Below are 60,948 nucleotides of genomic sequence, written 5' to 3'. Positions count from 1 at the left end.
GTATATACTGTGCACGACATCAAAAACAAATATCTGCTAGGTTGAAAATCTCGAAAGAGGCAGCCTTGGCAAAAGTTAGGACATCAAAAAAAAATCACTCTTTCAGAACTACATTATGACTTGATCCTCTTCACTGAGCTACGTAGGCACTTGCAATTACATTCTGAGTTCAGTCGCATTAGTATCCAAAAAAATACATAGTCTCTCTTGACCCTCTTCGCCGAGGTCGTGGTGCTTAGAGTTACATCCTAAGTTTAGTCTTATAAGTTCAAAAGAAATGGGGCACGCTATTATTTTAGCATCACAATATTCTTGTAGATTGCCATATAATAACGTGTAAATTGGAGAAGGCCAATCAAGACAGAATTTGAATTGATTTCAAAAAAAATATTCGTACAAATCTGTAAAGCTATTAGCTGTGATTATTGTACATATTGTAGTTCTATTAATCTTCTTTTTGGCTTCTCTATGATGAGATATGAGTATTTTTAATAAGATCATGCGAATATGAATCTGTTAGCTTTTCTGCATGTGAAGTTCATTTTTGAAGTTTATTTAGAATGATCCTGAGGGACTTGAGCTATAAAATTTTGGATATATTTTAGATTAAGAAGTTTGGTTTCTGATAAATTAAGTCTCTCCTGGCTTTGGTGCTCTCATACAATGATATATCTCTCGTACTATTAAAATACACAAGGTAATAAACAACGATGTTTAGGGGAAAGTCCAAGCTTAATGCGATTACGTCAATGCATCAATATGAGTAAACAACTCTTGAAGCTAAAACGTAAAAGAAATACTTAAAGAAATTTGCAATATAATGCAATCAAAAGGATTTCTAAAAGAGTGACAACTAATCAATCAAAATGCTAAAAAAAAAGGGAGCAAAAAAAAAGTTCATAATAAGCTAGTCTAAACGTAGCTTATAATTAGCTAAGTCTTGAAGAGAAATCTCTAAAACTCTCTTCTTCTCTTCCACATCATTCGAGGAATTCGCAGTAGCTAGAGAAACATCAGCACATTTGTTGTACTCTCGTTCAGCTGCTGAGACTTTAGATTCGACATCTTCGACTTCTTTCTTGGCAGCATCTCAGAGGACTTTTAACTCCTTCACCTTTTTTCTCGCCTCCTTAAGGGATTGACAGATGTCAGACAATTCTTCAAATTTCTCATTCTTTTCATTCAATACAAGATCGTGCTTGGTCATAGGAGGTGACAAGTTCAAAGAGAGACTTCAATAAGTTCTTCATAAGAGAAATATCCACCCCCATTTCATCTACATCCTTAAGAATTACTTGGACCTCATCCTTAAGAGAAGAAACATGTTCTGTAGTGAGATCGGCAAGTTTAGAATGAATCTTATTCCAAGCTCCCTCGACAAAATTCATTCGAAGTTTTGAGATGACTTGCTTTCCATCAAAAATGGACACAGACATTGCCGGTTTCTTATGGCCGAGGATATTCTACATTTGATGTAGTCCTTTCATGTGGGATAAAAGTAGCCTCTCGCTCTGATTTGGGTGAAAAAATTGATTTTCTTGAAGTCGGACCCTCTACAGATTCATTACTATCTTGTGGCTTGCATTGGTAAGAAGTCTCTAACATGCTAACATCCTTTGCCTGCAATAAAAAATAAAAAAAATAAAATAAAAAATAAAAATAATATATATGTATATAATTGCTTGAACAATTAAAAGTCTCTTAAACAAGTGAATTAGAGTAGATATATATTTAAGTACATCGAGTGTTTATATTAAACTAAACAAGTTCTTAGTTAAAACTGAAGGTAAGATAATAGATATTACCTAGGAACCATTTGGCTATAAAAATGATTTATTTTTTTGGAATAATTTTTGATTTATTTGAAAATCAGTGTATAATTATGAAAATTTTAAATTAAACTTGCAATTGTATTTCAAATTTGAAAAAATATAACTTATAACTTGTTTTCCAACTCACTTTTCACTTTGGAGGTTGTATTTAAACACATTCAAGCATGAACATTATTTTTTTTGTAAAAAGTATAACCGAACACAACTCAATCTTCAACTCCAACTCCATAAATTTCAAACAAAATCTAATCAACTGCTATACTAATACAAAATCTATAGCCAAATGCCTATTTAATCATGGTTAATTAACATATATAAATACATGTCCATGAAAAATGCATATTTTATATTTATTAGTTTGAAGTGAACAACATATGGCGAGCAACAGCAACTTTTTATCATGAAAAGTATTATATCCTTTGTTTTTATTTGCTTGTCAGATTTTGATTTGATATAAAATTTAAGAGTAATTAGGAAAACTTTTGAATTTTAAATTAAATATATGTTGAGTGTATTAAAATTCGCTTCAATCTTATAGTTTAAACATAAAATGCGAAAAATTGAAATTAATTAGTTATAAAAAGGAAAAAGACATTTTTTTTAACAAAAATAGAATAAAAAGAAAAATAAGATCAACAAATTAAAATAGATGTAATAGTTTCTTACCTTAACCGTCACGAACGTCATTTGGTTGGAGTAACTTCTTGTATACCTATATGCAATAATCAAGCTTAATTAATATTTTCAATTTACTCTTCTGCTTAACATTAATTAAGGAATAATTGAAGAAATATTTAGGTTAGGAATTAACCCAGCAACTTGACCATTGACAATCCATGACTTCCAATCATCAATAATTGAATAGTTTAGTGATTTAATCCACACTTGAGTTGAAATAATTGGCACAACGATATCGTGATCACCACTAAAAGAAAAAAATAATAATTAGAGAAAACAAAAGAAACACATTTATGTTCAATACATCTTAATGTTTAAAAAGGCACATTCTATAATATGGTGTAAACTTCATAGATTATCACTCTAACTTTCATTTTATTGCATAAAAGTTGTTAATTATTTTTTTGATTAACAAAAAAATGCCATTCAACTTTATTTAGTTTCATAAAAGTCACTAGACGTTTTTTTAAAAAAAATACACAAAATATTCATCTCGACCAATTTAATTATTATTTTTAGACGATAAGGTTTAATTACGGATGCTACCCATAACGTGTGTGGGGGTGGGGGGTGGGGTGGGGGGGATGGATGAAATTAAATTACGAAAAAAATAAAAATAAATTATTTAAATAAAAATAAGAAAAGGAAAAAGAAGTAAAGAAAATGTGAAAAAGGGAAGAAAAAAGAGAAATTAAAAAACAAAAAGAAAGGATCTAGAAATGTGTATGAGATTTTTTTTTTAATCTTTATGAATATCCAATAATTTATGGGATATTCAAGATTTCGATCTCTTTATCAATATCCAAAAACTTTTGGAATATCTGAGATCTTGATTTTTATAATATCAAATTATGATGAAAACAATAAAAAATAATATGATTTGAAAAAAAAATGAATTGAAAAGGAGAACTAAAGAAGAGAATAAAAAGGAGAAAAGAAAGAAATGAAGAAAAAAGAAAGCAGAAAAACAAAAAGAAAAGGAGAAAAAAGTGGTAATTACCAATAAAAGCTATAGTGTGTATATAATATAATTAGTTTGATGAGCGAAAAAGTAATTAGTAAGCAAGGTAATTAGTATAATTTTTGTGGATAGTTATACATTTTTTCCAAATTTTGTGTGACAAAAATATCACTCAATTTTATCTAAATATCACCTAAAGTCACTAGAAAAAAATAAATGAGACATTTTTTGTGATAGTTAGGCATAATTAAGTGACTATCTTTTTCTTTTTTTTCACAAAAAAGATATTTAGTGACTTTTTATAATACTTAGATAAAGTTTAACGACTTATTATTACCAACATAATTTAATGAGTTTTTGTAATACTACGACAAAATTGAATAGTCTTTTCGTTATAAAAAATGGTTTAGTAATTTTACAGCAATAATATAAAATTAAGTGATTATTAATGAAATTAACCCCAAAAAATATGTTTAGAGAATTATTATCAAGTTAATTTATTAACCATAAATTATAATAATCCAATAAATACCTGTAAATAAGAGATTTAAAACCTTTACGACTTAGATTTGCATGATATGGTATAGTATTGTTGATAATTATTCCAAAAGACAAGTTCCTCCTTCATTCCTCCCATGCTCCATTCTGAGTTTGATTTTATTTTGTTATTTTAATAAATCGTAACATCTAGGTTGCAATTTCAATTCTTTACTTTTATTATCAAAATTGCATACCTTTCTAACATGAAGAGCATCTCTTACATTCTTATCATTGGCCCAAATCAAAGAGAGGTCATGCCATTCTTTCTACAAAAATAATTACCGTAACTCCAACAAAGACAACTTTTAGCGATAATAAATATACAAATTAACAAAAAAGGTTAAAATCTTTAGCAGCATTAGTTAATTGTCATTAGATCTAGTGTCATTATAGGTTTTAGCGACATTTATAAAAAGCGTTAATTGTCTTTAAAAAAATATATTTAGTGGCAATTAAGCTATTGCCGTTAATTAATTGACGCTAAAGATCCTTTTTGATGCAGTGCATAGGGAATAAATTGTTAGATGTTTGTCCTAATTTTCATATCATAATATATAATTACAATTAGCAGATCTTTTCAACGTGAAATATATGAATTCCATGCGTAAGGTTCAAATTTATCCAACTTATGAATATAGTTTCAAATTACTCTCACGTTGAAGTTTCGTTAGGATTCAAGGGTAAAAACGAGATTGTTTCCTCATGGCAAGATAAAAGTAAATAGTAACTTACACGACATTCAACACCAGGATATGTAGTAGGATTTTTGAGCTTTAGAACATTCTCAGCCAACCATCTTCTTGAATCATGTGATACAAGATTACAAGGGGACTCTGGGATATTATATTGATAAATATCCTTAATCAACTGCATTAATATATTAATGACTCTTAATTATTAACTTGGCAATCAAAATTACTCTTCCAAAAAAAAATGTGTGAGAACTTACCCAATTGAAAGTACGCATGTCCCTCGAACAAAATGGGTTGGTTGGACTATTATATATGAACTCTCCTTCACAATTAGTCACCCATTCATCTTTACTTGTTTACTATACTATTTTAAGATGTCTAATAATATTTGTCTAGTTTATAAAATCAATGAATAATTTATTATAATGTGTCTATTTGATTCTTACTATTAAATACTATTCATTTTTTCAATATTTTAGATGACTTGTATTTAGTGAGTGTTTGGCCTCAAGTAGTTTTTAGGAAAAATTTGAAAAATATTTGGGAACTTGTGTTTGTTCATACAATTTGTCATTACTTGACAAATATATTTGGCAAAATCCCCAAGTTCCCAAGTTCTAAAAAAATCTAGAACTTGGGAACTTGAGAAGTTTTAAAAATTTAAAAATAACCCCAAACTTTTATATTTTATAAAAACACCAATCATTTATTAATTCCAACTAAATATTTATCTACCAACTTACTCCATTAATATGATCAATCAATACCATTAATCTCTTTTAAATAAAACTTATCTATAAAAATGTCCACTGACCCTCTTTAATGAAACTTTTCTTAATGAGCCAACAATCATATTTCTATTAAAGGAATGCTATATCATTTGCAAGACTACAGGAAAAGTGAAAGAGAGCCTAAGAATGGCAAAGAGCTATTTGAGTTATTAGATTAAGGGTTGCTTGTGCCATATTACATAATATTTTGCATGAAAATCAAAGCATTGATGGAATATTCACTGAATATGAAAGTGATGATATGACCGTTGATGAAAATGATGAACAATCGACTCAGCGTAACAATATTGCTTCGTCTTCTCGGTCATCTAATCTAGAAATGAAAGTTTGTCGGGAAGAGATTGTTTGTAGAATATGGGAAGATTTTATAAAAGAATAGTTTGTTATTACCTCCCCGAGAAAATAATAGTTTGAGTGACAAGATTGGAAAAAAAGAATAATTTATTTTAAATTTGATTAATGTATTGCTCTTGCCTATATTGTTATTTTGTTATTGTTGATTGTTATCAATTATGTTATAAGGTTTTTTTAACAGAACATGTTCATTATAAAATGATATTACAAACTTATGGGTATTTTAAATAATTTTTAGAACTTACAGGTATAAAATAATAATTTTTGAAATTTCACCAAAACTTGAAAAAAATTGTTGCCAAACGCATGGTGAACCTTCACCAAAATTTCTCTCAAGAATAACTTGCCAAGAATATTTTGGAACTTGAGGCCAAACGACACCTTAAAAAGGGTGATTTCATAAAATTACTGCTATCTTTTACTGCTTCTTAATCTCTGTGTCAACTCAATAGTGGACAACTATTGTTGGATAGGGAGTGTAATACATTTTTTGTTTTATTACGTTAAATTATATTTTGTACTAGTTCCATTTCAAAATAAATGGTGTTTTTAGCTTGATCACACTATTTAATTAGAGAAGTACTCAATTCTATAAAATTAGATGTATTTTTACTTATTTACCCTTAATAAATATCATTAAAAAGTTGTAACTCTTTAGTACTACCTCTGTCCCAAAATAAGTATCACCCTTAGCAACAAAAAAAGAAGAAGAAATGTGTCCCAAAATAAGTGTTATCTTAGGTATTCAAGATAAAAATTAGTCCTCCATCTATTTCATAATAATTGATCCCTATATCAAAAATAGATGTTTCATTACTTCTTCAATTAAAAAAATTCAAGAGAGTTTATTTTTTTCAGTTAAGAAAGGTTCATTATATTTTCCCCTTTTTACCCTTATATTAAATATCTACATAAACTATTAATAATTAAATTTAGAGTTTCAAAGTATCATCAATACAATTAATTTAGTAAAATATACCTCAAACAAAAAAATTCATAAGGGGTGTATTAGATCAACATAGGCCAAGTAATATGGAACGAAGTGAGTATGTTTTCCATCTATACCCTTATATTTCATCTACTTAAAAGTGATCAATTGTAACAACTCGAATCGTCGTTAATTTAAGATTAAAAGAAATCGCAAGAATGTTTCTCAACTAGGTCCCACTATCCCGCCAGAGCAGGATGGTCCAGCCTTAGCGGCGCTGCCAGAGCGGGAATGTGGCTGCCCGAGCAGGAGGACGTGAGTCAGAAACTTAAGTCACGATTTTCTTATTTCTCCCACTTCTCCCAAAAGTAAGTTAGAGGCGAGAGTTACTGCAAAACCCTCCAAAAGGCTTCTCTTGACTTGGGAAGAAGAGGAAAAGGAATCTCAACATTGGAAGGCTTTCAAAAGGTGAAATTCTGTCCGTTCTTGCCCGTGGAACATCTGGAGCCAAGGATTTCAACTGCAATATCTCTCCATAGTTGCTTGGTGCCCAGATAGGCTAGGCTTCTCTTTTCTGAGTAGTAAATCTATACTTATTATGTAGTATAGAAGGAAATTTAATGAGGAATCATATAACTAAGCTGTGGTTCATGGGTCACGGGCAGAAATTCTATTGTGTTAGGTTCTAATTCGAATGTGACCTGGGTAAAAAGAAGCTGTAATAAATCGGGAAGTTTATTTATTGGAATATTGTTGCATATAGACAGTTAATTTATATCGAGCATAGTATTGTGTACAGGAATAGAAAACTAGTAGATATTGATGATAAACCTTAAAGTTTTGATAGTGTAGGCATGAGTTTGTTTCCCAGAAATGTCTTATGTACATGTTTGAGTTACTTATGATATGCATTGGTGTGTATGATTAGGAGAAACATGTTAGACCTTATGCAAATGATCCCTCACTGGCTTGTTTTGTGATGAACTTATTCTTGGTGATATAATGTAGTCTATTGTTGATAGTTTGTGGTTGGTTGCATAATTGGATCGGGTGCCACATTTCGACACATATTTGGATCGGGTATCACATTCCGACATGATATATTTTGATTGAGTGTTATGCTCCGACACATTCTTGGATCGGGTGTCGCGTTACGACACAAATATAACTGGATTGGGTTGTCTGAGGGGGCCAAAAATATGTGTGTGGATGGTTTCTTGAGAGGGCCTGATGATATCTATATTTACATGAAATAGTAAGGTTAGTGGTAAATGAGTCATGGATTAAGGACCTATAAAGGAAACCTTGAGTTGAGGTGCGTTAATTATAAAGAATTATGAGCATGAATAAAATTATTTGTGGGTAAGAGGATGGGCCATATTAGGTCTTGAGGTGACATATGTGTTATATGAATTAGTCTATATTCATAGGCTTAGAGGTGAAGGTTGCTTATTGACCGAAAGTGTTAACATTGAAGTTTTCATGAGTAACTGTGGTGGTTGTATTGGTTATCTAAAACTGGGTTTAGTTAGGTCGTGTGATTATGGAATGGCTAGGCCCTTATGTTGTGAGAATATTGGACCAAGACCAGTGGTGACTGACTGGGTGAAATCATCAGGTGGTTAAGGTTGTTAGGTAGAGACTGTTATAGTGAATGGACAGTAGTATGGTGGGCCCATAACCCACAGATTTTAAGTTGTAACTAGAGTGGTTAGTGGAACTCTAGAGAGTAGAGCGGTGAAGACCTTAGGGGTGAGAGTAAGGAGTGTACTTATTGGTTGGGATGAACAGTATATAAGGTTTAATTATTATGATCTTTCTAATTTTTGTATTTATATACTATGCGTTGGGTATCAGATTGAATGATGATGCCTACCAGTACGTGTTATTTGTATTGATACTATTCTTTCTATGCCACTTGGCATAGTCTGGTTGCAGGGTCAGTAATGTCTCTTAGGTGTAGACGAAGGCGATCCTTCAACAACTTCTATTTTTCCTTCCATATGGTGGAAGGTGGGTCATTGTTCCTTTATTTTATTACTACTCTTAGAAGCTCTTTTACCTGTTCTAGACTAGTATCCATTGGGGTTTTACGCATTAAATTTGTAGAAGTGTATTGTAAGACCCCAAATATTTTTTGCCAAGACTCGAATCATTTTTCATATGCATATAAACTCAAACTGAATGACTTTTAATTGTATATATGAGTTAGGATCAATTCTTAAGTATTTGAAGTGTATTAGATATGTTTTAGGGTCATAAGGGATCTATCGACTAAGTTTTCTTATGAGACTGTAGAAAGATCAATTTCAAACGACCATATCTCCTAAAATATAACAAATTGGGTGGATCATAAATTATCAAATGAAAGGTCTTTGATTCTTCTTTCCAACTCTACTAAGATTGCAATTTTTGGAGTTCGGAGTAAAAAGTTATGCCTAGTCGACCAGAGAGGTGCGCGACAAGTCCACGACGCAGACCTGTCGCGGACTTGGCCATTTTTTCCAGATTTTAGTAAGGGCAACTTGGACCATTTCCTATTATATATGTACAATCTTGGACGCGTTTTTAGGGCTAAATTCTGCCCCCATATCAGTTTCTAAGGAGTTTTCTCTCCAAAAACATCCAAGAACATTGAGAGCAAGAATTGGAGAAGAGAAGAAGAGTTAGGATTCAAATTCTTCAAGTAAGGCCATCAAATCCTTGATTTGTTCTTCAACTCAGCTATGTAAGGCTAACCTAAAATATGAATTGAGTTCTTCCATATGCCCCATAGATGTGTTGGATGGAAATTGTGAAAGACTTGAACCTTCTATGAATGTTTTCTTGATTTTTTCCTAAACTCTAGAATATTTTTACATACTATTAATTGATTGATGATTTTTATGACTTGAATTCTTGAATAATTACTTTTCATATTTATTTCATAAATCGTAGCTACATAGTGACTGCAAATGATTATGTTTATGTATTGATTGGAATGAAAAGAAGAAATTGGGATAGCTATGAATGTGAATGACATAAATAAGAACGAAACCTTGGTGGAGCTATAATGTCATTTGTGTCTCTATAAATTGAACATAGAATTAAATAAGGATTTTGGAGCAAGATGTTTGATGATGATGTAAATAATGTTTAGTTTTAAAAAGGTAAAATGGAGAGGTAATGTTGATGATGATGTTTTGAGATGAAATGGATTGGAGTCTAATGTGACTACATGATATGATTTGCATAATTTGATTTGATTGGAGTCATATGAGGATCTTGAGTATAAATGATTGTTTGAGAAGGAGTTTTAAAAATGATTTGTGAACGTTTTTGAATAAATTATTTATGCACTATTTTGAGTTTAAAAAATAATTATTTTCATCTTTGATTTAGAAAGAGTTTAAGCATGATTTGAGTTTGAGAAGTCTCTTAATTATCTTTTTGAGCATGAGTATTTTGAATATAAATGAGTTGAGCATTTTTACATTAAAACGTATATTTTGAGTTGAGTTGAGGAGTGAAAATTATGTTTTAAATGCATTTAATATTTACTACATGATTTAGTTGAAAGAGTGTATTAAATAAACACAATAATAATTGTTGACTTGGAGTCTTGATGAGTCATGAATGAGTCTTGAAAGGATTGTCTAATTGAATGAAGTGCGATTGAAATTGATTGAGTTTTGAAAGAAGGTCCAATGAGACCAGATTGATTGAGTTTTGAAAAGAGTCTAATGAGACTAAATGAGTTGATTTGAAACTAAGTCCAAAGAGACTTAATGAGTATTTTGAGTATTTTACACACCTGATAGATATGAGCATATTAGGTCTTAGAAGGAGTATTGAACACTGAATTGGGTAAGAGTATAGTCCATACTCGAATCCTATGAACTACGTAGCCAACGAAGGAAGGTATTGGACCATTAAAGTCGGATGTTTCCCTATTTCATTATCCTGAAATGATAGGACTTGATTGATTGATGGATCCATGATTGGTTGATTCGTTCAGGAAGGGGAAATCGTGAAAATCGTTAGGTTCCAATCTAGGCAGTTCCCTTTGGGGAGAGACGCAGGAGAAGATGGTCTTGATCGTCTTCAGCATTCGCACCATGAGGAGGTCTCTCTCGATGCTCTTCTTTCTCTCCTACCGCAGCTGGCGATTGAGCATTTCCACCTCCATAGTAGTAGCTGGTGGCACTGGAGTAGGGGTATGAGCAAAGTGGCCTCCTAGCCGCCTCCGAACCACAACTAAATCCTCATCCAAGCAAGGGTCGGCTGGTAGCTGTGACTGATTGGGAGGGGAAGCATCCTCGTTCTCGTCCTGGCCCTCTGTTGTTGCTGCCTGGATACTCCCAGCCTCGTCGGTCCTTCGCTTATTTTATCCCTGAGATGAGGCCCGCCTGGTAAGCAATGGATAGAAAAGGAGATCCATGGGGAGTACCTCGTCAGAGTCCAGGAGTGGTACCCCGGTCACCTTGCCCATAAAGGAGATCAGACCTGGCAGGAAGAATACCTTCTTGTTGCTATGGTAGAACATCTTCCACTCTGATACAATTTGGGCCCCCACATTCAGGCCTATCCCCTGAATGGTGCTGGCCACGACAAGAGCTCGCGGGAAGGTCATGTGGTGCGGTTTCCTGATGGGCGCATCCTCCTTTCCACCAAGTGTAGCCACCTCTTAGCCTCGTCTAACTAGTCTGTGCTAGTAATACCCTCTATACTCGGCCATCCTGTTTCGGCGCTTTGGGGCCACTAGAGTGTCCCGTATCCACTCTAAGTTCATCTTCTTCAATTTAGCCTCATAGTCAGCATTGGAAGCATTAGGGACCTCTAAGACAGCATTAATGAAGTGAGAACTTAGTGGGACGTCCACCCTCTGATGCGGATAGTGAAGTCAGGGTCGTCCCAGCATACTGTGGGGAGTATAACATAGAACTCCTTCACCCAACTAATACGTTCGGAGGGAGGGGATTCAAACAAAGGGCCCCACCCAAACTCCTCCAGCTTGACATGAAAAGTGGGTAGCTTATCCGCTACTCCGAGCATGTAGAAGCCCCTTTGGGGTAGGAACTTGTTGTTCCGATAGTCATGATGACTCTCTCGGGTAGCGACATTGAGAAATCAGATGAATGAGAGGTTAGCATCGTCGTTATGGTCCATAGTATTGTGTCAGCAAGTTTCACAAAATTTTCAATTAGAACTCAATAGTATAAGTGTAAAACCAAGGGTTAGGAGGAGAAAGGGCCTCAAATGCAAGGCCACTGCCAGGTAAAATCCCACCAGAGCGGGATGAAGGCTGCTAGAGAGGGCTTCATCCGGGAAGAATATCAAGCGCGATCCATGGCGTCTCCCTTCCCCAAATCACTTATTTCTTCAAAATATTTACAGATCGACATTCCTAAGTATCCTAACACCCTTAATTATAAAGGAAGTTGGTTCAAAACTCCAAATAGTTAGCATAATCAAGGTTCGGGTCAAGAAAACCCTTTCAACTTCCACCCCCATATTCTATTCCGATTTGGGTGAAATCCATTGCTAACCTTATGCTCAAGACGTCAGGAAGACATTGTGGACATAAGAGGAGGGTCCATGCTACATTAATCTAACAATGGAAGTAGTATATTTTCAAAAAGGGTTGAAAACTACCCTATGGGACTTTGATTCTACTGATTCTTAGCATGTTATCATTAGAATATAAGTATTAGCATTAATCTAAAAGTTAAGGACAAGTTTCTTAACGTAAAACAAACGATCGAAGTGGAGAGTTTGAGAGAGTTTTAGGAGAGAAACCATTCTTCTTCCCACTTTTTACTAATCGTGTAATCCCGCCAGAGCGACAGGATCCCCGCTCCAAGGACACTGCTATAGTGGGAAGAATCCCGCTAGAGCTGGATGAAGCAGGATAGTGAGGTTTGAAATGGGGGTCAGTCTTTTCTTAAGTAATCATTGTCGGGCGTGTATTCATGGTAATTACATTCTCACCATAATTCAAAGTACGCAAATTTCCTTAGTTTATGGACAATGGTCGTTTCTTTAAGCGCGCCCTAAATTGGTCGTATCTTTCCTCATTTGTCATTCGGAGACGAATGAGGGATAAATTGATATCTATTGTAACAACTCGAATCATCGTTAATTTAATATTAAAAAGGAATTGTAAGATATTTGCTAAACTGGGTCCCACTATCCTGCCAGAGTAGGATGGTCCCGCCTTAGCGGCGCAGCTACAGTGGGAATGTGGCCACCAAAGCAGGAGGACGTGGGTCAGAAACTTAAGTTGCGATTTTCTTATTTTTGCCCACTTCTCCCAAAGGTAAGTTAGAGGCGAGGGTTACTGCAAATACCCTCCAAAAGGCTGCTCTTGACTTGGGAAGAAGAGAGGAAGGAATCTAAGCATTGAAGGGCTTTCAATCGGTGGAATTCAATCTGGTCTTGCCTGTGAAACATCTGGAGCCAAGGATTTCAACTACAATATCTCTCCACAGTTGCTTGACGCCCAAGTAGGTAAGGCTTCTCCCTTTTGAGTAGGAAATCTATACCTATTATGTAGTATAGAAGAAAATTTAATGAGGAATCATATAATTAAGCTGGGGGTCATGGGTCATGGGCAGAAATTCTGTTGTGTTAGGGTCTAATTCGAATATGACCTGGGTAAAAAGGCGGTGTAACAAATTAGGAAGTTTATTTATGGAGATATTATTGCATACAGACGGTTAATTTATAACGGGCATTATATTGTGTATAAGAATATAAAACTAGTAGATATTGATGATAAACCTTAAAGGTTTGGTAGTGTAGTCATCGGGTTTTTCCCCGAAAATGTCTTATGTACTTGTTTGAGTTACTTATGATATGCATAGGTGTGTATGATTAGAGAAAACTCGTTAGACCTTATGCAAATGATCCCTCGCTGGCTTGTTTTGTGATGAACTTGTTCTTGGTGATATAATGTAGTCTATTGTCGATAGTTTGTGGTTGGTTGCAAAATTGGATTGGGTGTCACGTTCTGACACATGTTTGGATTTTTGTCACATTCCGACATGATATATTTAGATAGGGTGTCATGTTTCGACACAAATATGACTGGATTGGGTCCCCTGAGAGGGCCAAGTATATATGTGTGGATGGTTCCTGATGATATATATATTTACATGTAATAGTAAGGTTAGTGGTAAGTGAGACCTGGATTAAAGACCTATAAAGAAAACCTTGAGTTGAGGTGTGTTGGTTATAAAGAATTATGAGCATGAATAAACTTATTTGTCGGCAAGAAGATGGGCTATATTAGGCCTTGAGGTGACATATGTGTTATATGTAGTAGTCTATATTCATAGGCTTAGAGGTGGAGGTTGCTTATTGACCGAACGTGTTAACATTGAAGTTTCCATGAGTAACTGTGGTAGTAGTATTGGTTATCTAAAACTGGGTTTAGTTAGGAAGTGTGATTATAGAATGGCTAGGCCCCTATGTTGTGAGACTATTGGACCAAGACCAGTGGTGACTGGGTGAAATCATCGTGCAATTAAGGTTGTTAGGTAGATACTGTTAGAGTGAATGGATAGTAGTAGGTAGGCCCATAACCCATAGGTTTTAAGTTGTAACTAGAGTGGTGAGTGGAACTCTAGAGAGTAGAGCAGTGAAGACCTTAGGGGTGAGAGTAAGAAGTTTACTTATTGTACGGGATGGACAGTATATAAGGTTTAATTATGATCTCTCTTATTTTTCTGTTCATATACTATGCGGTAGGTATTAGATTGAACGATGATGCCTACCAGTACGTGTTATTTGTACTGATACTACTCTTGCTATTCCACTTGGCGTAGTCTGGTTACAGGGTCAATTATGTCTCTTAGATAAAGACGAAGACGATTCTCCAACAGCCTCTATTCTTCCTTCCTTATGGTGAAAACTGGGTCATTGTTCCTTTATTTTATTACTACTCTTAGAAGCTCTTGTACCTTTTCTAGACTAGTATCCATGGGGGTTTTATGCGTTATTTTTGTACATGTGTATTTATTACAGATTTCTATAAATATTTGGTTTAAATTACTCAAGTGTTGATTTAAATTTCGCTATGCTTTTTATGAAAGGGGTTAAGAGTTCTCCTACTTAAGTCATAGAGTGGGTGCCCGCACGGCCCGGTGGGTTGTATCGTGACATCAATTTTCAATAGATTTTTATAAAATAGGGATAGCATAGTAAACTATACCTTGTATTTATTGATTTTTTAATGAGCGTGAGTTTTGCTAAGGTGTGACTTAGTTTAGAATAGAGGAGTAGTTTCTTGGTAATGCAAAGCTCTTTTTAGTTAAAGAAGGGGCGTATTAGGTCAACATAGGCCAACTAATATGGAACGAAGGGAGTATGTTTTTCAACTATACCCTTATATTCCTTCTACTTAATTAATAGTGATCAATTTTCAAGAGACATTTATCAAATAGGGATAGCTTAGTAAACTGCACCTTGTATTTATTGATTTCTTAATGAGCGTGAGTTTTGCTAAGGTGTGACTTATTTTGGAGCGGAGGAGTAGTTTCTTGGTAATATAAAGCTCTTTTTAGTTAAAGAAGAGGTGTATTAGGTCAACATAGGCCAAGTAATATGAAACGAAGGAAAGTATATTTTCCAACTATACCCTTATATTCCTTCTACTTAATAGTGATCAATTTTCAAGAGACATTTATGAAATAGAGATAGCTTAGTAAACTACACCTTGTATTTATTGATTTTTTAATGAGCGTGATTTTTGCTAAGATGCGACTTAGTTTGGAACGGAGGAATAGTGTCTTGGTTATGTAAAGCTCTTTTTATTTAAAGAAGGGTAAAATTTTACAAAAAACATCATTAATATTTTCTTGATCATCTAAAATACCACTTATTTTAAAAATAATTAAAAATTTGAAAATAACACTTATCTTAAAACAAAGAGAGTAGTAAAAAAAAGTACTTACTTTAGCTTAGCTAATTATCACATGAAGTTACTAAGCAATTTTTTGTAACCAAAAGCTAGCTCGCTTAACTTCGCTTAAATATCATAAAAATATCATTATTTACACGATCACCATGTCTCTTTCGTTTTGTGTGATGAAATTTTGTAGTACTTGGACAAAGTTAAGTTATTTCATTATTACGAATATAATTTATTTATTTTATGTGATACTTAGGAAATGTTGAACAAATAAAATAATTTAATGTAAATTAAATATCCATTCATAAATTAGTTCGAAATTAAAGAAATGTGAATGATCGAAAGAAAAAGCAAGGTTGGAGTGCATAGATATCCGAATTTGGAATCAACACTTAAGTTTATCCACCTCAGAATTGTAATGACCTGTCCCTATCGTTATGGATAGGCCAAGAAAAAAGAAATTTGAGCCAGAAAATTTCGGGTAGTAACTTCGAAAAATTTAAGCCTAGGCCAGACTTGAATGAAATCTGAGTCAAATGAAGTCTAGGATGACCCGGTAATAAGTGGGGGGTAGAATCGACAATCTGATTGAGTTAGCTGATAGCCAAGACGATACAAAACTGTTACAGCTTCACAGAATATCATTTGGGTGAGTAAAACTTCCAGAATTGAATTTGGCGTGAAGGGTATGTTTTAAGATGCCATGGGATGAGGGTGTATTGTGAAATGGGGATTTGGAGCTAAAGTTCTGAGTTCTCTATTTCCGTGCAATCCGACAGGGCAAAATTTCTCCTGCCAGAGCGGGATGATCCCATTGTGGCAGGACAGTTGTAGATTAAAACAGGGTAAAAACCCCAGAAACAGTTTTCTGCATAAAACTGTTCTTAAAATGTTAGGAGGCGACCCAGGGCATTTTTGATCACTTTTCCATTGATTCTCACACCAAAGGTAAGTAATTTACTCCCTAAACTTGTAAATTGACTCCTAGAACCCATAATCTATGGTGGGTGATCTTGAGGGGGGGTTTAGCTAGATAACTGATAGTGGAAAGTAGCCCTAGAATGGGGGTTAGGTTCATGGGTTTGGTATAGGATGAAAATTGTGTTATAATTCACATTAGTTAGGCCATTTTGTTGATCCTTTGTATGTGTTTACTGTTTTATACCAAAAACAAGCAGAACGAACCCAAAAAGGAAAAACTTTTGTACCTTAGAGTTGTTGAAGCTAGAACTCGAGGTAGGTGATGATTTTGTTTCTCGTATGTGTTTCATGTACTTGTTAAATTACTTTATTTTATGCACATGTGTATATGAATAGAAAAGCATGCTATGAAATATGTGAAATGATCACTACTGACCTATTTTGTGATGAAACTGTTCTTGGTTAGATAATGTTGACTATTGATTGTAATTGTGGCTGCTTGTAAATTGGATCGGGTGTCATGTTTCAATACATAATCAGGTCGGATATCACGTTTCGACACACATTTAGATCGAGTATCACATTCCGACATAAACCTTGGATAGAGTGTCATGTTTCGACACGAAATGAGTATTTGCAGGTCCCACGAAAGGGCCCTTATGTAAAATTTCATGGTATTGGTTTGATGAACTGTGATCTAGCGGAGTACTGTTTGAGATGAAAATGGTTAAGTTATTCTGTATATATGTGTTTATTATGTTGGGTTTACTTGTCTATGACTCACTTACTGGTTAACCGCGTGATCCTACCAGTACAGTGTTGATTTTGTGTACTGATACTATACTTGTTCTGTCTTTGTTGAGTACAAGGCATATTCAGCTGGCTGCGGAGAGACCTCGCTTAGAGGAGTGATGTGTTTGAGTTCAAGGGTGAGCTATTCTTTCATGCTGCCGTGGACTCTCTTTATTTTTAGTCGTTCTTTTGGGACTTAGACTTCTAGACACTATTGTTATGTTCTTTCGGGGTTGCATCCCCTTTCTAAACTTGTTAGTTGTTTAGAGTTTTGGTACGATCAACTTTCAGTTCCTAGGATGAATTTCAACATATTTGGGTTGATAACTCGATGTTTATGAGTTTATAGGAACTCAGCCGATGTTTGTTGATTAAATTTGCTTCCACATCTTTAAATTATTTATACCTTGTTAGTATTGTTATTGTTGGGCTGTCACAATGGTTCTCCAATCGGAGGGTTAGTGTGGGTGTCAGTCACGACGGATCGGGATCGTCACAAGAATAATGTCTGAGATGCAATATTTGAAGTTAGACTACACAAAATGTCTAAATTTTTATATGTCTGAAATTTAGACTCATGTAACTGAAGTTCAATTATTTTTACCTAACGTTCAGACTTTTATCTCAATATATAATTGAATTTCTACCATTTTTGTCTAAAAACACTGCATATCTGAAATTATTTCGAAGTAGATATTCAAGGTATGAATAAAGGAGAAACTACCTAATTAAATAAATATTCCTACCATATTTGCTAATTCTCCCTATAGTTTGAAATAATGACATTTATACCACTACTTAATAATTTCATACCAGATTTCAAGTCAGATACATCTATATATATGTTTTTTGCTACTATATACACTAAAATAAGGAGAGAGACGAGCGGGATTTGCCTATGTATCTCAGATACACGCGAATTACACTAGATACATGTATTTGGATGTAATCAGTGTAATTCAAATGTATCTAGGATACCAGATACGCAAGCGAGATGGAAGGGAGGCGAGCGAGATTTATCTTTGTATCGCAGATACACATAAATCCTCTTGTATACAGTGTATCTAGAAAAATTATACCTAATTTTGACCTCATATATTCCGAGATAAATATATTTGGATGCACTATACTAAAATTTATAATGTTACAAACTAACATATATATCTAAGTAATTAACTCCTAAACTAGTGGATATTTTTGTAAGTTACCGATGAATAAGTAAACTTTACCTAAATCACATACTGAAAAGGCTCAATTACAATGTATCCCTTATTTTTATGAAATTATGCGATTTCCCTTTTTTTTTCAAATTTCTGATACATTACTTGCTGAGCTGATACATCAGTTTTTGGGTGTAAAACAATTAATGTTGTTGGGTGTAAAACAATTAATGTTGTTGGGTTAATTATGAGAAGTAACGTAATTCAAGTTATGATTGATTGTTTCAATCAATTACCATGCTAATTAAGGCAAATAATTCTTTAAAAAAAGAAACAGATCTTGACTATGAAAGAAAACTAAAAAATAGAGCATATCAATGGATGTCTTGTTGAAGCATGAGAGCTGCCTATAATTGACTTTTTGGAGCAAACGAGAATGTTATTTGCTGCTTGGAACTACAAAAATAGGGAAATAACAGCTTATACAAAACATACTTTGGGTAGGAAATTCGAAGATATCCTAGTATCAAACACAAAGAAGTGTTCGAGAATGAAGGTACACACCAGTTATTTTTTTTAAGTAATTTTGTCTGCACAACAGAGGATCGCAACAGTTATCTTACCACACACCAAAAAAAGGCTAGTTAACTAAATAAAAGAGATCACAGTTAAATTGGAAAAGTTATCTACTTGATATATAGTTGCTTGATACATAGCTATAGGATACATCAGTTTTGTATTTTCTGTTATCAGTATTACCTGATACATCATTTCTGTATTTGATACATCATTGTTGATACATATTTGTGATAATTATTTAATGCAGATTGTTGCTTCATCAGAATATCTTTATTCTATTTATGAGTCAGGTATAAGATACATTATATGTCTTGAAAGAAAAACATGCAATTGTGGCAGGTTTCAATTAGACGAGATACCATGTCCACACGCAATTGCAGTGTTGAAGAGCAAGAACATTACAGACATGCACCCATACTGTTTTGATTACTACAAGCCAGAGGTGGTTGCAATTACTTATGAATTTCCAATGGTTCCAATGCCAGATAAGAAAGATTGTTCTATTCTGAAAGAAATTTTGGAAGAATTCGTCTTGCCACCAAGATACAAAAGGATGCGAGGAAGACCAAAGAAAGAAAGAAAAAAGTACTCTAGTGAGAAGATAAGAACGAGCACAAATTCTTGTAGTTGTTGTGGCTATGAAGGCCATAACAGAAAGACTTGTAATTTCATTCTCAAAGAGAAATAATATTTTGTTACGCCAGGATACATTTTATTTGGATCATGTACTTACATTTACATAGTTTTTTTTACATTGTAGGTTGTATTTGATACATATATCAATTAACCAGAATAGTAATTGAATATCAATAATTGATATATGGATGGTTGGTAATTATGTTCATTGTAAGTTACTTGGTATTGATAGTAATTTCGAATCTGATACATATGAATAGCAGATACATAAACATTTGACGTATTAAGGTTAATACTTTAAAGGTTGTTGTATTAGTTTGTCAACTGGATTATGATTGATACATAACATATTGTATTGATATAGGTTGTAGATGTATCAGAAGTTGTAAAGATTGATGCATGAGATTCTGATACATAAATATAGATGTATTAGAATTATTAAATCTTGATACATTACAATCTGATACATAAACAATATGTATCAGAAGCTGTAAAGATTGATGCATGAATTATGATACATAAATGTAGATGTATCAGAATCATTAAATCTTGATACATTACAATCTGATACATTAACAATATATATCAGAAGCTGTAAAGATTGATGCATGAGATTCTGATACATAAATGTAGATGTATCAGAATTATTAAATCTTGATACATTACAATCTGATACATAAACAATATATATCAGAAGCTATAAATATTGATGCATGAGATTTTGATACAAAAATGTAGATGTATCAGAATCATTAAATCTTGATATATTACAATGTGATACATGAAGTAGATGTATCAGAAGCATTCAAGTTTGATAAATCAAAATATGATACATAAATATTAGAAAAACTTAAAAGTCTGCTAAATTGTTGAATAGCCAAAAAAAATGTTTACTATTGGTGCAAAAATATAATTGTACATTCTATTACTATAAAACTAAAAAAAAAACTACTCGACGTCCATCGGTTCTCCTTGACCAGGATGTATGAAATCTCTTTTAGGTTTTTTTGGATCATTGTTGTCGCTAACATAACCATCCTTGGCCTTCCAGACATTACAGACATGCACCCATACTGTGCAATTCCTCTCTGTTTTATTGTTCGACCTCAAGAAGTAAGAGGCATTTGATGATTTGCCCTTGAAAATTGCACTGTGGTATATCTAGATAGTGACCAAGTATGATTTGTCGAAATAATTGTATAGCTTCATCACTTATTTATGATTTGAAATCATCAATAAAATTAGTCGTATATGCAGTGCCGAATCTTAGGGAGTGTGAGGGGATCTTCTTGATGACGTACTTTATTCCCTGCATTGACATGGAAACTGATTACAACAACAACAACCCAGTGAAATCCCACATCGTGGGGTCTGGGGAGGGTAGAGTGTACGCAGACCTGACTCCTATCAATGTAGGACGGCTGTTTCCGAAAGACCCTCGGCTCAATAAAAGCATAGAAAAAGGTCAGACAAGATTATTAAAGTAAATAAGTAGATGACGAAAACGGTCCAAACAATAGTATAATCAAAGCACAAAAAAAACAGTAGATATTATTATTAGATAATAACATAAATACCATAAATAACATACATCAGAGTACAAGGAATCATAGTGCGTTAATACGCCTACGAATAAGGGTGAATAAAACCACTATGTACTAGCCTTCTACCCTAATGTGTGTCCTCCACACCCTCCTATCTAGGGTCATGTCCTCGGTAAGTCGTAAATGTGTCATGTCCTGTCTGATCACCTCTCCCCAATATTTCTTCGGCCTACCCCTACCTCTTCTGAAACCATCCATGGCCAACCTCTCACATCTCCGCACTGGTGCATCTAGGACTCTCCTCTTCGCATGTCCAAACCATCTCAGTCGCGTTTCCCGCATCTTGTCTTCCACCGCGGCCACTCCTACCTTTTCTCGAATAGCCTCATTTCTAATCCTGTCACTCCTGGTATGCCCACACATCCATCTCAACATTCTCATCTCGGCAACCTTCATCTTTTGCACGTGGGAGACCTTAACTGGCCAACACTCTGCCCCATATAACATAGCTGGTCTAACGACCACTTTGTAGAACTTGCCCTTAAGTTGTGGTGACACCTTCTTGTCACATAACACCCCGGAGGCGAGCCTCCATTTTATCCATCCTGCCCCAATACGGTGTGTGACATCCTCGTCGATCTCTCCGCTGTCTTGCATGATAGAACCAAGGTACTTAAAACTACTTCTCTTTTGGATGGCTTGGTCCCCGAGCCTAACTTCCGCGCCAACCTCTTGAGGTGTCTCACTGAACTTGCACTGACATGGAAACTGATTAAATACAACTTAATTTTTATATTTAAACATGATGTATCAGAAGCATTATATCTTGATACATAAACAAGATGTATCAGGAGCATTAACGTTTGATACATGAGAATCCGATAAAAAAAATGATGTATCAAAAAAAAAAAAGAATCTGATACATAGAATAATTGTATCAGGAATCAGTTAAACTTTACAAAAATGACATTTAAAAAAATTATATAAATAGGATGTATCAGATTCTCATGTAAGCTTGATACTTGAGAATCTGATATATAAATAACATGTATCAGAAGCAGTAAATCCTGATATATGAGCATTTGATACAAAAAGACAATGTATCATGAAATAGATAAGAATCTGATACATAAAGTATATGTATCAGGAATTAGTAAAACTTTATAAAAATGACATTTAAAAAAATATAAACAGGATGTATCAGATTCTCATGCAAGCTTGATACATACGAAACTGATACATAAAATTATATGTATCAGGAGCAGTAAAAAACCACATTAAAAAAGGGCGTGTTGAAACTCCTTCAATCTTCTTGTTGGTTTCTTTGGGTGAATGTTGAACTTGAGATTTTGATTTCAATTTCTCACGGAGCTTATCCATCACTGATGAATCGTTACGATGTTTGGATCTAACCTCGTCCGGTGAATCAAGATTTTCTTGATTTTTATTCAACTGAGTGAGACCAACACTAAAAGATGGAGCGGATTCCATGTGAATCAGTGAACAATGTGAGAAAAAAAATTACAGAAGAAAACAGAGGAAATCGAAGAAGGTGAGAATGAAGTGAGACACCATTAAAGAAAAAACTTGAATATACCTTACTTGGATTCTTGAAATTGAGTAATTGATGAACTGAAATTGAAAAAAATAAAAAACTGCCATCGAGGAGGCTAAAGAATAGGCGTAAATTTAGGCAACTGATATAAGGTTAAAGTGATGTATCAGTGAAATAGGGAGAGAGTTAAAAAAAAAATAGGGATTTTTGATATTTTTCCAACTAGTTGGGAGTATTAGTAAATATGGTAATATAACATGTGTAAATGGGTAATTTTCCCGATGAATAAACTCATATCTTGTATAGTTCGTCAGGAATTAGGCCCATCCCATGAGCAAAAGGTATCTTATAGTAATCTTGACCAGAAAATGTAAATGGATTGCCTAGAATATATCCCTGCAAATACCATTTATTGAACATAAATGCATAATAAAGTGTTACTATAAGTAAAAGTTGCGGATATTTTTTTCACCATAAAATCTTTTTTAGTACTAAGATGTATAATTCAGATTGATTTCTATATGAGGTTATTGAACTTCACTCACTATAATAATAAAGTCACAAAACTATTTTTTCTTGTTATCACATTAAATAGCTGAATTTTACCCTTAAGAACAGTAAATTACCTTGATAGATAGGTTTTTTCGTTATAATGAATACAGAGTGTGTTTCATGACTTTACTGTCGTAATAAAAATTCATTGTCAAGATGTGAGATCAACTCTGAATAAAATCATTAACTAATTTCCATCAAAATGTACATATAATTAAATTCGCTTAAATAAAAATACATGTATGATAACCAACCTTAAGATTGATCCATGGCTTGATTCCCATATCAATCCCTGCATTACAATTTACATCCAAAATATATATTGCTTAACTATATATATAAGAATTCAGAGATGGCAATTTTAGTATAAAAGAAAAATTATATATAGTAACAAACTAATTATTTATTTATTACCATTTGATATGACTTGAGTAACAATAGGAACTGTAATTCCACTATAGGAGTCTCCAGAAACGTAAAAAGGATTATTGAGATATTCTTGATGCTCAATTAACCACTGTAAAATACTTATACAAAATTAGTGAATTAAAAAGCTTTTAGATTTAAAATAGGGGAAATTTCACAAATAACCACTATAATAAACTTAATTAGACTTTTTAGCTATAGTTTGCTTATTTACGGGCTGTAGATATAATTTAAGTTGTCTCATTTGTATAATTCGCAGATTTGTATAATTCGCGGGTATATTTGGATAATTGAGCTATTTTTGTATAAACTCAAAATAACGAATTTATTCAAACACAAACATCTGAACTTTAAATAGTTATACAAATTTTGAATTATACAAATGTGTGAATTATACAAACTCGAACCGTAATTAACGCTAAATGTTAGTGGCGAATTGTAAATTAGCTAAACTATAGTTATGTTAAGTAATTAACTAGTATATGTTTGCTTATTCGCGTAATTTTTATTATTATTATTATTATTAATTAGTCACGTCTTACCTTACGAAGGAATTCATAAGCATGATCACCTGATTGTAAATCATCTGAATGATTTGGTTTTTGTGTTGTTGCATAGGAAAATCCAGTCCCCACTGGCAAATCTACAAAAATCATGCTTGACACCTATAATAAGACACAAGAGCTCGTGTTAGTACGAATCTAATATACCTTAATCTATTTGTCTGACACACAAATAAAATTACGAGAGTCAATTAAGTTTTTATATAATTTTTAAATATTTTAATTTATTAATTATCGTAATTTATAGTTTTTTAAAAAAATTACTGACGTTTGTATATGCATATGGATTTAAAGACAAAGTTGGCAGGCTCCCATTATACGCTCTACTATCCAATGTAACGGGTCCTGCAAATTTTAGCAAGAAATTTGAATAATATTAACAGCTTGAAAACATAATTGAGTGATTTCATGCAAAACCAATTTGTACAAAGTATATGACTGTAGTTTTTATATATTTAGGTAAATAATATTTATTTTCCCTATCTTATAAAAATTGGTTAAACATTTATTCCTACTAATAAAATATTATTTTAATAAGTTACTAGCATCATGTTAAAAATATTATTCCAATAAATAAATAAGCATGGATATTATGATTTATAAAAAATAAATAAAATGAAAACCTTTTTTTTTCAGCTTAATTTAAAAGTTGATAAATAAAAAAAACTTCTACAACTATTCCAAAACACTTATTTTTTTGCAAAAATTCCACTGAACATCTTCATTCAATAAGCTAATGGGCCATTTGGTTAATGAGATACGTTGGCTCTCAAAATTAAGTTTGATATTATATTTATGCTATGTTTGATTGAAATGTATAAATTTATCCCTTCAAATCAAACAAAATACAAAGTTAAATTCAAACTTAATCCTTCGTGGATATCCCATTAAACTTGGTTTTATTCTATCCCATCTTCCAAATAAAATAAATTAGTCTAACAATTATAATTTCAAAACTATAATTCCATGATAAGTTAATTCCACAAACAAAACAACCCCTGTGTTCTTTTATAAAAATTAAAAGAAATGATAATGGTTCAATTCTCACGGTCCCAATTTCTCCTTTCTATTTCACCTTCCCCAATCCCAACTGCAATAAAAAAGTTACAACGAAAAGGTATAATTATTTTTTGGACTGTCCTACAAAAATTATAGTAAAAAAATGTATATTAAATATAAATATACATATAATAAAGTTAATCAATGTATGTACTTTTTTTAAAATATATTTTGACTAGAGCCTGTAATTAATTTTGGCGGATGGGCAAGAAATGAGAAAAAGGCTAAAAGAAAACTAATTCTTATAATATAAGGATAAAGTTAGATGAATAATTTACCTAGTTCAAAAAAATTGCACTCAACGCAGAGTAACCAGGACCTCCCGTAAACCAATAAATAAGAGGATCAGTTTTAGGATTAGACTGTGACTTTATAAAGTAGTAGAAGATTTGCACCTCATTTGCTTCACCTACTCCTATATACCTGCAATTATTTCGAGAATCATCAATATTTTTACGAATTTTATATCTAAAATATTGAATGTTTACAGAATTTCTTTAAATTACTATGAACTTTACTCCATGAAGAGATATGATAAACTAAATAAACATCAAGCTCCAAAAGCTTTTTCAAAGAGTAGCAGTATGCATAAAAGAAAAATAAATGTTTCATACCTAAATTTTTGGTGTTCACATAAATCCCTAAAATGCCATAAACTTATTATGACAAGTAAACTCATTTTAAAGATTTTTCATTTTTATCTCTACTGCGCCTCTCAATCTCTTAACATTTTACCCCAAACTGCCATGAACGTATTGTAACAGCTAAACTCATTTTAAAGATTTTTCATTTTCATCTTTCGCGCGCCTCTCAATTTCAAATATTTACCTCTAAACTGTCATGTACATATTATAACAGGTGAATATATGTGTTGCTTTAAAGATTGAATTCGTAAATAAATGTGTTACATATGTAATTTAATTCTCAATAAATACCGGATATTTTATTCATAAACTATCTCATATAACAAAAGAGTAACCTCATACTTTATATATATATATATATATATATATAAACGGTTGTGCAAATATGTTGTAAATTCTACTCAGTACTCCCTCTCTCGTTTAGTCGTACTATGTTTTGGCCTCTTGATTGGTAAATTAACCTATGTTTCTCCCCTTTTTATTTTTTAATTTTTTTTATTACCCTATTCATCTCTCTCTTAACCTGTGTTCTTAAAAACTTTCTCTTTAACCACACTCCGGAAATGGCATATGGCAACAACTACGTCCTTTCAGTTCTGGCGGACTTTAAGCCAAACCTTCAAATTCCTAGAAATTTACAGGTTAATCAATCATTGTTATTAAGAGATTAAGATGTTAATCATATACCAAGGGTAATGCATAATATAAACATAATATACAAACATTTCAAAAACAACCTATTTTAACATAATAATAAATAAAACATATTTTTGGAGGGAGAAATAGGCAATATAACAACATAAATGACTTAAATGATTAAAAATGAAAGAGGTTTCCCTTTCGGGAACCCCCGAAGAACTTTCACAAGTCTTGAAAACTTTATTAAACAAACCTTAATATTATACAAGGCTAGATTACAGAAAGAGGGTTGGTTTGAGGAGAATGATCGTAGGAAGCATGAAGGAAGGGGAATATATTGTGTGTTTGGCTTGGTTCTCTCTAAGTTGTGTCTTTCTTTGAATGAAGGACTACTTCTTATATAGACATTCTAAAAACTAAAGGAAATAAAATAGTGGCCGAAAATAAATGGTCGACACTTTAAAGATAAAGATTCAAAATAATACACGTCGGATGCTTAGTGAGCCCCATTGTCACATGCATTATTTACTTTTCTTGGACTGACACGGACTGATGCGTGCTTATCAGTTTTTTTTTTTGGAGGGTAGTGATAAAGTAAGCACTCACACGACAAATGTGGGCATACCCACATGGCACACTTTATTATTTACATCGTAGTTGGTTGTATTTCATCCACATCTCTGTCACAATTCCGATCCGTCGTGACTGACACCCACAATACTTATTCCAGTGGGAGAACCATTTTTGCAGCCCAGCTTATCAACTTAAGAAATAAATATTAAAAACCTTGCAGAAGAAGGAATATAACTAGAAAATAATACTGAGTTCCCATAAACTCAGCCAACAATTTTAATAACTAAGAAAATGCGAAAGTCAACACATCTTAGGAACTGAAAGTCGTCCATACCAAAACTCCAACCAGTGTCAATGTAAGAAAATGGGAAACACTCCCCAAACAAAAGTCAAAATACTAAAACAGTGTCTAAACATCTGATTCCCCAAAAAAGGACTGAGATTAATGGAAAATTCCATGGCAGCATGACAGAATAGCTCATCCTTAGACTTTGAACAAACTTCTAATCTTCCAACCAAGGTCTCTCCGCACCCGGCTGAATATTCTCTGTACTCAACAAAAAGGCAGAGCAAGAGTAATATCAGTACACGAAGACAATGGTGTACTGGTAGGATCATGTGGTTAGCTAGTAACCGAATCATAGACAAACAAATTCAACACAATAGGCATATACATGTACAAAATAAGTCAACCAATCTCGAGTTCAACTATTATTCAGAAATATCACAACTCAATAACTTCCACACGCTATAACTTTACCCTAGGGTTCTCTCAAGGGACCTACAAACAATCAATTTTGTGTCAAAACATGACATCCGATCCAATTATGCATTGGAACGTGACACCCGATTCAAATTAAGTATCGGAATGTGACACTTGATCCTAAGGTACCACAATCACAAATACCTTTAGTATTTACAGCATTTATATCACCAAGAACAAGTTCATCATACAAACAGGCCAGCAAGTGATCATTTCACACATAATCTAGCATGTTTCCCTATTCATAAACATACATGCATAGCATAAAGCAATTTAACAAGTATATGAAATACATACGGGAAACTAAACCACCACCTACCTCAAATTCAAGCTTCAACAACCTTACAGTGCAAGAGCCTTCCCTTTTCGGGTTCGTTCTTTTTGTTCTTGGTTTAGAAAACAGTAAATACATATAAAGGATCAACACAATGGCCTAACTATCAGGAAATATAACATAATTTCACACTGTAGGCCAACCCTTGATCCTAACCTTACCCTAGAACTAATTCCCACCATAGATTTTCAATTCAAACCCTCCCCCAATAATTATCACCCATACTATCTAGTTTCTATGAATCAAAGTATGAATCTACAGAGTAAAAACCCTATTTTAAGCATGGAAATTCATTGAAAATTGGTAGAATTCACTCTAGGTCTCCTCTTGAAGCTTTAGAGACTGATTTTGCAGAAAAAGACTGTTTCTAAACTTTTTCATGACTTAAGTTGCGACTGCCTCGCTTTAGCGGGACCCATCCCACTATGACGGGAATAATCCCACTCTAGTGGGATATGGAGAAATAGTGAGCTCGAATTTTTTGCACCAAGCCCCCATTTCACAACACACCCCTTCCAAAGATGTATTAAAATTATACCCTTCACGCCAAATTTGATTTTGAGAGTTTTACTCGCCCGAATGCGATTTTGTAAATCCGTAAATACTCCGTATCGTCTTGGCTATCAGCTTGACCAATAAAATTATAGATTTTACCTTTCATCATTCACATGATCGCCCTAAACTTCACATGACTCAAAATTCGTCCAAGTTTAGCCTAGGCTCAAATTTTCCGAAGTTACCATCCAAAGTTTTCTAGCCAAAATCTTTCCTCATTGGCCTATTCCTAACGACGGGGACAGGTAGTTATAATAGATATCAATTTACCGATCACTCATCCTCGAGTGACTAATTAGGGAAAATAGGGCTAAAGTAAATATAAAGTAGCACCTGTTTTGTCAAACAGTTGAGGATACTTGTCTCGCATGTCTTTCTCAGTCTCCCAAGTAGCTTTTTCTACCGAACGATGTTTCTATTACACTTTAATCATGTTGATCTCCTTAGTCCTCAATTTCCAAACGTCGCGATCAAGAATTGCAACTGGCTCTTCTTCATACTGAAGTTCTTTGTCTAATAACACCGAGTCCTATTTAATGATGTAGTCTTTATTCCCATGGTATTTTTTTAGCATAGACACAAGGAACACCAAGTGTACTCCAGACAAGCTAGGTGGTAAGGCTAACCTGTACGCCACTAGCCCTACACAATCAAGAATTTTAAAAGGGTCAATGTAATAAGGACTGAGTTTCCCATTCTTGCCAAATCTCATCACCCCTTTAATGGGTGACACTCTTAGAAGTACTTGTTCACTAGCCTCGAATGTCATATCCCTTACTTTTCGATCAGCATACTCCTTCTGACTACTTTGTGCTGCTAGAAGCTTAGCTTGGATGGTTCTTGCCTTATATTGAGCATCCCTCACAAAGTCAACCCACAATGGCTCCACTTCACCAGCTTTAAACCACCCTATGGGAGACCTGCATCCCCTCCCATGCAGGGTTTCGAATGGTGTTATATCAATATTGGAGTGGTATCTATTGTTGTACGAGAATTCACACAAGGGAAAAAACTTGTTCTAATGTCCCCCGAAGTCTATAACACACGCCCTCAACATATCTTCCAGCACTTGGATAGTCCTTTCCGACTGCCCGTCTGTCTGAGGGTGGAAAGTTGTGCTGAAAGTAAGGTGAGTACTCAACCCTTCATGCAACTTACCCCAAATTTTAGAAGTGAACTACGTACCATGGTCCGAAATGATAGAAAGGGACACCCCGTGCAGTCTTACTATCTCCTTCACATAAATTCTGGCCAGTTGTTGTGCATTGTAATCCACTTTAACCGGAATGAAGTGTGTTGACTTAGTTAACCTGTCAACCACCACCTAAATAAAGTCAGGCTTTCCCAAAGTTTTAGGAAGTCCCACCACAAAATCCATGGCTATTCTCTCCCACTTCCATTCAGGAATGTACATTCTTTGCAATAAATCTGCAGGTCTTTAGTGCTCATAGTTCACCTGTTGGTAGTTTTGACACTTGTCTACATATTCAGCTATGTCTTTCTTCATACTCGGCCACCAATATAGCCATTTCAAGTCTTGATACATCGTAGTCACTCTAGGGTGAATAAAGTATCGTGAACCATGATATTCAAACAAGATCTTTTGAATTAGTCCATCTACCCGGAGAACACAAATCCTTCCCCTAAAATGAAGCACCCCACCTGCATCTAGTGTTGAGTCTAGAGCCTTGTCCATCAACACCTTCTCTCTAATTTCATTTAAGTTTACATCCTCAAACTGCTTGGTCTTGATCTCTTCTATGAAAGTGCGCCTTAGATCAACTTCGACCATTATCCCACCTTTCTCCGAGATGTCTAGCCTCATGGACCTGGCCTTCAAAGCCTGAATTTCTCTAGCCAGAGGTTGTTTAAGGGCCCCTAAATAAGCTAAACTGCCCATGCTCACCGGTTTTTGGCTCAATAGATCTGCTACCACATTAACCCTTCCTAGATAGTACTGGATAGTGATATCATAGTCCTTAAGCAACTCCATCCACCTTCGTTGTCTCAAATTCAAGTCATTCTGGGTAAACACTTGACATAAGCTGCAATGATCAGTAAAAACCTCACACTTTACACCATACAAATAATGTCTCCAAATTTTTAGTGCAAATATTACCGCTGCCAACTCTAAGTCATAAATCGGGTAGTTCCTCTCATACACCTTCAATTATCGCGAATCATATGCTACAATATTCTTATCCGGCATCAACACAGCACCCAAACCGGAATGTGAAGCATCACAATAAATAATAAAATCTTTACCTTCGATAGGTAGGGTCAAAATTAGTGTTCTGGTCAGAAGAGTTTTGATCTTTTGGAAGCTCTCTTCACACTTGTCAGTCCACTCGAATGGTACTTCCTTTTTAGTCAATCTGGTCAAGTAAGTAGCAACAGAAACAAAGTTTTTCACGAACTGCTGATAGGAACTGGTTAGCCCCACAAAACTTCTAACCTTTGTCACAGAGCTGGGCCTAGCCTAATTATTAGCTGCCTCAATCTTCTGTGGGTCTATCATTACCCCTTCCTTTAAAATAAAATAGCCCAAAAAGGCAACTGAAGCCAGCCAAAATTCACACTTAGACAATTTCGCATATAATTTTTGTCCAAGTGTAGGTGCAGGTCCACATAGTTGTAAATGAATGGACACTAAAGCATGGCTTACTAGGGCCTCTCCAGCACACTCCAACATTCTTTAATACCTGCAGCAACCATATACTTGGACCCCCATGCAGCCTCCTTAGCTGATAATCATGATACTGATACAATGGCACACTTCACCTGGATTTACTTGGTACGACAAGACTAAAAAGAGCAAAGATGAAAAGAAGTTTCCCATCCCATGCGAGATAGAAGTTTCGTATACTTTTTCTGTTTCAATGGAGCTATGTCTGGTACGTAGCAAGTTGAATAGGACTAGTGTAGGTTACTTTCCTTTTTTCTCATGGACGGGGAGAGTCTTCCTCATTTATGCTTTCTTAGTTGATTTGTACCGGGAGGAGTCCTCTCATAGGTTTACTGCTTTCTAGTTATAGTTAGTCTCTTTTTTGTATCGGGGATGAGTTAGCTGACCTTAATAGGTTAGCCGACTTATGAACCACCATAGGATCGGAGGTAAGTTTTATGTCCCCCTCCTTGTATATTTTACTTTGTTTATTTATGTTAAGGCTTGGGGGTGATGCTCAACCCTTGACTGTGCACGAGAGGTGGGAGCCTCGTGTAGGGTCTGTTCCCATAAAAAAAACACTATCACAAATGAATCCAGGAATGGTTTGAATACCTCATTCATCAAACTCATGAAAGCTATAGGTGCATTGGTCAACCCAAAGGACATTACTAAAAATTTATAGTGCTCATACCTGGTCCTAAAGGTTATTATGGGCACATCCTCGGGCTTAATTTTTAACTGATGATACCCAGACCTGAGATCAATCTTTGATAAGACTGAAGCACCTTATAACTGGTCAAATAGGTCATAAATATGAGGCAACAGATATTTATTTCTGATGATGACCTTATTCATCTATCGGTAGTCAATGCACATTCCCATGCTACCATCTTTTTTCTTGACAAACAAGACCGAAGTACCCTAAGGGGAAGCACTAGAACGAATGAACACCTTGTCAAGAAGCTCCTGAATGTGAGTCTTAAGCTCTCTCAACTCCGTTGGAGCCATACAGTAGGGAGGAATGAAAATTGAATGGGTACCCAACTCTAAGTTAATGCAGAAATCTATGTCTCGGTCAGGAGGCATACCAGGCAAGTCTAAAGGGAAAACTTCTTAAAACAAACACACTACTGAATAGACTCAATAGAAATAGACTCTACTTTCACATTCCGGATATGGTCCAAATAGGCCAAACAACCTTGCCCCACCATTTTTCTAGCCTGGAGAAAGGATATGCCTTAGCTGGCTTAGGCTTGTACACCCCTTTCCACTCTAACCTTTTCCTTCCAGGATCTCTAGAGCCACGGTCTTTGCATTGAAATTAAGTACCGCAAAGTAGGGGGACAACCAAGTCATGCCTAAGACCACATCAAATTCTATCATGTCTAAGATCACTAAGTCAATCTAAGTCTCGTATCCCAAAAACACAATAGAACAAGAATGATACACATGGGTAACTATGGCTGACTCTCCAACAGGGGTAGAAACATGAACAGGAGTATCCAATATATCACACAATGCAACAAAACCAAAGGCATATCTTACAGACACATAGGAATGAGTGGAACCCGAATTAAATAAAATAGTAGTCATCCGGTCATAAACAAGAATAGTACCTATGATAACTGCGTCAAATGCCTCTGCCTCGGTTTTGCCTGAAAATGCATAAAATTGAGCTCGCTCATCCTGATGGGCCATTTCCTTGCCTGGCTGGACTGCTCCTTGACTGCACTACTTCTACCTTGGCCCTCACGGCCTCTCAGATTTCCTCCTCGCCCACCTTGTGGATGTCTTCAGCTACTGTTCCCTCCAGCTGCTGGAACCACTACTCGGGCCTGTTGGGATGCTAAAACTGTCCCGCGGGGGTGAGGGCACTCCCTTCGTATATGTCGTGGCTCACCACAGTTAAAATAGTCTTGATTAAAAGATGGGCGGCTGCTTGAAAATGAAACTCCCTAACCCTCATGTGCCTGATGCAGCTGTGGAGTACCTGAAAAATTGCCAGTGGAAGCGGGCAGTGCTAACTGAATTAGCCGAGCAGCAATCACCAGCCTGCCTAACCCTCTGGAATAGAATCCCTAGAAGTTACCTGCACTATTGGGCCTTTTAGCCGAAGTCTTGGCTTGACCATCCTTCCTCACACCTTCAACTAAGTTTGTGACTTCGTTGAAACTCCTGCCGGACAAAGTCATATGAACAGAAAGTACCTGCAACTCAGGGTTCAACCCCTTCATGAACAACCTGACCCTCTCCTCCTTAGTAGTGACTAGTTGAGTAGCGTACGTGGACTATGCATGAAATTTGACCTCATAAGCAGCCACTAATAATCTTCCCTGCTCAAGGGACATAAATTCGTCCTTCTTTTTGTACCTCAAGGTATGGGGCACATACTTCTCTAGAAACAGAGCATGGAACTGAGCCCAAGTGAGTGGGGGAAATACAAGCGAACGGCACTCCAAATAGGCCCTCCATTACTGTTTGGCCTCACCCTATAGTTGGAAAGTAACTAACTTCACTCCATGCTGATACACTATACCCAGTTTGTACAACCTCTTATAGCAATCAAAAATAAACTCGTAGGCATCCTCATTTTAAGTACCAAGAAAAACTGAAGGTTTGAGTTTGAGGAACTTAGTGAGCATGTCATGCTCAATACCCGTCATTACCGGACCCATCAGTGGCCTGAAGAAAGCATATGTGCCTACCACCCTATCTGTTTGCGGAACTACAGCAGCAAACGGACGATCAACAGCTGGTGCTGCATGCATAGTAGGGATGGCGCCCGTGCCAGCTAAGCCACTCAGGAAGGCCATGATCTGCTGGGCGAAAATTGGGTCTAGAGGGGGAATACCAGCAGCCTCAGTTTGGTTATCCTCCTCTGTTTAGCCTGCTCCTATTCTCCTCCAGCTTTCACCTCTCCCTCGGACTCATTATGGGGAGAAAGAGGGGCCTCACTTACCAGCACCTCCTCAATAGGAACCTCTACTCTGGCAGGTGTTGCCCTTCCTCTACCCCTGCCTTGCCTACCTCTCTAGCCTCTCCCTCTACCACGCCCACGAACTGCTGGCTCTTCTTCGGACTCAACTAGAGCTATTGTCCTGACACCGTTGTAATGTGTGTTAATCATCTGTTGACAAGAGATTTAAAGCGATTAAATACCAATTTGAATTACCAGATACCAATTGAAATCAAGTTATAGCACGAAGGAGAGAAGACAATGAAACTTTTCTTAAAATTCTATAGCCTCTCAAAGAAAAGTACAAACGTCTCCGTACCATTCCGCAAGACTCTACGAGACTCATTTCGGTACGAAGAGATCAATAAATCGATGCTCTGATACCAACTTTGTCACTACCCTGACCTGCCGTAACTAGCATCCACAATATTTATTTCAATGGGAGAACCATATCTACCGCCTAGCTTATTAACTTAAGAAATACATATTAAAACCTTGCAGAAGCAAAAATATAACCAAAAAATAGTACTGAGTTCCCATAATCTCAGCCTACAATTTTAATAACTACGAAAATGCAGAACTCAACACATCCTAGGAACTGAAAATCATCCGTACCAAAACTCTAATCAATGTCAATGTAAGAAAAGTGGAAACACGACCCAAATAGAAGTCAAAATACTAAAACAGTGTCTAAACATCTGATTCCCCAAAAAAGGTCTGAGATTAATGGAAAATTCCATGGCAGCTTGACAGAACAGCTCATCCTTAGACTTTGAACAAACTTCTAATCTTCCAACCAAGGTCTCTCCGCACCCGGCTAAATATTTTTTGTACTCAACAAAAAGGCAGAGCAAGAGTAGTATCAGTACACAAAGACAATGGTGTACTGGTAGGATCATGTGGTTAGCTAGTAACCGAATCATAGACAAACAAATTCAACACAATAGGCATATACATGTACAGAATAAGTCAACCAATCTCGAGTTCAACTATTATTCAAAAATATCACAACTCAATAACTTCCACACGCTATAACTTCACCCTAGGGTTCTCTCAAGGGACCTACAAACAATCAACTTTGTGTCGGAATATAACACCCGATCCAATTATGTGTCGGAACGTGACATCCATCCAAATATGTGTTGAAACGTGACACCTGATCCAAATTATGTGTTGGAATGTAACACGCAATCCAAAGGTACAACAATCACAAATACATTCAGAATTTACAACATTTATATCACTAAGAACAAATTCATCATACAAACAAGCCAACAAGTGATCATTCCACACATAATCTAGCATGTTTCCCTATTCATATACATACATGCATAACATGAAGTAATTTAACAAGTATATGAAATACATACGAAAAACTAGACCATCATCTACCTCAAATTCATGCTTCAACAACCTTACAATGCAAGAGCCTTCCCTTTTCAGGTTCGTTCTTCTCGTTCTTGGTCTAGAAAAAAATAAATACATATAAAGGATCAACACAATGGCCCAAATATCAGGAAATATAACATAATTTTACACCGTAGGCCAACCCTTGATCCTAACTTTACCCTAGGGCTAATTCCCACCATAGATTTTCAGTTCAAACCCTCCCCCAATAATTATTACGCATACTTTCTAGTTTCTAGGAATCAAAGTATGAATCTAGGGAGTAAAAACCTTACCTAAGTGTGGAAATCCGTGGAAAATTGGAAGAATTCTCCCTAGGTCACCTCTTGAATTTTTAGAAACTAATTTTGCAGAAAAAAACCATTTTTGGACTCTTTCACGACTTAAGTCACGACTGTCTCGCCCTGGCGGGACCCATTCCGCTCTGGCAGAAATAATTCCGCTCTAGTGGGATATGCAGAAATAGTGAGCTTGGAGTTTGTTCTCTAAGCCCGTATTTCACAACACATACCTTCCAAAGATGTATTAAAATTATACATTTCACGCCAAATTTGATTTCGAGAGTTTTACTCGCCCAAATGCGATTCCTCAAAGCCGTAAATGCTCCGTATCATCTTGGCTATCAGCCTGACCAATAAAATTATAGATTTGACCTTCCATCATTCACATGATCGCCCTAAACTTCACATGACTCAAAATTCGTCCAAGTTTAGCCTAGGCTCAAATTTTCCGAAGTTACCATCCAAAGTTTTCTAGCCAAAATCTTTCCTCATTGGCCTATTCCTAACGACGGGGACAGGTAGTTATAATAGATATCAATTTACCGATCACTCATCCTCGAGTGACTAATTAGGGAAAATAGGGCTAAAGTAAATATAAAGTAGCACCTGTTTTGTCAAACAGTTGAGGATACTTGTCTCGCATGTCTTTCTCAGTCTCCCAAGTAGCTTTTTCTACCGAACGATGTTTCTATTACACTTTAATCATGTTGATCTCCTTAGTCCTCAATTTCCAAACGTCGCGATCAAGAATTGCAACTGGCTCTTCTTCATACTGAAGTTCTTTGTCTAATAACACCGAGTCCTATTTAATGATGTAGTCTTTATTCCCATGGTATTTTTTTAGCATAGACACAAGGAACACCAAGTGTACTCCAGACAAGCTAGGTGGTAAGGCTAACCTGTACGCCACTAGCCCTACACAATCAAGAATTTTAAAAGGGTCAATGTAATGAGGACTAAGTTTGCCCTTCTTGCCAAATCTCATTACCCCTTTAATGGGTAACACTTTTAAAAGTACTTTTTCACCAGCCTCGAATGTCATATCCCTTACTTTTAAGTCAGAATACTCCTTCTGATGACTTTAGGCCGCTAGAAGCTTAGATTGGATGTTTCTTACCTTATCTTGAGCTTTCCTCACTAAGTCAACCCCCAGTGGCTTCACTTCCCCAACTTCAAACCACCATATAGGAGACCTGCATCCCCTCCCATACAAGGCTTTGAATGGTGTCATATCAATATTATAGTGGTAGCTATTGTTATAGGAAAACTCACACAAGGGCAAAAACTTATCCCAATGTCCCCCAAAGTCTATAACATATGCCCTCAACATATCTTTCAGCACATGGATAGTCTTTTTCGATTGCCCGTCTATCTGTGGGTGGAAAGGTGTGCTGAAAGTGAGTTGAGTACCCAATTTTTCATGCAACTTACCCCAAAATTTAGAAGTGAACTGTGTACCACGGTCCCAAATGATAGAAAGGGGCACCCGGTGCAGCCTAAATATCTCTTTCACATAAATTCTGGCCAGCTGTTGTGCATTGTAATCCACTCTAATCAGAATGAAGTGTGCTGACTTAGTTAACCTGTCAACCACCACCCAAATAGAGTCATACGTTAACCTGTCAACCACCACCCAAATAAAGTCAGGCTTTCCCAAAGTTTTAGGAAGCCCCACCACGAAATCCATGGCTATTCTCTCCCACTTCCATTCAGGAATGGACATTCTTTGCAACAAACCTGCAGGTCTTTGGTGCTCATACTTCACCTGTTGGCAGTTTTGACACTTGTCTACATATTCAGCTATGTCTTTCTTCATACTCGGCCACCAATATAGCCATTTCAAGTCTTGATACATCGTAGTCACTAGGGTGAATAGAGTATCGTGAACCATGATATTCAAACAGGATCTTTTGAATTAGTCCATCTACCCGGGAAACACAAATTCTTCCCCTAAAATGAAGCACCCCACCTGCATCTAGTGTTGAGTCTGGAGCCTTGCCCAGAACTAAAAGGACGTAGTTGTTGCCATATGCAATATCTGGGGTGTGATTAAAAAAAAGTTGTTAAAAACACAGATTAAGAGAATGAGATGAACAGGGTAATAAAAAATTCTAAAAAAAAAGAAGTAAAAATGGGAGAAACATAGGTTAATTTTAACAATCAAGAGCCAAAGTAAGTTGATCAAGTTCGATATAGATTTTACACCGACACCTATATTTATATTGTGTTGACACGAGTACAATAACATATTTGAAAAAACCAAGCAACATAGCAAGAAACTAATATGAGGGGTTGGATTAATTTTTTCAATTGTCACGATTCCTTAATCCTCTCTTTTTAGAATAATGTTTAAAAGAAGACTATCCATAATTAACAATAAATTGAAGCAGTAGTAAAATATCATCATCGCTTCATTTAAAAGACGGAAATCAAACTATAAACTTGAAATTGTTGGAGTTCTATTTTAATTTTGATTTCCTTTTAAAAGCATTATCAGGTATTTACTAATTATAATTTAATATCAAATGGTTTAGTCCTCACGGATAATCCAAAACAAATTTAAGAAGTGTTTTTGTTGTTTTGCGAAATAAAATACAAAAAAAAATGAAGTGATTATAGTGGAAATCATTAAGGGGCGTTTGGTAAAGTGTATTAGAAAAAATAATGCATGTATTTGTTTTGTTATACTATTAGTACCTTATTTAATTTGGTATATTTTTTAAAATCTATGACATTAGTTATACACCCTATTTCGTATGAAAGTATGTATAAAATTGATACATAGAAATTCATGGTATTATTAATACAAGGTGTTCTAATGCATGCATTAGCACGATTAAAGATATAATTATTTCTTAAAATCTTTTCTACATTCATTCCACTATATTTGTGCAGGATATTTTTGTAAGTAAATAATCTTTTTTTAGAAATTATGTATGTCATTTTAATAAACCAAATCAAACAATACATTAAAAAATATTCTCCGCATAACTAATGTCAGTATACTAAAATTATCATCATTACTAATACACTTATTCAACATTATTCTTATACATTCAACCAAACCACCACTTATAGTAATAAAACAAGTTGCAAATCACAAAAGAAATTAGACGTGCAAAGTACAAAAAATAAATCAAATTATGTCCTGCATTCATTAATTTGATATAAATTCCCCATACGATTAAGTATTTACATGAGATAAAATAGAAAAGTTACCCGGTTTCAAGTTGAAAGGGAACTGGTCCTTCAAATCCAGGAAGATACTGACAAGGATTTCCAAATTGAAAAATAATTTATACATATCAAGCAAAATAAACCTGACGTACAAATCTGAAGTACATTCATACAAATCAAGCACAACAAAAATGAAGTACTGTAGACGGAACTTTTTTAATAAAATAAAAACATTTGGGGCAAATTTTAAAATTTAAGAAGAAACCAACGGTTACTTATATATATTGGCTCAAAAACAGGTTTAAAATGGATTATGGGATTTGGAAATTAACTTCTCAAAAAATGGATAATTTCTACGGTCAAATAGTTACTTGGCAAAAATAATTTCCAAAAAACACTTCCAATATCTATGGTCAAACGGACCCTAAGATTTGAAAAGATTTCCAAGACCAAGAGTATTACAACTTGAGTGGAAGAATACAATGAATTTTTGAAAGTGTGAAGACAAAAAAACGTTGTAAGGAACAAATTTCTATCACTTTCTCTTTAAAGTAAACACTCTCTCTTTTGATGACTTGCAATCGAAAAAGTTAGTTGATAGTTCAAACCTCAGAGGGAGTTGAAGAGAGGTTAATCATATGTTGAGAATTCACTACCTAAACTAATTCGGTTCTTGCAATAGTAAGTAGGGCTGTACAGGACAAACCGATAAACCGCACCAAACCGACAAACCGAACCAAACCGGAAAAAAAAACCGACTAGTGGTTTGGTTTGACTTGGTTTGGTGTTTGAAAAAAAAACCCGACCATTATAGGGTTGGTTTGGTTTTAACTAAAAAAAGTCAAACCGAACCCAAACCGACCCGATTATAGATATACTACATTAAATTATGTTATACATAAAAATATTTATTAAAATATAATTTATAAATATTTTTTTAATTTTTTTCATAAATTTTATTTTCTTTCTTACATTTAGATTTGGATTTGAGTAGCCCATCTAAATAATATACAAAAAAAACTTATCTTATAAAGTTATATTATAAAGTTAAAACTTCAAACAGTGTTGTGCCTCCATCTTATATGTTGATATTTTGTACTAGAACTCATTTTAAGAAGCACTGCTCTGTGCTTTTTATTAGATACTATGAGAAACCCAAAAAAATCCGAAAAAAAACCAAAAAAACCGAGAAATCCGAGAAACCCAAAAAAACCCGAAAAACCCGAGAAAAATTGATATCGAAAAACCCGACTTTTATTGATTTGGTTTGGTTTATAGATTTAATAATCCGACACAAATGGTTTGGTTTGGTTTGTAAAAAATCCGAACCAACCCGGTCCATGTACACCCCTAATAGTAAGGATATTATTAGAGATGGCAAGCGGCGAAGAGCAAATGCGCGTCAACGCACAAGGATTTCAAGCCATCCCGTCCGGCTCCACATAGCACAACTTCTTGTTTTAATCCAAATAATTTAAATCATTCTAGTTTTGATGTGACTTCGGTTCGCCAGTTCAGGCTTAGAACATGAAAGCGTAAGCTCCCAAGCAGTGGGAGGAGCCAGGGCTCTGACCGCGTGCCTGTTGAAGAATGACCTCGCTTTACGTTAGCGGACCTACAGGTCGGGCCGGGGCTCTGCGCTCTTTCTTTCCGTGTGGGACGATACCGGGGAGAGAGGGGAATGCGTCGAGGCTAAATTCTTATGGTCGAAAAAGGTGCAGAATAACTTTTCCAATGAATACTTAAAAAAATTCTATTCCAATTTTGCTTCCTTAAAAATATAAAATCTTATAGTAATTTGCTACAGAAAAAAATAATTAAAAAGGCGTGCTACAATAATTACAGTAATTTGTTACAGAGAAAAAGTCTTACGGGAAAAAAATAATTTAAAAGTAGTACGAACTTTTATATAAGAAGAAGAAAAAAGGCATGCTACAAAAAAAGGAGAAAAAATTGCTTTATTCATGTTTATAAATATTAAAACACATGCTATATCTATAAATATAAAATAATTAGTACTATTAATCATGATTATTTTTATAAGAAATTTTTTATAACGTATACTGGAATCAGTCATATAGTTACAAATATTATGTTGGTTTTCATGGATTTGATTGAGGTAATTATGAATAGAAGTGGTAGGAAAATAATTAAATTTGCAGTTTTATACTTATTTTAACCCCAATTTGAAACAATTTTTTTAAAATTAAAAAAATTGTATAATTTTTCTTTTAAGACGTCCTTGGACACATCTCAAGTTAATTAGCTCGTGAAAAGCTCCAAATAAAAATATAAATTGATTTGTTTAAAATCCTTATAAATACGTCTTGTCCTCTAGTCTCTGGTTATATGCGACTGAATATCATTTTCATTGCTCCCTTGGATAATCAGCTCTGCCACCATGAATTTTTTATTTGGTTGGACCATATCATATCATTCCGAGCCGACTGATTTGACTAATTCAAATTCTTGCTATATAAGATCCAATAAAGCGGAAAAATCTCCTTACTAGGATTCATTCATCTCACAACACTACTTGATGATTTTGCCGGCCTTATTATCCTATTGTCTTTTTGGCACAATTTATGGGAATCTCTTTTTCTCACTCTGCTCTGCTTATATGCACAAAATTTGCACAAGCAAAACTAAATCAACATATTCTCATTGAGGGGAAATGGATATCAAAGTTGAGATTATCTCCAAAGAAATAATCAGACCATCTTCTCCAAGTCCAAAGAGTCATAAAAGCCACAAGCTTTCTCTTCTAGATCAAAGGGCTCCAAATTGTTACACTACATTTCTTCTTTTCTACCACAAGAACTCAAGTAGTGATTTGGAAAATGTTATAGATTCTCTGAAGGTATCCCTCGCAAAAACCATAAATTACATGTTCCCGCGTGTGGGAAGAGTTAAGGATGGAATCACAGTTGAATGCAACGACCAAGATGTTGGTTTATTACGTGCCAACGTTCATGAAGATATGTCAAATGTGCTTATGAACCTGAAAATTCAAGTCCTCAGAAAATTACTCCCAATGAATCCATTGACAAGATCAGATCACAATGTCTTGTTGGCACTACAGACAAACTGTTTTGTTTGTGGTGGAATTGCTATAGGTGTTTGTATTAGTCACCTTATAACAGATGGTTCATCCATCGCCACTTTTCTCAACACCTGGGCAAGCATTAGTCATAGTCACGCAAAAATTGACAACATTAGTATTTCAGACAATTTGTTCATGGATTGTGTACTTCCATTTTTCCACCGAAAGAGGTCCATAATTTTTCCGTGTTTCAATTGGGGAAAAAAGATCAACTTCAACCAAAAATGGCAGCAAGAAGATTCATGTTCAATGAATCTAATATTTTGGCTCTGAATACAAAAGCAGAACGTTCAACTTCTCGAGTAGAGGCTGTAGTAGCCTTTGTATGGGAAGCAGCTATTGCAGCTATGCAGAAAAGGAACAATAATAATAATAATGCTATCAAGAATTTTGTAATTAGAATTCCAATAGACTTAAGGAGAAGAATTCAACCTCCATTACCTCAGCAAACCATGGGAAATATCATACATATGGTTGAGGCAAATTGGGAAGTTTCTGAGGGACCTTTGGACTATAAGTTACTAGTGAAAAAAGTTCAAGATTCAATAAAGATTGTGACTAAACATGGCTATGATGTAAAGAATATGGATGATAGAGAAAGAACATTGACTGAAGAAGTGGGAATACTTAGATCCACTAGTTTGTGTAAGTTTCCTTTCTATGACATTGATTTTGGATGGGGTAGGCCAAAATGGGCATCTGTTGGAAGCATAGCTCCCAATCTGGTTGTTTTAATGGACACTAGTGATGGGAAAGGAATAGAAGTATGGCTTGGGTTGGTAGAGGAAGACATGGCCATATTTGAGAAAAATCAAGAATTATTCAAATTTGTTTCTCTAAGTCAATCTATTTTCTGAATATACGTTTCCTTCATTCACATATTTTCCAAAGGAACAAAATAGGTTTTACTAGTCTTATATTTACAAACAACACCACAAAAACCTATTTATCTCAATTGTGATCGACTGCTCAAATCAATCCGGAGGCGACAACTGTCCAAATTTATGTCTTTTCTTTTTCAAACCTAGCCAATTGGAAATGCAAAGGTGGGTCAAGGGAAAAAAACAAAATGAAATTAAACTAATAAATACAAAACTTTCCCAAGCTACTCTCCAAAATCTTCTCAACCAAGAAGCCAAAATCACCACACAATAATAAGTGTTGCACACTCAACAGAATGTCACTGCCAACCATTTTGTAGAGAATTTTCTGTCTAAGACACCTCCTTGACACAATTCTTCTCTCCTTTGTGTCCAAAAAGTTCAGGCCATTTAATCTTCTCCCAAAAATTACAATCAGCGGCTTGAAAATCAATAATTATATTGTTGCTTCACCACAGAATAATGGAGACGGAAGAGCTCAAGCGTGTCTTTCATATGTTTGACAGGAATGGTGATGGAAGGATCACGAAAAAGGAGCTGAACGACTCGTTAGAGAACATGGGTATCTTCATGTCCGACTCAGATCTGGCACAGATGATCAACAAGATTGACGTGAATGGCGATGGCTACATCGATATTGATGAATTTGGTGCTCTATATGAGACCATAATGGAAGAACGAGATGAGGAGGAAGACATTAGAGAGGCTTTCAATGTGTTCGACCAAAATGGGGACGGATTCATTACCGTAGACGAATTAAAATCCGTCTTGGCATCGCTTGGTCTCAAGCAAGGGCGGACCGTTGACGACTGCAAGCGGATGATTAAGAAAGTGGATGCTGATGGAGATGGAATGGTGAATTTTATAGAGTTTAAGCAGATGATGAAAAGCGGTGGATTTGCTGCATTGAGTTAACGAGAAAATCGACAAGACCTTGGAGGCTGGCATCTTGTACTCTTAAGCAAAGGTCTGAGGTCAGTTCTTAGAGAAGCTTATGGGATGGAGCCTTTACCACCTTAATAAGCCAACTTGATGCTAATGTAAATTAGTCAATCAAGTGAACTTGGAATACTAGATGAAAAAACCAGAAAACGAAAAATAGAGAGAAAAACACTCATTTTCCACACTGTTATGTTTGTTTGAATAGAAAGAAAGAACACAGATAAAAAGGAGTTTTCCTGCTCTTTTTGTAGGTTAACGACTTGTAAATAGTTTGTTATATTTTCTAATTCTTTATTTTATGTTCTTTGGCTCCTCCCCAACAGAATCTTGATAGAAAAACATTACTCCCTCACTTTCATGTTATTATCCTACAGTAATGTTCAATAAAGGCTTTGATTGAAACCACATGTCCTCCAGAGATCTAAAGGTTTATATTGTATCTCTTCTCCTCTATTCCGTTTAACAGGTGATGTGAAGAGAAAGATTTTCATTTCTACTTTCTTCTTATTTGCAAGTTAATGAAGGAAATCCCACAACTTAAATTTCTTCTTTCGGTTCTATTACCCTTTCCTTAACCCTTGTTTTAATATATATCTCTTGAAATCCCAAGAACAAATTTTCTCATAGAAGCTTTCTCTTGCTTCTATTCCATTCTCTCATTGTGACGTTCTTTACGTGTGAGGGTTAAAAAGATTTTTCTTTTCTTGAAGCATGTTTCACTTTCCACTATTATGATTTGGGGTACAGAATTTCATGAATAACAACCAGAATGCTCTTAGATTGAATGGATCCTACAGTATTATACTCCAGTACACTTCAATGGACCCTTAGATTGAAGCCACATGTTCATTGTCAGTTTAAAGGCTTAGACTGTATCTTCTTCCCTCTCTTTCCTCCGTCACCTTGTATTTTCCACCATTACTGTTACTGACCTTTCACAATTCCTCTTTGGTTGATTAAATTATCAATCACTCTTTCTATATTACTTTAAAGAACACTATCCAATCACAGAAAGCAGTACAAAAAGACAAGTTGCCTCATTCCCCACGTCTGGAGATAAGGTGTTCATTCCCCTCTTGATTTAAAGCCGCAGAGTTCCGATCTAGTGACACAAACTGGTTTAGAACAAACAGCAAAGTGGTGCAAAGTTTTAAACAATGAGGCATAACAGAGAAAAGTTAGTAAAAAATGTTATTCTAGCTGAATGAAAATAAGATCACGTTAAAAAACTTCGCCTGACCTCAAATAAATTATTCCCTTGAATACAGAATAGGGGTAAGGTATGCGTACATCCTACCTCCCCAGACCCCACTTGTGGGATTACACCGAGTATGTTGTTGTTGAATACAGAATAGAGGAACCACCTGCAGCATGTTACAAATCAGATAGGAAAGTGAGATAAAGGACTCCACAAGTGCATGATTTTAAGAGTTCGAACTAAGCATGATGCATGATAAACCAAACAGTCAGAAATCAAAATAGATTTTGAGTGCCAAATAATTGATTTCACGAAATTTAGCTGAACAGACAGCATAAACTAAAAACCTTGGGTTAACTTCTTGATTATCAGACTAACTTTTGAATCCACATGATTAAAACTGTTGCAGCTGAAATCTACTCAAATTGAAGTGTATGACATATGTCCATTCTTAGACACTCACATTCAAGAAAAGCTTTCGAGAAATTTAGAGCTGAATTAACATGTTTACTGAATGAACGATAAACTTAATAGGAAATGGAAACAAACAACATCAAGATGAAGGAATCAAAAAACATAATTTATTCACCTCGTGAACTACTCAAAGCTGAATTTTAAGATTTGTACTTACAAGAACATGTATGTTGTAAGCCAGTACTGAGAGTTTAATCTTACATAGGCAGATCTCTTAACACTTAGGAATTCCATGCCGCCAGTCGCTGCACAAAAGGACAAAATAAAAAATATTTGGATGAGCAAGTATCTTAATAATTTGTATAAGTAATTTTTAAAGTGAACTTTTAAAAGCATACGACTGAGTAAATTTAATTCTTGAATTTGGTATACAATTTTGCATGACAATCCATGTACTATAAATTCAGAGCATAAATATACGTACTATAAATTTACAACATAAATATTCATGTATTATTATTTACGCATAAAAATCTATGTATTATTCATAGGAAAAAAAGATCCGTGTCTTATGATCTTTGCATAATAGTTCACTGAATTGACAAATTTATATGTTATACTGATAGATTAATGTTTAGCCTACTCGTCTTGACTAAACTAGTTTCTTTTATTAAAATGTTTGGATCAAACACGTGTAACTGTGATCTTACCATTCTATTTACAGGTCATTATCCGAGACACTGTAGACATCGAAATTTTGTGGACTCTACAAGATGAGTCATATTTCAGTTAGGGTTTCTTAAAGGCTACTCTACCCTAAACCCTAATTCATGCCTATATAAAGGGTATTATATTCCCTTAAAAAGGCATCTTGAAAATTCCACAAATTCATGAAATATTCATAAAGAGAACTAAATATGTCAAACTCTTCTTGTTAATCAAATACTTCAAGAAGATCCACAAATCTTTTCATTGAGATCAAGTTCAAATCATCCTAGCTAGTTCGACGAATACGTCACTAACGGCCCTCAAATCACAATGGGGATCCAATCCAAATAATCCTAGTTTGAAAAATACGCCACTAACGGCTCTCGAATCAAGGAGAAAATCCAGAGAGAAGAATCAAGGGAGGAACAGGATTGTGCCTGCATTATTTATCAATGAAATATTCTTGTTTTTTCATATTTTTTTGTGATTGCAATTTATTTTTCATAACTTTAAAATTTGTTGCAAACAAATTGGCACGCCCACTAGGACCAAATCTGTCTTTCATCTCTTCTCTCACAAATCAAATATGCAAATCTAAAGCCACAAAATAGCATAGGTGGAAGAATGAGTACTTCAAGCCTGGTCTTTGAGCTTCATCAAGTTACATTCCGACAAGCCATGAAGTAGGGGGCATTTGTAGATATCAAAATTTTGTAGGACTCTACAAGACAAGTCCTATTTCAGTTAGGGTTTTTTGGAGGCTACTCTACCCTAAATCCTAATTCATGCCTATATAAAGGTATTATATTTTCTTGAAAAGGCATCTTGAAAATTTAACAAATTCATAAAGAGATCGAAATATGCCAAACTTTTCTTGATAATCAAATACTTCAAGAAGATCCACAAATTCCTTCATAGAGATCAAGTTCAAACCATCCTAGCTAGTTCGAGAAATACTCCACTAACGGCCCTCGAATCACAATGGAGATCAAATCAAAATCATCCTACTTCGAGAAATATGCCACTAATGGCTCTCAAATCAAGGAGAAAATCTAGAGAGAAGAACCAAAGGAGGAACATAATTGTACCCACTCTATTTATCAATAAAATATTTTTGTTTCTTCATATATTTTTGTGATTGCAATTTATTTTTCATCACTTAAATGTGTTGCAAACAGACGCGTAACTACAACCTCAATCAGGACGATATATTATTTGTGCCTTCATCTGGCCTATCACTTGAAATATATCATTTATTTGTCTCTCCCAAATTCCAGACGTCTATTTTCACTCTTTTCTTTTGATGTTTGTAACGAGTCTTGAATTAATTCCCGATTCATCTCACTCCCTCACAGTTGTTCTTTCCACCCTTTTTCTTTACTTTGTAATGGGATTTTAAATAAACTTGCACCCCATCTCACTCTTTACATTAGATTTAATTAGTTTGGCCTCAAACTTTTGCCACTGAGACCTAAAAGTAAGTTCTATAGAATGGTTGTTAGACTAGCAATATTGTATGGAGCAAAGTGTTGGCTAGTATGTGTAGACAACTACAAGGATAAGATTAGGAATGAAGATATACGGGACAATGTGGGAATGGCCCCACTGGTGGACAAGATGCAGGAAGCGAGTCTGAGATGGTTCGAGCATGTAAAGAGGAGCAGATGCCCAAGTGATAAGGTGTGAGAGGTTGACAATGATAGATCTAAGAAAAGGTAGAGGAAGACCGAGGATGAATGGGGAGAAGTGATTCCACGTGACATGGAACATCTTCAGCTTACTGAGAAGACCCTAGATAGGAAAGCATGGAGGTTGAGGATTAGGGTAGAGGGCTAGTAGGTAGTCGGGGTAATTTTTGTCTTTCCTTTGGGAGAGCATGATTCTAGCTTAGAGCAAATCGTTGTTCCCTCTTCTAATTATATGTATCATTATATTAGTATATTATTATCTTATTCTCCAATGGTACTACTATTGTTGTTTCTTTACTTCGATTATCTTTACTATTGTTTTTATGACAAGGGAAACCCACAATCGCTATCCTTTGGGTGAGCACATGGTAAAAAACACCGTTTTTATGCAGTAGCTTGCAAACCACACAAGAGAGGTAACCCACACTAGGCAAGCCCGGTGCGACAAGCTCGATCCAGAAGGCAAACCCCTTGCTTTTGCCGGCAAGGAGTTTCGAACTTGAAACCTCCAACATGGAAGTCCCAAGCCCAAACCACTGGCCACCCCGAAGGGTATCTTTACTATTTTTGTTGTGAGTACTTTCTTATCTATAGTATTTTCATCATAGCTTTTAATCTTGTATTTATCAAAAATAGTTTTTTGAAAACGGTTTTCTTGAGCTGAGGGTTTATCGAAAATATTTTCTCTACCTCACACAAGGTAGGGATAAGGTCTGGGTACACCCTACCCTCCCTAGACCCCACTTGTGGGATCTCACTGGGTATGTTGTTGGCCTTAAACTTTTGCTGAGACTGAATTCATATTAAAATTTTCTAATATCTTAAATTTACTCTAATGAATCCTTATGTCATATGTCATCTATCAGTACTACAAACATGCATGTATGTTCATGAAGGATATGGAACCACTCATTTGAATGAAGCCCATGACTGTGAAACAGTTAGCAAGGATAGCCAGAAGGATCTATCAGCGTAACAGAATAAGGGTTCTAATTGATGGAGGTTCCAATGTGGACACATGTCCTTGGTTCATTCTACAAAAGATGAAAATCAACACTGCCTGGATCAGAACCAACAATTTTGCATTCGGGCTTTTGATGGAGCCAAAAGGGATACCACTGGTGAATGAGCTCACTCTGACAATGAGACCCACTGAGTTGGAAATTAACTACCAAATGTTGGACATAGAAGCCTTCTACAACATGTTCTTAGGAAGACCCTAGATTCACATGGAAAGAGTTGTCTTTTCACAGTTCTGGGGAGAACCGGATGTAGCTCATTTACTCTATGGGTTTCACGTTTTTCTAGGTTCTTATCATCACTAAGAGGATGGTGTTGGTGTTGGGGGACTGGGCTAAAACTTCTTGTGTTTGGATAGTAAAGTAAAAGAAAAAGAGTGGAAAGAACAATTATGAAGGAGGGAGATGAGTCGTAAATTAATTCAAGACTAGTTGCAAAAAGTTAAGGAAAAGAACGAAAATGGACAAAGATAGAAGCTCGGATTTGCGAGAGACAAATAAATGAAATACTTCAAGTGATAGGCCAGACGACGACACGAATAATATATTGTAGTAACCGAGGTCGCGGTTACGCATCTCAGATAAGGACATGTAAATAGAGCAGCAAGGTCGTGGTTACACGACTTGATCCCAACACTTTCATAATAAAATCATCATGGTTTAATTAAGACGAGTAGGCTCAAGATTAGGGTGTGATACGCAGGACAAGGTCACGGTAATGTGCCTTGACCAGTTTATGTCGAAGCTAAGGTCGCGGTTACGCATCTTAGTTAAGACTAATCCAAGTTCAAACAATATCAATCAAATCATAGGCATAACCAAATAAACACAATTTTATCCAACATGAACTAATTTACGCCAAATATAAGTCAATAAAGCGACCGTGCTAGAACTACAAGTTTCGAGGGTTCCTAATACCTTCCCCCGGTCTATAGAATTCCTTACCCGATCTTCTTGTTTTCACGGACCAATAACTAAGGAGTCAAACCGTCCTTTTGATTAAAGATTCAAATAAAAGGTAACTTGGAACACCCAAACTCAATTCTAAGTGGTAACTCCATTATATAAACAATCTCTTTGCCAAACGTCACTTCAAAAGGAAAAGAAAATTAAACCTTCAATGGGGTAAAAAAGGGTGTGACAATGAGGATTCAGAATCAGAGACGAAAGAATAGACTTGGCCCTTAAAAGTGTGTTGCAAAAAGCCTTTATACTCATTTTAAGGACAATAAGATCCCATGAAGAAGAATTCTAGAAGACAAATATGAGATCTAAGGAGATGGACGGCCGATCACATTACTATGCCATATGTAGAGGTCTCTGGAGAGGTGTTATAGACATGGGATTAAACAAGGATATCATTTCACAATAGGCAATGATGATAGAATCAACATCTAACGACAGAGGAGCAGTGATGATCCTTCTTTTCCTGCTATATTCAGCATTCTGTCTGTTAAGACAGTACAATATTTAAAGACTATTGATCCTTTTTTATTATAAAAAAATTATTTACATAATATTGATTTGATAAGGGAATTTGATTTAGGGATTTGATTGGACTTTGTAATACACCTACCAAATTGTATACATTCGAAATTTCTATAAAAGCTTGAGGGAATAATCAAGCTCCTAAGTTGAATACTCTTTTTGTACTAGTGGGACACAGGGTTTTCACACTTATTAGCTACTGTATAAAAGTTGGTCCTCAAACCGAAAGGAGAAAGGTGAAATACCATCTCACCCTACATCTCATTCCTCCTCCAGTCCACTTTATGGTTAAGAACATCATATTGAAATGGCTAAGTTGTGAATGGATCTCCCTTTTTTTAATCAGTGTGAGAGGATATCATATTTACTTATCATATGATAAAGAATGGTGACAGCAGAAAGTAATAGTACAGTACTAGGTTGCTCAATATCCCAACCCTTTTACTAGTCCAACTTGTTGTCAAGAATGTTAGATAATACTCCCTCCGTTTCAATTTGTTTGTCCTACTTTCCTTTTTAGTCCGTTTCAAAAAGAATGTCTCTATCCCTTTTTGGCAACTCTTTAACTATAACTTTCCACATGGCATGTTTAAGACCATAAGATTAAAGAACATTTTGGTACATTCTTCATATCTTAAATTTAAGACCACAAGATTCAAAAGTCATTTTACTTTCTTAAAACTCCGTGCCAAATCAAAACTAGAAAAACAAATTGAAACAGAGGGAGAGTATATATAAGGTGTCAGTTCTTTATTGAATTCGAGGACCAGGTTCAATCCATTTTCTATTTCACTCAGTCAATTTAATGAGCAAACACTGAAGTAACAACACTAAATGAATACCTTAGAGACAAGTCGAATAGATCTTCTCGGAAGACTTTGTAGACGCGTTGCACTTCTCAAAATTCTCCCATCACTACAATGATGAACATTATCAGATTCACTGTCATGCCTCTTTCTCTTCTTCCCTCCATGGGATAGTTGCTCCTTCTGCTTCTTCAAAAGCTCTCTGCAAGTGTACAAGTCCAAAAACAAATTTTCATCCTTGTGTCGCCAGATTCTATAATTCACAGCATCTTAATTCAGGAAGATAGATTACTTTGAAGTTTCTGTTCTGTTGGCATGGCTGGGCCTTGCCTGTAAAAAGAAAGACATCATGATGTTAACTTGTTTCAGGTTTTCATGAAAGAAACAAAATATATAAATTACAATGAGACATATCACGAAAACAAATTTCTACATGCTTAGTGATCATCCCTTATCACATGCAAAGAAAAAGAGGATAAATATAAAAAGTAGGCAAGCTGAGACACAGAAGAGCTGTAAAATATGTAACTTCCACTTAATCGACCCAATAGTGCTCGAAAATAATGGCCACACAAACATCAAAGTAGAACATCAGTGTGATATACTGTCACTGTACCAAACCACCACCACAAACTGCTGCCATTATATCCACCTCCGGGATCACAGCGACCTCTGTGGCCACCACCATTTCACCTTTGTGTCTCTCACCTCTACAGCCTCCACCGCCCAAATGGTGTCCCTCACCGGAACCACCACCACTGGTTGTGCAAAATTGATATACGATTAAGGTTTGGGCTGCTCATCCTCGCGATCACGTCCCTCACAGCTTGCCCAGTCTTGAAGGTAATACAGCCAAAACCCGTAGATTTACCGGTCTGGTGGCCGTCAGTGATCCTCGATTGAGTATTTCACTAATCTGAGCAAAAGTCCTTGCAATGGTTTGACTGGTGGTAGCCCATGCGAGCCCACAGACACTTGTACTCCACATTGGCAGCTTTCTTTTTTATCTTTCTGAGGACAGAGAGAGAGAGGGTGGGGTTGGGGAAGGGGGAAGGGGGAAGGGGGAAGGAGCAGAAAAAGGAGGAGAAATCCAATTAGAGCAAGGAGAGCTGCTTAGAACGCACAAACTCATCCAATATTTAATATTATTTTCATAAATTACCAGACCAGTAATATGCTTATCAAAGTGGATAAAACCCTACTAATGAATGTCATGTCGCAAGCTAAGAAATATCTTCACAAAAACAAAAAGAAGAACTAGCCTTGAATAAAGCTGGTACATCAGATTGCTAACATGTTAACAAATACGTATAATGAAGAAACTACATAAAACATAAGTATATCGTTTCCATAATCTTCAAAAGTTAAGTTTAATCATTCGTAGAGCAGAAACTATATTTCAGACCGGTTGATCATCCCACTACTTAAAAAATATAGACAAAGAATGAACGCTACATACAATCACGTTTGCAAAGCAATAACCTAGATAAACTACAGTAGCAAAATGCACCAGATTATGATAATAATATATTACCCCGCCAGCAGCAGATGAAGGCATGTCGTCCAGGAAAATGCTACAGTTATCCTCACAAGAATGGGGTAGACTTCTGAGGCTCTCTGCTGCATCAACCAAATTTCTAAGGCAATCTTTTCCAGAAGAAGAATATGATGAATGTTGATGATGACTGCCGATTTCTGAAGCCTCTATCCCAGTAAAATCAGTTTCCGAAGAGATATGAGATAGCACTAAAAGCTTCTCTGGGACACAACTTCTCTGCCTTTCAGAATTGAGACAACTTACATCACAGAGCTTCGTATTCTGATTTTCATTTTTATTATGTTTTAGCTCTGGCACATCTTCAAGGGAATTGATACCTACTTTCTCCAAAGATGCATGAAAAGATTTACATAGCCTAGCATCTAAGACCTCTGTAGTGTTTTCTGGGATATAAGCCTTAACATTGACAGTTTTATTAATAGCCACTGAATTTTTTGAAGCTTGAAAGGTATTCAGACCCACACATGTTATCTCTTCCTCTCCCATAAAAGTATTTACGTCAGTGATATTCATGTTCTGTACACCACAAATTGTTCTAAATGACGATGGACTTCCCTTTTTGCCTTCTGAATGTGTAAAAGTTTCTACAGAACATGATTTTGTTGTTGCCGAAAATCCCAAAGACGCATCATCTGTATTTTCTGTATGACATACAACATCAACAGTACCACATAAACTTGCAGAAGAAACAGTTTGTGCGTGGCCACTGTTAAATCTACTGTCTGAATCTGTTTTCCAGAGAAATGAACTTGTCATTTGTCTGTTATTTCCTAGGTATTGAATCTCCTGACAGAAACTTTGAAATTTGTGATTCTGCAGATTGTGACATACACACACCTTCTTTTCCAATCTTTTAAAAGTGTCTGTTGGGCATGAATTCAAGTCAACATAAAGGTTGATTCCATCTTCTGATGAGACAGAAAACTCAAAAGAAGGTCCACGCCCCGACTTAATGTCAGAAGTAAATGCTTTCTTGGAAAACCTTGTTTGTGGACTGTGAAGTCCTTGATTGAAACCCTTCTCACCACACTGAGCGACGAATCTTGAAAACAATATCTCTCCAGTTGCGCTCCTTACGCCAGAAGAATTTAGAATGTTGTACTCATTGCCTTCAGAAGTTTCTATATCTGCTATCTGCATCAAGACAAACTTGTATTTCAGAGATCAACCCAGGGCATCTAAGCAGGTGATGTAATAACATACAACCCTTATCAAGTAATTTGGAGATGATCCTGCCACGATATAAATTCACAGTGAACTCATCATCATGTATCATATGTTCAATCTCACCCTAATTTTCACATTCATTCATCACAAATGTAAGATTGTCTATTATCAACCCAAAGCCAACATTTACCTTGAAGAAATTGATCAGAGAATTCACGAGATTGGGTTTTGTCTTATAAGGAGACAAACCGCACTTCTTGCACAATTCTTGAAGCTTTTTCTTGGGTAGGCTGTAAATGGAATCTCCACTGTCCTTTGTCTTCATCTCTTTAAAGGAAAAACTCTCTGCTCCCTGCATCAAGACAAACTGAAACTTCAGTGATCAATCCAGGTCATCTAAGAAGGTCCTGTGACAACCAAGAAACTTAAATCAGACATTTTCTAGATGATCGTATCAACAATACAATTCCCAATGAATTCAGTTTCATGTATGAGATGTTCAATCTCACCCAAATATTCACTGTTATTCACCAAAAAATAATATTTTCTTTAACATCTACCTTGACGTAAGTGATCAAAGAATTTACAAGATTAGGCTTTGTCTTATAAGGAGATAAACCGTGTTTCCTGCACAAATCTTGAAGCTCTTTCTTAGGTAGCCTGCTTATGGAATTTCCACTGTCCTTTGCCTTCATCTCTTTAAATAAGAGCTCATCTGCTCCCTGCATCAAGACGAACTTGTATTTGAGTGGTCAATCCAAGTTGCCTAAGAAGGTTACAAAACAATCAAGAAACATGAATAAGGTATTTTCAAGATAATCACATCAAGAATACACTTTGCTAATGATTCAGTTTCATTTATCAGATATTTAATCTCACCAAAATATTCACTTTTATTCACCCCAAAAATAAGATTGTTTACGACATTTACCTTGATGTAAGTGACCAAAGAACTCACAAGATTGGGCTTTGTCTTATAAGGAGATAAACCGCGTTTCCTGCACAAGTCCTGAAGTTTTTTCTTGGGTAGACCCAGTAGGCTGCAAATAACATTTCCATTGTCCTTCGTTTTCATTTCTCTGAATGAAAATATATAAGCATCATGCAGTTTTCCATAGTTGCCTTTACGTTTCTTGAAATGAAAACTACAGATTAACAAAGTAAACATAATCTAGAAAACTAGAAGCTCTTTCTGCCATAGGTTGTGAAACAAACTCTCAACTCTGTGAGTCTGTGTAGCCTTTTCCCTTAAGTGGTAGAGTGATTATCTCACAATAAATAAATTTCAAGAGATAAGGGAGATCCAGATGAAATATCAATGTATTGAAACCAAACAAAAAGAAAGGTCTTTTGCTTTGATTTGAACATGAGTAATGTGTAACATCTTTTCAGCTATTGCATTTTAAGCATCCTCCTGGGAGTATGTGTATATGTGTTATTTGAATATATCTGGTATTTAAATGTATCACAGGATAAAAGAAGACAAAGTTCAATCTATTAGTAAATTCTAACTTTAATGGTGTAAATGTTACCAGTTCAGCATATAAAGCTCAGATGCTCAACTGCACAGAGTTCCCAAAGCAAAAGGGCAGCTGGAAACTTTTAACAAGTAATAGGGGGATTAACTCTTTCAGTACAATAACAGGTGTTACAGGGATGATTTGGCATTAGATCTGCATAAGAATCTAGAAAGAGAAAGGTCCAATGCACAAAGTTTCTCTCAGATCTCCTTTTTCTCATGCAAATGTACCAACATCACATCCGTGACAGAAATCGAAACATGCTTCTAAGTGAAACCTTCTCAGACCCTTAAGCTTATCCTCTTATCAATCGCTCATTCAAGAGACTTACCAGGGCGAAAAATGAATCATATAACTCCAGCTGAATCTCTAAAACTCCCAGTAATGTGTCAATGTGAGTACTTCCACTTAAGGAAAATACAGGAATAGTCAACACAGTTTATGGTTTCCTTTTAACAAGGACAAGCAAACACATCTAAAATGAGCTAACAAATCGCCTCAGAGATCAACACAGCTTTTGTTACGGTTAGAAAATATTATGCTCCACTTAGGAGGAAATAGAAGTTTCGAATTTTTTATTAATCTTCAATCCCTTCAAATTGCTGAGATCACAATATACACTCAAAACAAGTTACCAGTTTCAAATACACACACACACACTCAAAATCAAAAACTCCAACAGCCTTTTTAAACTAGACATAAATTTCGACATTTTATTCACCTATTTTTGTATTAGAGACACCAAATAAAGTGAATGCTCAACATTTTATAAATCCCTAAAGAACAAGAAGCGCCAAAACATGCACAAGTTTTGTGCTCGTTACACTTTCACTTTCCTAACCTTCTCTGCTGGACTCCTCCGTGTCAAATGCAAACAGGTAGAGCACCCACCACATAATTTAAAAGTTCACATTTATAAGGAAGCAATGCCTTTAGTAACATAACTAATGTGAATAGTTTCACTAAGTGGTGACATAATTTACCAATACAACCACCTGTACAAGAGAAATCAAAAAAGGCAAGCCTTATCCACACCCTTCTTTACAAAGTCTTATCATATCATTTCTCCTGATTAAAAATTAAACTTTTTTATGGAGTAACGGAATTTTATGGAGTAACAGAATTTCATTAAATGGCATCAAGAAGATGCGTAGAAAAATTACAACAAAAGGGGAGTGTCTGTTCCTATACCAAAAAATTATAATCTTTAAAATAATTACATAGCACCATGCACTACTGGACTTCTAACCAGAATACATTAAAACAATCAGTTGAACTTTCAATTTGAAAAAAGACTGGTTTTTTTCAATCTTTTAAGTAGGTAAACACTACCAAGGTTCAATTATCATTAGGTAAGAGAAGACTTCCAGCTTGGTAAAGTCTATGGTTACGGTAATAGGCTTTGTAATCCTTTTTAAGAAAACAACAACTCTTGTTTATTTACATGAAACATTGCAATTACAGTTAAGGAGTGTCTGCTCCTATACCAAAAAATTATAATCTTTAAAATAATTACATAGCACCATGCACTACTGGACTTCTAACCAGAATACATTAAAACAATCAGTTGAACTTTCAATTTGAAAAAAGACTGGCTTTTTTCAATCTTTTAAGTAGGTAAACACTATCAAGGTTCAATTATCATTAGGCAAGAGAAGACGTCCAGCCTGGTAAAGTCTATTGTTACGATAATAGGCTTTGTGATCCTTTTTAAGAAAATAACAACTTTTGTTTATTTACATGAAACATTGCAATTACAGTTAAGGAAAGTTCTTACTTTGTACCTTTGCTAACCACCAGGTTATGGCATAGTTTAAAAGCAGTTGAACAAGTGTCATACACCAAGAAGCCAAAAACAGTTCAGATTTTGTCATTCGCTTCAATCAAAAGAAACCATCATGCTTTAGTTTTAATTTAGCAGATCAACATCCGAAATTAAGTCAAGTAAATTAACGTGTTAATTTCTCACATGATCACTCAATTGATAGTTGTTATCACAAACAGTCACCTTTCTTCTCGATTACAAAAAAAGTTAACAAACAAAGTTATTTTCTGAGATAATAACTATTAGTTAAGTGATCATCTGAGAAATCAACACATAATTAACTATTAACAAAGAGAAAAAGACAAGTTGTCCTTTTTAAAATTCAAATCACCGAAAGCGCCAAAACTTTCTCCTGACCACATATAGATGTTACTTCTCAGAAAATGTGAGTATCCCAATGTTGACTAATTATAGTGCGAAAAAAATACAACAAACAACTCTTTTTCATTTACATGAAGCATTGCAATTACAGTTAAGGAAAGTTTAACCATCAGGTTTTATGGCATAGTTTAAATAAGCAGTTGAACAAGTACCATATACCAAGAAGCCATAAATAATTCAGATTTGGTAGTTTGAAGCCACCATGCTTTAGTTCAAATTTATCAGATCAACATCCGAGAATAAGGCAAGTAAATTAATTATTATAACAAAGAGAAAAATACAAAAAGTTCCCTAATTCAAAATTCAAATCCCCGAAAGCGCCAAAACTTAATCTACACAAAGGATAACAGAAGTTTATTCTAGAAAGTAGTAATTTTGAGCAAACATTGTTTATGTATGACCGTACTCTGCTGGGGAAAAAAAGAAGCTACTTGGATAGGAAAGAATAACAAAAACGAAGCTTAAGCTTTTCTCCAGGATTAGCAAAACGACGAAATACAGAGAATTTGGATTTGTTACCTAATGGAGAGATGTAGAGCAATAAAATCCGATTTTGTAAGCTGAGAAGCTTCTAGAAAATGGAATCGAAGCAGAAGCTTGAGCTATGGCGAACAACTCTTGGTAGTTGGGAGTGCAGAGAGTAATTTAGGGTCATGTAGAGCACTATGGGACCTCCGGATTAGGATGTAAAACCCTTTTCAATGTATGAAAATGGCACTTGCACTCGCAATATTTTGTTTTAAAAAAAGAACAAATTTCAAAATGGTATTGGGTTTATTTTAATTTATTTGTATTATTTTTTTTTAATTTTATTTCAAAAAGAATATCATTTTTTATATTTAGTAACTCCCGACATTCAATATTTTCTTCTTTCGTTTTTAAATACTTGTCATGCTTATTAAAAATAGATGATTCATAATACTTATCACTCTAAGAAAATCAAGACGTATTTAGTTGTTTGTTTTCACCGTTACGATTAGTAATAAATATAAAGAGATATTATTAATATGATATAAAAGAGAAAAGTATTAAATAGAGATGAATAATAAATAAGAATAATTTAGTCAAATTATCTTCTAATTAATTTTTTTAAAGAGGTGTGTAAACAAAACATGACAAGTATTTCAAAATGGAGGAAGTACATGACATATTTAAGGTAACAAAAAATAAAAAATCAATTTGATATATTACATATAAATTTAGTTTTAAATCACAAAATTTAAAAAAAATTCTATATTTTTTTTAATTTCATGCTGAGTCAAACTAAAATAAACAAAATGAACCGAAGGGAGTACTATTGAACTTCTAATATGAGACTGTAACACCCCAAAAATCTCTAAGCTAAGACCCAAACCATTTTACGTATGGATATATGCCCGTACTGGGTGATTCCTAACTGTGCATAGGTATTAAGTTCAATTTCTAAGTGTGGGAAGTGTTGTGGATATAAATTAAGCTCATGAGAATCCTCTTGCACAAACTTGAGTCGAAAACTTCCTTACCAATTAAGTTTTGATACAAGACTTTACTTGGATCAACTTCAAACGAGCATATATCTTAGAATATAAAGAGTTATGAGTCTTGTTAACCATAAAATTAGAATTCTTTGAGTCTTTTTTTCAACTCCGCCAACCTCTCGCCAATTCGAGGTCCGAGTTAGAAGTTACAATCATTTTAGTTTTGTCAAACATTTTGTTTTGAACATGCATTTCACCTGCAATGAATAAATTGGTTTTAATATTTTTTTTACTTTTGGTCATTCTTTCTAGCCTTAGAAGTGATTTTTTCTCCTCCTTCCTCCATCGATTTAAAGTTTTTCAACTCAAATTTCTTCGTCTATTCATGAATCATTGATAGAAATCTTAAACCTTGATCATTGGGTTTTCAAGAAACGAATCCAAGAAGTTCAAAGAAGGGATTTCTTAATTGTTCTTCTTCAAATTAGGGATCTTCTTAAAGATTTGTGGAATATGTAAGGTATGTCAAGCTACCATAGTGAGGAACTAAGTTCTCTCTCACGTCCTACATTTATAATTTCAGTCAGTAAGATCAAAGTTAAGGTTTTTACCCCAAAGTCTAAGATTTTGAATTTCCTCTATCTCCTATCGTTGATTATTGATTTTATTATCAAAATTATATTTTTTTTCATGTAGCTAATGATCTTTGATTCATGGTTCATGTTTATTATACCACATGGACTCATTTTAGTTAAAACTATTTGAAAAGTTTATCATAGTATTTCATATGTACTATTTTCAAGAGAAAAGAAACTTTCGGTATTTTAAAAAGTATTTCAAAAAAGTATTATTATCTTTTATTTCAAGTGCATTATTTCATGAAAGAGTTCAAGAAACTATATTTTTCCTCAAGTGCATATTTTCAGGGGGAAAAAGGCATAGTCAAACTTTCAAAAAATAACTTTTTGATCTCAAACCAAAAAAAACATATAAAAAAGACTAACTTCATTATATTCAGGACTAGAAATCATATATATCAGCATTTTTATAACTAGTCTATGAACGTACAAAAATTTTGGTCTTGTACATGTTCTTTTCATATGTGGTAGTCTGGTGCAAGGTGTATTTGAGATTTGATAATTTTGATCTTGCACATACTCAAATTTTCAGTCAGATAAGAAAATATAGGAATTTTCATCAAGACATGCATATTTTTCATATGAATATCATATCATTTTTCAAGAAGTTGACCCAAACTCATAATATTACTTTTTAATTTTGGCACATAATAAACCTTGTTAATCAATTTATGGCCACCATCTTTATAGGATATCAGAATC

General features: G+C 34.9%; 3 protein-coding genes and 1 pseudogene across 4 annotated transcripts; 2 read left to right on the top strand and 2 right to left on the bottom strand.

The window, feature by feature from the left end:
* Window positions 1–1,446: 1,446 nt before the first annotated feature.
* LOC129873032 (serine carboxypeptidase-like 2) lies at window positions 1,447–39,560 on the bottom strand (annotated as a pseudogene).
* Window positions 39,561–42,778: 3,218 nt separating this feature from the next.
* LOC129880745 (vinorine synthase-like) lies at window positions 42,779–43,608 on the top strand. Its single transcript, XM_055954927.1, has one exon. The coding sequence runs from the start codon at window positions 42,781–42,783 to the stop codon at window positions 43,411–43,413; it is 633 nt and encodes a 210-aa protein (XP_055810902.1). The 5' UTR covers window positions 42,779–42,780; the 3' UTR covers window positions 43,414–43,608.
* An 84-nt stretch (window positions 43,609–43,692) lies between these two features.
* LOC129880746 (calmodulin-like protein 3) lies at window positions 43,693–45,419 on the top strand. The gene has a single exon (XM_055954928.1). It carries the CDS (start codon window positions 43,900–43,902, stop codon window positions 44,350–44,352), a length of 453 nt encoding a protein of 150 aa, XP_055810903.1. The 5' UTR covers window positions 43,693–43,899; the 3' UTR covers window positions 44,353–45,419.
* Window positions 45,420–45,517: 98 nt separating this feature from the next.
* LOC129880744 (uncharacterized) lies at window positions 45,518–58,856 on the bottom strand. 2 transcript variants are annotated; one of them, XR_008765486.1, is made up of 9 exons: window positions 58,671–58,856; window positions 55,357–55,504; window positions 54,986–55,147; window positions 54,616–54,777; window positions 53,235–54,392; window positions 51,993–52,030; window positions 51,737–51,902; window positions 46,209–46,296; window positions 45,518–45,743 (listed from the first exon to the last, which is right to left on the bottom strand). XR_008765486.1 is itself a non-coding variant. In XM_055954926.1 (9 exons), exons 2-8 carry the CDS (start codon window positions 55,498–55,500, stop codon window positions 46,273–46,275), a joined length of 1,854 nt encoding a protein of 617 aa, XP_055810901.1. In that variant the 5' UTR covers window positions 55,501–55,504; window positions 58,671–58,856; the 3' UTR covers window positions 45,518–45,743; window positions 46,253–46,272. The 2 variants fall into 2 exon arrangements, 1 of the variants encoding a protein (XP_055810901.1); XM_055954926.1 differs by having other exon boundaries at window positions 46,253–46,296.
* Window positions 58,857–60,948: the final 2,092 nt, after the last annotated feature.

This window comes from Solanum dulcamara, chromosome 2, assembly GCF_947179165.1.
Source record: "Solanum dulcamara chromosome 2, daSolDulc1.2, whole genome shotgun sequence".
NCBI lineage: Eukaryota > Viridiplantae > Streptophyta > Magnoliopsida > Solanales > Solanaceae > Solanum > Solanum dulcamara.
The sequence above is the reverse complement of the archived record's forward strand: the minus strand, read 5'-3'. Positions and strand labels throughout refer to the sequence as shown.

Coding starts and splice junctions, on each gene's coding strand:
- LOC129880745 (XM_055954927.1), top strand. CDS start 42,781: ATGGCAGCAAGAAGATTCATGTTCAATGAATCTAATATTTTGGCTCTG.
- LOC129880744 (XM_055954926.1), bottom strand. CDS start 55,500: ATGAAAACGAAGGACAATGGAAATGTTATTTGCAGCCTACTGGGTCTA. Junction 51,903..51,992: donor AACAGAACAGAAACTTCAAA/GTAATCTATCTT, acceptor GTACACTTGCAG/AGAGCTTTTGAAGAAGCAGA. Junction 46,297..51,736: donor CTATTCGACTTGTCTCTAAG/GTATTCATTTAG, acceptor CCTTTTGTGCAG/CGACTGGCGGCATGGAATTC.
- LOC129880746 (XM_055954928.1), top strand. CDS start 43,900: ATGGAGACGGAAGAGCTCAAGCGTGTCTTTCATATGTTTGACAGGAAT.